We start from the raw sequence: 72,089 nt of genomic DNA, 5'->3' as shown, positions 1-72,089 counted from the left end.
TTGTAAGTCCTGATGCTATTGGTATTTGCTGTTGACAAGTTGCAGAGGGTGCCCGCATCTGCTTTGCCAGTGTTCTTGTTTGAATGCTTTGATCTAATCTGCAGGTGTTCATCCTGTTTTGATGACTTGCTTTTTAAGCATGTTTTCTTCTTCATCAAGAACCACATTTTCTTTGCTGACTTTGGACTGAGGGAGGCATAACATTGTCTCGGGCACCAATGGAAAAAGTCGTCCACAGTCAAAAATGTCAACTTGTTCGTTTTCTGACAGACTGACCGAGTGGTTTAGGTCTACTTGATCGAAAATATTTGACCTTTTCCAATTTGACCTAATTTTTTGGGTTGTTTTTTGGGTTGAAAATGCTGGGGGACAACCCCTGCACCCTCCACCTTAACCTATTCCCTTACCCCTCGCTATATATTTATTTGATTTAATTGGACCAAAAAAACAATCAAACAAATGTGGGCAGATTGAAAAGGTAGAAATGTTTTTCGATCAAGTATGCTAATAACGGCTGAGAAGCACAAAAGGGGGAGTTTGTTCATAAAATTTGTCGCAGGTACTGCATTTTACAGAATATTTTGTTCAGTAACAATGGTAAAAACAACCGGCTGCAACAGTGAGTTAACTCCCCTAACTGCCCCACTTTTTCCCAAACACTGGGCCACACCAGCACCTGCAATTCGCGCATTGGCCACAGGGCATTGGGTGGCCAGTCTGAGCCTGAGTGCTGCACGAACAGGTGCTGAACTGACTTTCACTGGACACGGGTGGCAGTTCATCAGTTTTTACTTTTTGTTTACAGCAGTGACACATTGACAGTTGTGGTGGGTAACGGTCTGCCCTGACCATTTAGCCGTTGCACACTACACTTCCCATCTTTGATCTCAGTCATGCAGGCATCTAGACATGTCAGCAACACAGTAGTAGACACGAGCCCTTCGTTTTAGCTGTAGGGTCCACTTCTGGTGGTGTCATCTGTAGTTTCGGCTCTAGTGCTGCGGGTGTACAGCTGGAGTCCTGTGCTGACTGAGGCCTGGAGTCCACATGTGGCGTAGGAGAACGTCCAGGGGGGGGTGACAGTCACATCCTGCCTACTGTGTCTTTAACTGGGGCGGGGATGCAGCCCTGGTTCAGTGTGTGGCCCCTCTTTAGCAACTACCAGTGTTTGCGTACACCACCTCCCCCCCACTCACAGCACTGAACAGCATCTCCTCGCCCAACACATGTCACACACTCACTGCACGTGCATGGGTGTGAGTAAATCATGGTGACACTCTTTGTACCCAATAATCTTGACATTATTAATGTACGCTTCTTCCTCCCCACTAGTGTGTGGTCTTCTTCCTATAGAGCTGGTTACAACACAGGGTGCAGCGGGGTGCTGTCACACACTGGGTGTGCATGCAGAATTCAGATGCCCGCCGCACGTAGGCCACAAACCATTAAGTGCACAAGATGAGATGGGATGTCCGGGTCCCTCTGTGTCCTAGCTGGCTCTTCAGGCTCCGTGCAGCTTCTACCCGGCCTACTAACAGGTCATTTAGTCGTGTTCGTTCTCGCAGAGGTGCGCCTACAGACTATTTTTTGATTGTTTAAGGGACTTAGGTTTAGTCACCCTAAGTTTCCTATGGTCATCCAGACATGGACCCCTTGCTCATTGTGCTCAGAGAGGCACAGCTCCACCTCACTGATGAGGCCCAACAAGGCCGAAACACGTGAATGGGGTTGCTGTTGGTACTCTTGTTCAGAAGAGAATTGCCATAGCATTTTGGTGCTGGACTGCCCATGTGGGCGGGACAAAGACTGATATGCAAATGAATATTTCCCTTCTGTGAAAGGTACAGTGAGTTAAAGGGCCTCATTCCGAGATTGGTGGTAGTCATGGCGCTATTTGCGCCATGACTGCCACCAATAACGGTCCGCACCGGTCTAGGTCAATGGGGATTTACCGGTGTAGTCCGACCTTTGCGGGACCGGTAAGTCCCCATTGAAAAAGCCATTCCCCATTCCCATTTGAGCCCCCATAGGGCTCAATGGGAATGGGGAAGGCGCTAATAACGGTACCGCGAATTGCTCTGAAGTCCCTTAACGGGTCCCCCCCATAATGCCTGGCCAGACCAGGCATTAAAGGAGGGACCCGCTAAGGGACCTCGTAGTAGGGTGGTAAGGGATTACCGGCACCAGTCTCCTTAACGGTGCACGGTATCCCTTACCGCCCTACTCGGAATGAGGCCCAAAGTGTGGCTGCGGACTCTCGAGTGTGTACCTTCCCAAAGAACAGGTCATTTAGCCGCAGAAGGACGCCTATGGAGTATTTTTTGACTATTTCCATTACTGGTGGCAACTGGTAGACGTGCCTTGAGTCTGGCTCTGCAAAATAACAGTATAGCATTTAGCTGTGTGATGATGATGTTGTTGTTTTTTTAAAGAACAAAAAGAATGTTATCACTTTCTCAAGCGTTTACACAAAACACTATATGCAACAAACACCATTAACCCTCCATAAGTAGCATTTTCTGTAAAGTCGCGATTCACAGATCATGGTTTGAGGGCCACATTTGTTGAGGCGAGGGGCGGGTCACTTTTGTTTGGCTGTCCGGGCCTATTTCTTGTCCCAGTCCGACCCTGGACAGCAGGGTAGGGAACCCTAGTTGTTTGCTTCCCCACTAATGGGGATTTGATCCTATCACATCTTGCGACCTATCTCACAGCCACAGCTTTTGTTTATTTGATCCGCCTGTTTGCCACATAACGCTCCCATTCCAGGGCCCCACAATAGCCCTGCTTAATTGCAGGAAAAAGTATTGATCACTGCGATGCCCACAGTGATTAACATTTGTTTTCTGTAATTAAGCAAAATTTACCTGAAATTACTGCAGGCAAATCTGTGTGTGCGGGTAATGGGTGGGTTGGGGGTGGCTGTAGTCCCGGGCATGTCCCTTGAGAGTTGTTGAATGGTGGGTGATGGGAAAGGGGCTGGTGGAGAAAGCTACCTGCTGTGGGGGCAAAGACTTAAAGTAATGGTGGCCATTTTCTTTCAGTGTTGATAGTCCATTTTCTTTCAGTTTTGATAGTATAGTTCTAAAACAAAGTGATGTGGGGATGGAATGGAGGATAGGCAGGACACTGGTATGGGGTTTGTATTGGGGGGTGAGGATGGGTATGAATCTGTGGGGGGGCAAAGCAGGGGTGGAGGGGTGGGGCAGAGTCAAGCATATTACCACTCCTTTTCTTTTGCACCCTTCATCCCCTGGAGGAAATCCACTTCTACGACTGGTGGAACTAGAAATTCAGCAGGGCCAATACCTAGAAACCATTGGTGTAACTTTAGGGGGGACAAGGGTATTTGCCCCCCCCACCATTGTGGCAAACCATTTTGTCCCACTCATTTGGTAGGGGCCCCTTTCATTTAGATGTCATGTCCTCCCCAACATTTTCAGCAAAGTTACTCCACTGCTAGAAACGTGTAATGTTCTTACTACTCAGTCATGGAGAGTAGCAGCAAACCCCAAAAATGGTGGTCCTCTCAAAGAGAGGCGTAGGATTGTTCTGTCTCTTGGAGCTGGAAACAACATGTGCAACAGCATCGTGGAACTTCTCACTGCTCCGGCTTGCAGGGAGTCCTCCATGGCCCACAGTAAAGGATTGGGTGCGGGGCATGGAAGCCATCAACCTGGGGCATAGGCCGAGAAACTGCGGGCTATGCATAGAATGGCCAGTCACAAGCAGAGATGCGCATTGAGCTGTGGGTAGCCTCAGAGCCCGGGGCACAGCTGCCAGCCCCACAAGTTCTTCTTTTTTCTCCTCCGCCTTACGCTGTACTTCATTACAAGTTTAGTGGTATTTGCCGCCAAACTCGTTCACCGGTATCTTCGCTGAATCCGGTGGAAGTACCACTGGATTGCGAGTATGGTAACGGCGGTGATAATACCCATTTTCGGAATCCATAGAACTCTGTGGGGATTCTGAAGGAGTTACCGGTGTGGCAATTCCACAAGTGGTAATCCCTCCAGTTTTTGCTGGTTCTGCCACATGCTGGAGGTATCTCATCCACTTTTCTTTGGAACCCACAATTCGCTGTTGCAGAAAAGTCTAGGTAATTACTGACACTTTACCACTGTTTTTACCCGCACCGCCAAACTCATGGTGGGATCCAATGTTCTGGTGGACAGTCTTGCAGACAGAACATCTCATTAACCTAGAGAAAGGGCGACTGGACATACCAGTGAAGGTAGGAAAAAGGCAACCCGGAAAGGCGGCCCTAGCCGCCACTTGTCCTGTAGACTCCAGGGCTCCAGAAGTTCCCGCAAGCTCCATTTGAGCGTGTCCCCAGTCGTGCTCCGTACCTGTAGAACGCGGGCATTTGCAGAGGTTTTGGGGGACGCTTCCACTATTCGATCTTCTACGTTAGACATATACCTCCAACCAGTGGCTCGGTGAAGCATGCCCATCGGAGCACCTTTCCACACACCTGGGCAGACTCTAATGGAGTGACAGTGTCAGGATATTGGCACCTTCAAAGAGCCTTCGTTCGTCCCGCGTCCAGCGCTGGTCATTGGGCCGGAGTTTCCCGGATCCGGGATCCAGCAAAAAATGTCTGCCCGGATGTAGGAAATCCATTTGCCCATCAAGGTCTATAGTGTTTTTAATTTGTTTTTGGTGCCGAAGTTGCGATTCAATCACCCATTGTCAGGACGAAGATCGAAAGACTTATCGACTAGACCACTTGAACGTCTGGTCAGGATATATATGAATATGCTTACCAGGATTGTACTGCTTATTAATGGGGGGGGCTAAGAATATTCTCCCATGTTTGCCAACACCTCCCTCCCTCCCAAAGGCCCCACCTCCATCACTGGTGGAATCCCACAGTTAATAATTTCCATTTCCAGCACTGTCCACATCCTCAATTGGTCACTTCTCATGATCAGTAAAGTCCAAGCGCCTAGAAGAGATCCAACTCACAGTATGCACTACATGGAGGAAGACTGCACGCAGACTTTGACACTCGTTCAATTTCTGGCTGAATCGCTTTGTCCCTCTAGGGTTAAAATTGCACATTTGTGAAGCTCAAATTCCAATACAACAGTTTGCCCAATACCACGTGGGGTTCACGTTACTTTGCCCCTCCCCCGCCTCAAATGGTGCTTTCTGTAATCCCGTTTTAACGTACCCTATAGTGTACTACATGCAGCACCTAGAGGCGACCTTGGGGCAATAAAGCACTCAGTAGTGAACATTGCTGTATGTGGACATTTAAGGACCTCCACATGACTGGGGCTTTCATCAGCTAGATTGCCATGCCTGTACAGCGCTCTACTGCACCCCCACAAAGTTTGCACTATGAAGGCATATAATAATATTAGTGACAATAATACGAGTGGTCCCTTTGTCAGGCTAGAAATGTATTGTGTGCAAGTGCGGTTCATACCTCTATTGTGCAGCATGTAAGCACTAATACCGCCGGATTTTGCCGCTACCTCCTGACTCATAATGGGGGGGGGGGTTAACTGTTCTCTGTGCAGGACTGCACTGGTTCTTAGAGCTCCAGCCACACAATATCAAATACCCACACTGAGTCACGCCTGAGGTATACTGCATTATTTACTGTGCGTCTGCCCTTTCATGCCACACGTACTCAATAACAAATGGAGGAAAAATCGCTGCAGCTTTTTTTAATCGTTCGCGCCAGAACTGTTCTGCCCCGATTAATAGAAAATGCGCATATATCCCACACCGTCCCTCGCTGCAAAAACGACTTGCGCCTCCCTGCGTGCTAAAGATTCTGTGCGTGCTCTGCATATTCATAAAATTTAGTTTGCAAAGTAACGCTATGCACAAGTCGTTGCCGGAAAGCCCACGCCACGCACCCATGCAAAGCAAATCCAGCCACGTGAACCAACCTATGCGCCCTCCTCGTTTGTGAAGTAATGCACCCTGGCAATACAGCGTACGCCCCCGTCAACAAAGGCAGCAGCCCGGTGACTCTGCATGGGGTCCCCTGTAACTATTCACACCACCCCATCAATACGTGCGCCATTTATCATAACCATAGTCAGTCCCCCGATCCTTAACTGCGATCGGCACCCAACTGCATGCACGCACCCCTAAATTCCTGATCGCACCTCACCTTTGCACGGTGATTCGCATGCAATTGGGGCCTTGCACCTGCTTTCACGTGGTGGTGCGATCGGTAGCTTTTGGTGCAGATTCCCCGACGTGATGTTGCACGGTCAGATCCATGAATACGCTTGGTTTTACGTGGTGCTGGGAGTGCCATTTCATCACGCAGGCCATGCCTCGACACGCCCACGTAATGCCTTGTTCTTCCTCATTCTGAATGGGAAATCCCCCTCACTAACGTGACAGGGGGTTTAGATTCTATTAAAGACAAGAGGCGAGTATTATGCATTTCCATCTTTACTCTAATACCACAGCAGCAAAGAAAAAAACTTTACAAACAAAAAGTTTCAACAACAGAACTAGATAAGAGTTCAATGTCCATGCATGGGGAACTCCCAAAATCATCATGGAGGACAGGTCATGCCCTGCAGGGAACCAATGAGCAGGGACACTCCTTTATATATATCCATTACTCTAAACCCCAACCCCTCTTTCTGCAGCTGTCTTGCACCAGACATCCAATGAAACGGTTGAACTGCGTAGCGCGGAGAAAGGATCCAGCGAAACTGGAGATCTCAACCTTCCTGCAGCCTGAATCTATGACGAAGTTCTTCTGGATTGGACTTCTCACCCAAATCTGAAACAATATGAAATATAACAGGGTGGGTGGATGGAAGCAGAACAGCCAATACAAAGGAAGGGTGGATGGGATAATACTCGCCTCCTGTCTTTAATAGAATCTAAACCCTCGGTCACGTTAGTGAGGGGGATTTCCAATTCTATGGCATGACAGGAGGCTTCATATTATGCAAGTTCAAAGCCCTTGCATCCCAACCCAAATCCCAACCTGAGCAATACACTAGTGATAAAATAAAATTATTATTCCGAATATTATTCCCATGACCAAACGGCTGCTTTGACAATTACCTCCCCCAAGAGAGCATTTTAAACACTATAGCATCTTCCATTGAAGGACCAAGGAGCAATTAACTCCCTTTCTCTGCAAATCTACTTAATCCATATGGCCCAAGGGAAGAGACCCCACAATAATGTTCCCACAGGAAAGCAGCTGAGAGGTATTTAGGGGTTAAGTCCAACTTAAGCATTTAAAAACACTTAAAAACATATACATTAGAAAATGACCCAGACTTGGATAATAAATGGAGGAAACCCTATGGGTACCCAATCTGGCAATAACAAAGTTATTTTCCTGACCCCCGGGAGAACATTCCACTGTCCATATCTAAAGGACTGAAACAGGAGATGTACTTTAACAGGAAAGAAACTCCACATGGATAACTTTGAAAACAGTTGTAGCACAGACAATCCTTACTTGAAAAAACAAAGATGTGGTAATACCATATGATATAATCGAAGCCGATAAGAAACACCTAGTCAAGGTGGAACCCCAAAACCAATGGACCTGAAGGTCCCACGCACCAAGTACTGCCAACCACCGTTTTCACCCTTAGCGACCATGTTTCGCTGCGATAATGGTAGTAAAATGCAATCATTGGCATGTAAAGTAGCCTTCGTAGACCGTTCTACCAGAACAACCTATTTCCGTTAAGGGAGAAACAGAAGCAAAATCTTAGTCACATACCCATTCACTGAATAGCCGCCAGCTAAAAGAAAATAGACTTATAAAAGGCTTTCCAAAAGTCCTTGATGACCCAGATAGTGCACTGCGCAAAGAACTTCTAAAGCCCCAGGAAGAGATGAAAATATATTCTAATGAATAACAGAGGAACCCTTGAAGGAACCATAAGAGAGAACTGACGGGCAGAGACAGACAAAGGTGGAAAGGGGTGACACTAGACAACATGCACCGTAAAATCCTATAGGGATGGGAACCATCCCCCTCCCGAGAAGGCCCCAAAAGGAACCGTCCGAAGACAGTGCACTGGCATCCACCTTCTCACAAGGAAAAGAGATCACCCAATCGGAACTCCAACTGTACCAGATTGAGGCCAAGAGAGAGCTAATAATGTAGCTTTCATAAAGCGCTACAAACCATCAGGCATCTGAGCCCTGCTTGTTATAACACACGGTGTGTGGAGCTCATTTATCGATCTCGCAAGTATGAAAGGCTGAGTGTGGCCCTGCCCATTGGATCCTGCATCAGCAGGCTTTGCACAGATGTTAAAGCGAGTGATGCACTTGCTGAGTTATCGGACCGACATCCTGATTGACAATATGTTGCTCCAGTCACGGAGCTAACTGGAATTGATCTTAGAGAAAGGCTCTTGTGTGTAACAGAGTTAGGTAACTGTTCCAAAGGCTGATCTAAATGCGAGAGCAATAGATTCTCGCGGGGTGCTTGGAACAATGACACGGAAGGAGCTGGCCCTCTGCCCATCTAGGTTAACTAGCTAAGGGAAAAAATCACCCTTTCCAGGGGAGAAAACTGCTAACTCCTTACTTAAGTACAGTCTATCATCCCAAAGGATAAGATGCAGAGTTATAATGACGTGCCTAAAACCAAGAACAAACTCTGTGAATGCGGAAGGGACATCTCTAACTGTATCCAAGAAACAAATATATATATATACATACACGCCAGAACCTTTGGAACCTCGGTGAGTTATCACCTTCTTCATTAACTTGGTGACACCAGGGGCTGATGGGAAAGGCCAAACCGAAAGGGAGGGACAATGATAAGAGTGAACCCATCAGTAGAACTGACGCAGAAACTCCTGAGGGGAGGAATAATGGAGGAAACCCCTCAACACTAACCCTCGAGGTCTAATACGACCATACCATCTGCCAGGAGACAGGAAACAACGAGCATAACAATCCTTCCATTTAAAGAGTGCCACAAATATATGTTAAAACTTGCAAAATACTTATTATTAGAAGTATCCTATATGTCCACTCCCAATTAGTGAGAGCATATTTATCTCATTCATAATTGAGAAACCGTGAGGGAGGTTGTTCTCACTGCCACTTCTAAAATGAGGGCAAGGGAAAAACTGACAGAGGAAGAGCGCAAATAGGATCCTTGCTAACCCACAGCAACCCCCAGGGGTTTGAGATGAACATCATCTACGAAAAACCTAGTGAACACCAAAGGCATTACAGGAGATATCCTATGACTAGCAGGACTGCTGTCGGCACAATCCCTCCAAAGGAACAAAAAACACCATGCTCAAGCCCCTCGAGCAGAGGAGTAACTGTGCGCACTTCTTGATGCACCTTCTACCGGATAGGTAGACTCAGGAAAACATCCAAAGGAGCTGCTCCCTTCTCCTGAGGGGCAAGATCTTAATAAAGCCACCTGTTCAATAATAATTTGAGATGAAATCTCACGGGTAAGGGCTTAGGTCATCCTGTGGCTGTGAAGGTTTTCCATCGAAGCCGAGCAGGCAATCGCTCTTATAATCCAGCCCTTCATGATCCGCACCTTTTCAAGTGCTAGTATTATAATCCAAACCTGGATTGTATAGTTTAACCTCTCAGAGGAATGCGTTGCCCTTGAGCCATCCCTTCTCACAAGACGGGTAACTAGGCCGCTCCGTAAGAGCAGAGGCGCCGTCGTTGCCGAGCAGGCAAACAGATCTCAATCAAGTAGCCCAGTACTTGCACATCAAATAGTGAAAATAGAGGTTACATCCCTCTTTAGCCAGCTGAGCAAACTAGGTTATACATGTCTTAAAAACCCCAGATACCCTCTTCCTTCGTAGGGTCCTACCCCTTATGTCCCCTATGGCAAAGAAGGATACCCAGGACTGTGCAATCAATGTCGAGAGGGTTAGCTCACAAAACAAGAGTATGGCACTGTCTCCCAAGACCGCCCCCCTGATGAGGGAAGAAGGCTAAGGTTCTTAACGCCTCATGAAGGCAAGTAGGGTCCGCCAAATTAACTGACACAGAAAACAAGGACCATGCATTAGGGGAGATATATATTAAGAAAACAGGATATGAGGAACAGACCAGAACTGTGGGTACACCCCCTAACCTGCAAACTTAACCCCGTCAGGGGAGGAGAAACCTAAAGGAAACCGGACTGAGTTGTCCTGAACTTACCTAACGGAAAAAGAGAGAGAGAGGGGTAATTAAGCAGACATTTCTTTTCCCCCGTAAAGGGACATGAAATATCATTCTAGTACAGGATTGTGCCTGAATGATGGCTGGATAGGAAGGCCCAAGCCCCCTTCTAGGTCATTTAACGACCTCCTCCACCAACCCCTGTCTTTTCTTTGAAGGATAAAGTGAGAAAACAAATAAAACAAACAAAATAGTTGTTTGAACAAAGGGAAGCGGCAATGCTTCACACACAGCTTAACCATTGCTGTGTCAAAGGAATACGCCAAGCAAGCGCACCACAAGCTGCTTACCCGAGCAGGGTATGGAAGTCAGCAGCACGCCAGGGAACAACCCTCGCATCCAAACTCAGGTGAAACCTGAAGCCGAGCAGGCAGCGGCACTCAAAATAAAGGTGCTGAAATTCTGACGCAAGATACCCAAAAATAGTGAGACACCCTGTAGTATTTTGTATTTCATTTCTAAAATGTAAAGGTGGTGCATGGCGCTCCCCTCACCTGCGCTTCAGTAAGCAAAGCTGTTGCCAGGGCGCGCATGGGGATTGAAATGGGAGACCCATATGTGGAAGCCTGCACCTTTCCCATAAGGATTACTTTAAAGGGAAAAACCCCTTTTATCTCATTTGGTATAAAGTGAACAATTTAGCATTCATAAATCAGCAATTATATATATAGCGCTACGAACCCACAGGTATCCGAGCGCTGCTCAACCCTACCCCTGGGTCAGGGGCAGTGTATAAGAAAGGAAAATTCCCTTATGGATGAATTCAACATTTTGACATTCATAATTCAGCATACAAAGATCTCATTTTGTTCTTAAAGCATGCCAAGGATGTCCCAGACATTGGATTAGAACTCAGGTCTCCAGCAATCCCAGATCAAGCACTTACCATTTGAGCCACTGGTGGCTGTACTAGCTACAGGAGAAAGAAAGTGCTGCTCAGCCCTACCCCTTTGCTGTGCGCGCAAAGGCTTCAAAGACCTGCGCTGACAAAGACTCTCAAAATAAAAGAAAACATAACCGGGCGCACTAGGAACACCAACCCACGCGTGACAGGCCTGTAAGCAACAGCTTCTAAATGGGCCGCACGCGAAAAATAAACAAAATAAACAAAGGGTGTGCACGGGAGGTCTGAAGCCCAGGCTTCAAAGACCCACGCACCACAGCTGACATACTGTACATAAATCACGCTGGACAGGCCTGAAGCTAAAGCTTTAGCTTCCACAAGGGCCCATGCGACTGCTCGCATTATCTCAGAAAGAAAGTAAAAGAAACACACAGCTCGGCGCAGGCGCCCCAAACCCATAAAAGGAACCATACTGCAGGAATAAGCACGGGCGCTCGTGACCCATTAATTCTGTTAGGCGCCACAAAGTAAGTGGCCGTTCAAATAACACAGCAAATAAATTTAAAATAAGGAAACACAATTTTCCAAAGTGAAAGCCGCAAGGCACATATATATATGCAACACCAATTCATATGGCAAACACTGACTAGCATGTAAGACACAACTGAAAGGGGTGACTTAGCTCTGTGGTGTCAGCAGCAAAGAAAGATGGGTTGGGGTTAGAGTAATGGATATATATAGAGGAGGGACCCTGCTCATTGGTTCCCTGCAGGGCATGACCTGTCCTCCATGATGCTTTGGGGAGTTCCCCATGCATGGACATTGAACTCTTATCTAGTTCTGTTGTTGAAACTTTTTGTTTGTAAAGTTTTTTTCTTTGCTGCTGTGGTATCAGAGTAAAGATGGAAATGCATAATATGAAGCCCCCTGTCATGCCATAGAATTGGGAGTGGTGAATATGCATGTTCCGCCCACACTCTGCGTTGAGTCTCGAGCAAGGCTCTGGACTGCATGCGGAGACGTGCCGGACCAGCGCAGAGTCCCCGCAAGGTCCTGAAAAGGCCTGCAAAACTGATGCCATGAATCGACGAAGGGGGTTTTGCGCACAGAATGACGGGCAATAACCCTAATAAATCAGGCCTTTAGAATCATACGCAATAAAGCGCAGTTAGCTCATCCACCTGAAGCCGAGCAGGGCAAACGGCTTGCACACTCAGCAAAGGCAGATGCTTTCAATTAAAAGGGGCATTGAGTGCGTCTCTGAGAGAGGAAGAAACCTATTATAACCTGACCTCATTTCAACGCGCAAGCTGCTTCCACCTTGTCTCCCTTGCTGGCTGACTGGCCCCCAGCTGTCGGGGCGGCTATTCCCCCCGTGTACCTATTCAATGCTTCTTCCTGCATGGAAAGTACACATGTAGGGAGGTGGTACTTCCGGCAAAGCAAAAAGTGTCTCCCCTCTAAAATTAGTTTACATAAATGTGTAGTATGCACCCATACCAAATATATATTGAACATGGGTGTGGCAGAGTGGAGCCCGTCAGTCGCGCAGCGCCATTGAGCTAATCAGGCTTCAACATCCCGCGCCTGCGCCCCCGAAAAGGAAGCTGAGGGGCAGGGCTTCAGGGCATAGATGTTGGTTATTCAGAGAGGGCAGAGAAGAAGCCTTTCGTGAAACCAGCAGCCTTAAAGCGTAAGTGTGTTCAGACAGAAAAATGTATTTGCCCAAATGCAGCAAAACTTTAAAGCTGCCAGTGCCGGAAAGGCTTCCATCGCCTCTCTGCTTCAGAAAAATCAAATGGACACATCGGATCCCCCCACCCCCATTGATGCACGCGTACATATAACAAATTAATGTGTTCTTTCACACCTGAGGGGAAGGGGCTGATGTGCACACTTGCTTTTTATGAGGCCATGAGGCGAAAGAAGCTTTTTCCGAAACTAGCAGTGTTAAATGGTGTTGCATGTTAGCACATCATGTACAAGGAGTGTGTATGTAATGTATGTGTGCTAAGGAGTGTATGGGGTTTGGGTGTGCATGTAAATGAATGAGTGTATGGAGAATGTGATGTTTAAATGAGTGAGTGAATGTGTAATTGTAATTGGTCATTTATATACCAGATGTTTCGAAGCGCGGATCTGGGGATCGAACCTGTGTTGCTTCGCATCGTCTTGCTTCCAAGGTGAGCCCGTTGCCCCTGAGCTATCCTCGTGGGGGGGGGGTGATACTTGGGCCCCACCCCAGTCAACCCTTGGGGTAAAACAGAGGGGGCGGAGCCTCCAAGTTTGCTTCACCCAGTTTCTGAAGTGGCTCCTCCCATCATCAGTTAGCCCCTGTTAGGGAGCATTCTCAAAATGTGCTAATTTCCCTTACCTTTTGAGACCCCCAGCAAATTTGCCAGATTTCTAGGATTTGATTTTTTTACCTGGGAAGAGTGTGAGCCTTTTTTCCCACTCTTCCATGTATTTTGATGTGTGTTTTACTTTTGTGTTCTTTGGTTATGGAGTTTTAAAACAACTCCATGGGCATCATCTTTTTCTGTGAGACACACAGCAGCTTCAGTGCAGTGGCACAGGGGTGTCTTTTAGACTCCCCAAGGTTTAAATACCTTCTCTGGGACTGACTACCGTCTCCCAGAGCATGTGAAGTTAAATTGATTTTACTAGTCTCTTTAAATTTTCGGACCCAGCACACACTATCTTCCTACAGAGTGCTGGAGGGGTAGCCTAGCTTCCCTTGAGTCAAAACACTCATGTAACAGTCAAATGTTACCATTTCCTACCTTAAATGGCTGGTGGCAGTGGTTTAGATCAAACTACCATGATTTATTCCGAACGCTAACAACAGTAGCTAAAAATCGGGTCAGCCATGTTTTTCAATATGGCACCCTAGACCTATCTGTAAAAACAGACTCTGGTCGACTTTTTTTGCCATTTCTTTTAAGAAAGGTCCTTCTTGTGTTTGTCTCTGCGTGCCAAACCAGGTTTGGTCCCTTTGTGCATTGGCCTTTGGCAGGCTTCAGTGCTGAAGCCCTCCTCTGGCGCCAGGGTGTCTGGGGTGGACAGGATTTGAGGGAGGTGCCCGAAACTTCCTGTGCTTAGTCTCCTAGAAGACCTGAATGTACTCCAGTGTCATTGGCCAGCTGGCTGTCCAGCAGACCAGCAACCCTGCTGTGTGAGTGACAGCCAAGCTGGAATGAATGGGGGGAAACTGTTTAAAAGCAGGTCTCTGGGACTTGGAAAGCAGAGTCGACCAATGGAACAAAAGAACCGAAGACGAAAGACGAGCTGAAGGAAGAGGACTGCTGCAACTCCTGGACGACCGGTGAAGCCCTGCTGCAGGTCAGAATTGCCTGGAACTCCATCGACAGAGAAGCCCTTCATGGTTAACCTCTTCCCTTGAGTTTGGTGGGAACAACCAACTCGCAAACCACCTGGACACCGTCCCCATCTGGTCGAATTTTTCATCAGAGTGCTGTTGAAAACCGGATAGCCAGATGGAAGGAAACCAGCTTGTGGACTTTAAGGCATTCACTCCTTAAAACGATGTCTTGCTAAACTTTTGGCCTTATCCATGGGCAGTGCAGGAACCTCCCGACGTCCTCCTTCTTGTCCCCACGACTGAAGCTCAGCAACAGCGAGAACTGCTCAAACTGCCAGGAACAACTGCCTCAGCTACAGCTCTTCTTCAATGCAAAAGTACTGTGCAAACGTGGTCCGGAAATCGTTTCGGCCATTGCGAAAGTTTGTGGAAACTTTCTCAACTTCAAAGGCTTGTCCTTCCCTAAACATGCGTCAAACTTTTCGCCTAGCCAAATTCTTCTAAACTCTTTGGCAAAACGTAACCGTTTACTACCAGAACTGTGCTATCCAATACAAAGACTCTGAACCATTGACTTTGGCCCAGGCCTACGAGATGAATTGCTGGTTGTAGTTTACTGAAACCCTTTGCCCTGCCTATGCAAGTATTTGTGCTGCCTTTTCTTATAGCCTTGTCTTTTTACCCCTTTTTAAAGTATCTGAAGCGCCATTTTGCTCCCAATTCGGGGGAGCGAAACTTGTTCATTTACTTATTGGTTGGGGTGTGTGATATTGAGCTGCTCTTGCTAGTGTAATGTTTTCAAACTGACTGTGTAAATAAATGTATATTCTTTTACCAAGAAACCTTGAGTCAGTGTTTGTTTGAATCACTGTAATTGTTGGTCCTTTGTGTAACTTGTTCTACTGCTCACTTTACTCTTGAGGTAAGTCTGGCTGCTCAGCCATTGCTACCACATTACTGGGTAGTACAGGGCTGTGCCAAAGGTGAAATTGTACTTACACTTGTAGTCTTAATTGTGTGTAGTGTTCCCAAACGGTACTGCACATGATTCGGCCTAACAGCCCCCTACCCCGAAATGAAAGTTTTGTTGCGTACGTATAGCGCATCTACTGGGGATGAACATGGGTCAAATACCCTGATCTATGGAATTTCTTCCACTCAGGAAGGTCTACAACCAGATTTTAGTTCACTGCACCCTTCACAGAGAAGACACATCCATTTGCAAATTTGTCCGGCCCGTCCTGGGATTGGGGTCATGGCAAGGCTGAATTTAAACCACTGCAGCACCTCCCACCCACAAGGTGCGTCCCACTTAAAGACCACATTTCTTGGTTCTTACTGGCTCAGAAATGTAGGATGTTGGCTTTGACGTATTGGGTTTACCCACGAGAGAGTAAAAGAGTGAGAGGCGGAGAGAGATTGTGAGAAATGTGTGTGTGTGTGTGTGTGTGTGTGAGCATGCCTGCACCGGTCCAGAGAACACTGGTGGGTGCCATCCAGAGTCATGGTGGGCTGCCATGATGGCAAGTGCCCAGAAGACACTCTTGAACCCCTGATGGGACACAATGCTACTAAAAGGTCAGGACCAAATCTAGCAACTGGTGGAGTCGTAGTGCTGCGACCCAGACACAGGTTTGCTTGGCACCTGAGGGGCACACAGGGGCAGGGATGTCATCTGGGGGTTACCAGGAGTTGCAGCCGCGACCCCAGTGTTCTCCCTTGCTAGCCCTGCAATTTCCTGTGCTAATCCTGTAAAAAAGGTCTGCGGTGCCCCAGCGCAGTCTTCACCGATCAGGGTAAAGCCTGGACCGGTGCTTGCTGTGCGAGAAGGAAGCGCTCATTAGAGGTTGGAGCTGTTCGTGACATGTGGCACGTGGCACATGCCGCGTTCAACTCCAACCCCTTCTCCGCCGGCTTCCTCGCAGCTTATATACAAGAACCAGGAATCTCTACCTGCTACCTGGTTCCTGTTTGTGAGCAGCACGGAAGAGCCAAGCGTGGCCTGGATTGGTGGACCGAAGCTGGAAAAACATGTCATAAGGCTTTTTGTTGGCATGTGTGAAGTGTCTGTCAGATGTATCTATGTGCTATGGGTCAGTGAGTGGTGGGTGAATGAGATGAAATGTGACAGTGTTTGTGTTTGAATATTTTGGGTAGGTGGGTGTGTGCCTGTGTAGATAATGCAATGAGAGTGGATGCAAGAGAAGGTATATGAGTGAGTGTCTGGTGGGTGAATAACTATGAATTTGGTAGTGTGTGTTTGAATGTCATGGGTGGGTGGGTGGATATTGTGTGTGCCTGTGTCTAGAATGCAGTGAGAGTGGACACGCAAGAAGGTGTATGGGTCAGTGAGTGGTGGGTGAATGAGTAGGAATGTGATAGTGTGCTTCAATGTTCTGGATGGGTATGCGTCTGTGTGGCGAATGTACTGTGAGTGGACACGCGAGAAGGTGTATGGGTCAGTGAGTGGTGGGTGAATGAGTAGGAATGTGATAGTGTGCTTCAATGTTCTGGATGGGTACGCGTCTGTGTGGCGAATGCACTGTGAGTGGATGTGCCAGAAGGTGTATGGGTCAGTGAGTGGTGGGGGAATGAGTAGGAATGTGATAGCGTGTGTTTGAATGTTCGGTGTGGTTGGGTGTGTTCCTCTTTGGAGAATGCACTGCAAGTAGACATGGCAGGTTTATGTGTGAGTGAAGTGAGTAGGTGTGTGTGTGTGTGTGTGTGTGTGTGTGTGTGTGCTTACTGTGGCATGACATTTATTAATCAACATCTTTGACAAAGCAAGCATGATAAGTAGTATTACCGTGCTAGACTGACGTTTTGGTATAGCGGCCTATATATTTCTTACTGTAGGATGCCATTTTATTAACTGAACATCTATGATGAAGCAAGGAGAAGTGTTCTTATTGGTCTAGACTGGCAACAATTGGAACTAGTTTGGACATATTTTCTTACTGAGACATGTCACTTTTAATGGCCAAACCAAGAGAGTATTTTCTTACATAGGAGTACTGGCATATATTGGCAGAGACAGCTTTGTGCCTAGTGCCAGTGCCAGTAATGAGACTATAAAAAACATCTCAAGGTGAACATAAGTATGTTCTTATATGGGAATACTAGCATATATTGGTGGAGCCAGCTTGGAAATGTATGGGCACAGCCAGCATGAACATGTTTTTTATACTGGCATATATTGAAGGGAACCGCATGACAATGCATTGGGAAATATGCTTGGCGTGTGCACTTTTGGTGACTTGCACCTATTGTACGTTTTTCCATGAGTTGCCCTGCACCCTACAAAACCGACAGCAAACTGTTTGGCCTTCTACCCAAATTTTCACAGAAAGTGTGCTGTGCAATGCAGCATTTTAACCCATTGTTCAAAACATTTTCTCATGGCAGGGGGAAGACTCCTTAGAAGCATTGAGCCCGACTCTTGAGGAAAGTGCAGCCCCCACTCTCCCCACGCCTCACCCTGTTAAAAAAGATTGAAGAAGAGTCATGCATCAAAGCCTAGGACATTAAGGTGTTATGTTCAGCTCTGGGTTGTCGGGGACAACATATGGTTGCTTGTCACATAATTTTAAGATAAATGCACACAGAGACAGATGGCCTCAGCTGACACCAGCAAAAAAGATTTCTTCTATCGTAGTGGTAGATGACTCTTAGATACATTTATAACCAGGGCGTTTTGTTGATACTAAATGCTAGTCAATGATTTAATTTTCAGGCCTTGCTTGTGCAGCATTTTGCTCCTGGCAAAACAGCTTGTTTGACACATCAATGTCACACATAACGAGTACTTCTGTTGTGAAAACAAAGAGAAAATATTGAGGCTGAGTACCCCAAAAGGAAATACACCGAACACAGGTTACAAAGGAACATACAAAGATCTTTAATTTATACTGAACAGTTTCAAAGGACAAAACAATCAGATAGCTATCAGCCCTCAGTACAACACAGCGAACTCCAGCATGGTTCAGTGTGCTCAGCGAGTGGGACTGTACATTAAAATTACTCGCACTTTTATACCCTTTGCGAACATGATATCCAACCCTACTGCGGGTTAATATTCCTCTAATACATTACTGACCTAGGGTTCATGCCGAGGTCACACATCTATATGGTTAGGGTTTGCCTTTAATGCATTCGCCAACAAGTCTACACAGTAACAGTGTATTTAAGGATTCCTCTTAGAGTCTTCTCAAACATTAATACAATGTAGTTAAACAAGTGGTCTCAGTTCAATATTTGGATACATTGTTCTTAACATATGCTCGTGGATTAGTTTCATTGGCACGAGTAATCCTTTACACACAAGTCAGCGAAGGACAAGGTCTCAGTTCACGACCCCAACAAGTGGTCTGCAGGCAAGTTACATATTAGTTGTACGCAGAGGTCAAGATGGCCATGTTGTATTTCGGGATAACATCGTCCACCATTTTAACTCACAGGGTGACTTTACAGAGAGAACCTAAAATGGCGGATTGAGCTAAAATGGCGGTTTACATTGATTCTAAGGTCAGGACCTTGCAACACGGATTTCTTCGCAAGTGGCTTACAAGCAGCTTGGCGTAGGCCAATATACATATATTCATTGCAATAGGAGGCACAATATAATTTCCCGTTTGACAATGTGTCCATTAATCTATAGATGTTTCATACCCTAGCTGTTGCCTGTGTTAGAGATTTTGGTAACACTATTACAAGTAGTGCATTATGTATGTTTTACATATATGCTCTACGTCGAATCTGGAAAATGACATTCCCCAAATGTGTGATCATGGACAAATCTTGCCTCCCTCTGTGCCTCGGTTCTTATATCTTGCTGAAATGAGAGCACCTGGAAACAAGGGTGTTAGACGGATCTGAAGGTCATGGGCCATCACTTCCCGTGATGCCACTTGCGGGCGGTGTCAAATGACATCAAGGACCGTGTGATGTCACTTCTGCTACCCCAGGCATTTTGGGGGAGGAAGGATAGCTCAGGGGCTAAGCATTTGTCTTGGAAGCAAGACAACACAGCGCAACACAGGTTTGACCCCTGATCCTGTTCTTAGAAACCACTCATTGGTATTAAGCGCGTTATAAATAAACAATTATAATTACACCCCACCGGAGCAAGTACCTGGAAGAACCGCTTGGCCGCATACAATCAGATAATTGGTTTTCCCCAAATCCGTATCTTCAATTGGTGAAACTGTCCTTGAATAGCATTTCTTGCGCCCTTATCAACGTATACTGGAACCCTGATGGAATGTCTGATGACAACTTTCTGGAATCAATGAATGATACATTAGATCATGTAGCACAAGATAATAGTATCAGCCACATACTAATTGCTGGTGATTTAAATTTGCATTGCCTGGAGCCAAATAAACAACCTGAACGGACTTGATTATCAAAATGGTCCCAATTTGTTAAATCCAGAAACCTTTTTGTTCTAAATTGATCCTTTTTGTCAAACATACCACCTAAATCAACTTGGCATAGAGGCTCTACTGTTGGAATTATTGATTACATCTATGTGGATCCAGCACTTTTGTCTCAAATATTATCTTTTCAAGTTGTACATTCTGACTTGAGTGACCATATCATGTTAAACATGATGTGGGAACCCAAAGGTCTGCACAAGTGTGTAAAACATGACTATCATCAGGGTAAAGTTACCACAAATACTGCGCAAAATAGATTAATCTGGACTGAATCTTCATTGAAGGCCTTTAGAAATCATTACGACATAGAGATAATTCAAGTAGAAAACCCAAGTCAAAAGCCCAATGTAGTTTATCCTGCGCTAATGCAAGTATTCCAGCCAAATTCTACTCGACATAGGAAAAAACAAATGCCAACTCTGCATATTTACAACCACGAAATTAAAACAATGAAAACACAAATTCGTAAAGGAAAACGAGATGCATTGAAATTACCCCTTGAATATAGAGCCAGTAATCTTACTCGCATTAAAACAAAATACAAGAACTGGTTAAGGGAAATGAAATCAAAACTTAATCAAAATGATGGAAGCAGCATGTTGAGAAATTTGTCCAATAAAAACTCCTCTCAAACCTGGAGTATTATAAATCGAGCAACAGCTGGACATCAGGTTGCGTTACAATCAAACTGTGTTAATGAACAGGAATGGGTTAAGTATTATGAAAATATATTCTCTCTATCTGACTCCTCGATGTATATAGAATCACCTTCTGAGCTAGATGTTTTCCGCTTAAAATTTGATAGAGATGACATATTGTACTATATCCATAAAGCCAGTCAATCAAGAGCACCTGGGCCAGATGGGTTATCCAATTTGATTATGAAACAATTTCCTGAAATGTGGGCAGACATCTTACTAATCATGTTCAAAAACATAATATCTACCCAAAAAATTCCAAACTCATGGAAACGCTCGATCACCATTCCTTTATATAAAAAAGGTGATCGAGCGAAGATATTTAGCCGCATCATTCTAAAATAACTGAATGAATGGTCTGCTAAAAGTTACAAAAGAGATCCATTCCAGTCGGGTTTTGTTATGGGATTGGGAACAGCCCTGGACATGATTACTTTGAATATGTTAAAATCACAAAGTGCCATCCGGAAACAACCTTTGTATTTAGCCTTTATTGATTTCCGGATGGCATTTGACTCTATAGATAGAAATCTGTTATATAGAAAACTGGAATCTTTTGGCTGTCCATCATCATTATTAACTTTGTTTTAACAGCTTCACACTGATGCAACCATGCAAGTACGATTGACATCTGAAGGGCTACTATCAGCCTCATTTAACACCTATCGTGCCCTGAAACAGGGTTTTATTTTAGCCTCGATTTTGTTTAATGTTTTCATCTTGGACATTGGTAATTTCTTTCTCTCCATCATGTCTGATGCTCCTAAACTGGGGAATCAGCGTATGGCTTGGTTGCTGTATGCTGATGACCTAGTTCTTATATCTCAGACTCCGAAAGGCCTGCAAAATCTATTGACCTCTTTGGCTAAATATGTTGAAATAAATAAGCTTATAGTGAATCTAGAAAAGTCACAAGTCTTGATGTGCAAAAATTCCAGAAAGATCAAACCCTTTAATTATATGTGGAACTTGCAAAATGTGATTCTGAAGACTGTGCCTGAATACAAATACTTAGGTTTGACAGTACAAAACAGTATATCCAATTCATCATACTTGGTTAACCTTGAAACTAAGTTGACAGTCTTGATTTCGCAGGCAAAAGTTTTGATTTATAAATTTGGAACATTTACATATAAGCACGTTCTTCTTTTTTTATGAACAAAAAGTTATTCCAGTTTTGATTTATGGATTTGAAACTATGTTGTCTATTCACCAACGTATGTGTAATACACTAGAGGCCCGTTTCTGGAGAAAAGTCTTAAGGCTGCCAAATTGCACTCCTATGCCAATTCTGCGCTTTCAACTGGGCTTAGTGTCTTTGTCGGGGCGTATTTTGTGCAGAATGTGTAGTTTATTCGGAAAATGCTTGTTGGGTTTGGAAACAAACAACCTTCTGAGTGTTGTAGCACATCATCTGACAACATCAGTTCACTTTTTCCACTGAAATGGCGTAATTGTGTATTAGATGCTTTGCCTGAAGCTGATATTACTTTAGCTCTCTTAATTGAGAATCCAACACGTGCTAAGGTAAAAAATGTATCAATGGGACTGGATAAACAACAGAGAAAAATGTTTAAAATATAAAGATTTTGACACGGTTATATTTGGCTGTAAAAAGTTGCGACAAATGTCAGGCTACTTACTGAAATGTCCATCACCACAGATTAGGCATAAATACTTTTGTTTTAGACTAAATCTGTGGCCAACAAGGGACATTTTAGCTCGGAGAAATGCATTACCGACTGATATGAATTTCTGTCGTCATTGTAATGTTGCTACAGAAAAAGAGACACTACAACATATTGTGGTAACTTGCCCACATTTGATTGCACAACAGAAACAGCATTTTGAGAAGTTGTTTTGTTTATACAATGAGGTAGGAGAAGATAAAATATGGCAACTCATTTTTTTAAGTACAAGACTCGCAGTCATAAAAGCGATAGTGCATTTTCTTGAAATAGTACTCCCAGATGAAATTACAAAATAGATGTTCTGTTTTTACTAATGAAGTTTTAAAATTATGAATGCTAAGAATGAAATGATAACGAGCATCTATTGTTTTCCTTGACATTTAACAAGAAGTGTTTAATGTGTATTTTAACATTCGATGTAAAGCAAAAAAATAAAGTATTATTAAGTAGTTAATTCTGTATTTCTTTTAATTCTGTAATAAATGTAAAATAATTGTTTAAAAATTGAATTTGTAAGGTTGATTTTATCAGCTAAACCAAATAATAAAAAAAAATAAAAGAAATTATAATTTTGGTGAAATGACGTCCCTGCACAGGGGATCTCATAAATGCATGCACCGGCTTTCTCTTGTGCCCCTCATTATGCAGAGTAATGCCTACAAAAATGGGCATCTGCCATCACTTTCACAAAGCAGCTTGCATTACAACCACTGTCCTTTGGGCTGTGGGTAGCCATTTCCCGGGAGCATGGCCTAGAAGTAGGCGAGCCAGGTGAGGCTTGGGCTGGTCTGGGCCCAGTTCCTGGCTAGAGGCCAGTTCTAGGTTCAAGACACTGGCCACTGCAAACACAAGCAAAGCCCTACCTGCCCACCCATGTAAGAAAACCTGCATGGCTGTGGGTTGGGGTTGTTGGGAGGGGAGGTGGATGGTATCTCCCTTACAGTTGGGTGCTTACCCCAGGACAGAGATCTTTTAGGGTAATTTCTGGGGCTGGAAGAGCCGTGCCAAGGGTCTGCGGACTCCCAGCTCACGGAAGGCCCTAACTCCTTCCCTGGTCCCAAGACGTTCAAGGTCCACACAAGGAGCAAAGGATAACTGTGGTTTATTATACGAAACACACAGGGGTCATATGCATGAACAACATTCAGGCACATCTCGCCCCATGATGCAATAACCTTCGTCACTCAGCAAACTCCCTCCTAAGCCATTTACCCCCAGAACCGAAGACCTGATTGGTCAGTCCATGGGCCCCCAAGTCTGGGACAAACTCTGTTCCCAGCCCACGTAACACCTATTCTCAGTACATGTCTACTGTGTCCCAACCAATTGCAACTATGTGTCTGCGTATTACAACTGTGTAAAGACAACTAATGCCATGAGAGCGATTCATTACCATCGTGCAAGGTGTCTGGAAGTATCAATTATGTTGCAAGTCACTGTCCAGCCGTGGGGCAGCTGCTCGTTCCCAGCCTCTGAGCCCTGGCTCGTTCTCGGCCGGGTCACGTGGTTGGCGACCACTCTTGCAAGTTCAATTGCCTCAAATTAGTCGTGTATTTGCAAATAATCGTTGTGGCCGCCGATGTCACCTTGGCTCAGGATGTGGAATGTTGCTTCACAACATGGTGTCCTTGGCAGTCTGCTGCTCACGCCGTGGATTATTCTGCTAGCACAGCACCTTGTGGTTTGGGATTTCTCTGAGACCATTGCGGCCTATTGTATTCTCCTGAGGCCTGCTCTGGCTGGAAAATGGAGATCTCATAGTATACATAGGTTAGTAGAGGTTTACGGTCGGTCAGGTCCCTTGAGTGCTCCAGTGCTTCTTGCTTTTCTGCGATGCTATAGCAAGCCTAATGACAAAAATAATAACTGTGCTGACCGTGTGCATGTGTCACCGTCCTCTATCTCATCGAACTGTAAGTGTTCTTCGTGTAAATTGATGTGTGTGTGAAAGTTGCGCAGATTGCACGTGTGCTTCATGTCTAACGGAGCTACATCGTCAGGGTGTCTCTAACGACCTGCATCATAACGGCGTTGGTTCGATGCCTTTAGTCAAGTCGGTCCATGCGGTTGTCTCCAACTCTGTCCTGTGTTTCTTCATCCACTCTTGGCAGAGTTCGCGTTGTAGCAGGAGCACATAGTCGGCCGGCAGGGTACCTTTCACGGTAGTTATCCATGGCTAGAGCAGTGGAGATCAGCATAAGTTCATAGGATCGGCGGCTATGTTGTTGCTGGTGCTTCTTCCGGTTAGGGGGTAGTACGGGGCTGAGGGTCTGCTCGGATTTTCCCTCTTCAGTTCTACTCTTGGAGGCCTCCATTATGTTGCCAGACTCCCAAGTCATGTGTTGGATACAGTTAAGTAAAGCAAGGGGCCTAGCATGGACTTGCACATAACTTTTTAACATGTCTCATTGTAATAAGCTGCACATTTTAATGGCAAAAGCTTTGATGACGACAGAACACAGAGACAGGCCATGTTTGTACATTGGATGTTATCAAAACTGGATATGCACATTTGAACCAGAAAAGCCCCCAATTCCTCAAAGGCTCGACAAAACTAGTTCCCTTCTTCCAAGTCTATTAAGCTGAAAGTGTATTTCCATGATATTTGTTTGTTTAACACACAAGAAAAAGGTTTGCACTTTTGTGAAGCATCATGGTTGTATGATGATGAACCTGTGTGAAATCATGACTACTGGTAGGTGACCTTGTCACAGTTTTGTTTTTGTCTTCAACTCTTCAAAGTACAGTTGCAAAACACAAAGGAGATTTTTTAGGCTAATGTTACCTTGCTTTCTGGTACAGTACTTGCAATCATTGTAATGAGGGAAACAAAACTACAAAGATACTCCTTTTGCCTAACATTATTTATTTACTTGTCAGATTGGTTTACAATGGTCTTTGTATATTTTTATGGCCTTGTTTTAAAAAGAATTAAGCAAGGATGTGGGAGCCCCTCTAATGAGACCGGGCATGAGTTAAATACCCTGTTCTATGGAATTTCTTTCACTCTGGAGGGTCTACAACCACGTTTTAACTCCCTGCACCCTTCACAGAGGATAAATATCCATTAGCATCTCAGTCTGGTCCCACCCACTTGGCCAGTCCAGCACCGAAATGCCAGGCAATTTTCCATTGAACAAGACTACCAACAGCAACACCAGACATGTGTTTCGGCCTGGTTCGTCCTCCTCAGTGAGGGGAAGCTGAGCCTCTCTAAGGCACAGTGAGCAAGGGGTCCATGTCTGGATTACCCTGGGTTACTTAAGATGTAACCCCAAGATGTATAAATTAAGCAAGGATGTGGGAGTTAAAGCATAGCTATAGAACCTCCTGAGTGGGAACCTACCCAGAGAACAGTTTATTTGGCCATGTCTGTTCTCGGTAGTGGGCTCCCAGAAAGTTTGCATACTCGTTTTGAAACAGAGTAGAACTGTAGCTATTTATAGCTGTGCATTAACATATTTGAATCTGATAGAGCTGAGAATATATGTGGTCAAGTTTCGAAAGTCCAGATTGGGCCTACAACCCAGCTTCACCTCTTAACTAGGGTGTGTGATCCTAGGCAAATAATGGTATCCCAATGTGCAGAATCTGCCAAAATTGAGACACCAGGCTTTGTCTAGTAAAGCCTGGGGAGTCAAGTCTGGGTCTTGTGTTACTGGGGGGCAGGGAGATAGGGCACATTGTGTTGTGGCAATCAGGAGTCAGGACAGAGGTATGGAATTTGTGATTTGGGGATGGGAGGCAGGCCGGACAGGTATGAGCATTGTGTTTTTTGTCGAGGCAGGATGACCTAACACTTTTGTGTTGTGGGGTGGGCAGGCAGGAACCTGTGTGTGGATTATGTGATGAAAGGGCTAGGGAGGCAGGATATGAGATATGGTGTTTGTGTTGTAGGGAGTGGGGAGGATGGACATAAGGTGTGGCACTTGTATTGTGCATTTTGTGGAGTTAGGATGCAGATATGGGCCATCTGTTGGATGGCTACGTGATTGGCTGTCACATCCTATGGCTCAGCTCTGGCTCTGCTTTACTCATCCATCCGTGGCTCCCCTTCTATATCATGGGTTTCACTCCCAGATTGCCTCTGCTCCGTGCACTGTGGATGCAGCGCTCAATGGAACTCTTTGGGGCTCATTGTCAGTGTGCCTGTGCGGTAATAACATGCCGGTATTACCGCACACTGAACATTACCGCACCGGCACACTTCAAGTGTCCTGATATGGTGGTGGATTTACCTCCAGCTCTGAGCTGGAGGTATATGTGCCACCGTACTGGCAGAAAACTGCCGGTATTACCAGCCTGGTAATTCTGGTGCCGGTAATACCGGCAAATCCCCTCATGGAGTCCTATGAGACCTCATGGAATGAGGATTAACCAGCGTTTCTGCCTCTTGGAATCTGCCAGTAATTCCAGCAGACCAAGTGGTGCAAACAGCATTACATATAATGAGGTCCTTTGTGGCTGGATTGAGACTGCACGCGCAGTTGCAGACCTTTGATAGATTCTCTTGCAAGTTGTAACAAAGGTGGTCCTGACAATTTCTGCCCTTTATTCTGGTCACTCTCCTACCTGCTAGATTGATTTGAAAAACATCTTTTTTTATTTTTGTTTTTTTATTAAGTGTATTTGGTTTATTACAAACCTTTCATAATCAGCAAAAAGAATTTTGTTTCACAAAAGAGATCTATCATAACGAAATCAACATCAGGCAAGTACAAAAATAGAGGTCAAATGCAGGGAAAAACCAGAAAATCCTTAATAGGCTAAATCTAATTTAAAAAAAACTCTTTTGATTCGACTTGATGATGCCAGACTTTACATCCTCTGTGCTCCCCAGAGCAGGGTAAGCCTCCCGCTACTAACAGAGTGTGGGATGTTGGGGTTACTTGATGAGAGAGTTCTGTACCCCTGGTGGGACTGAATGAGTTGCTCCACTATCACACTGCTCTATTGGTGAAGTTGGCCACCAACCAGGTCTCTCTGCAAGGGACATAGAAGAACTTCTCTTTAACCAAAGGAAAACTGTTGTCTTTGCCAATGCTTACTTGTGGCAGGGCTGGGTTTCTGCTGTTGCTGGAACAGTCACTACTTTTCTTGTAAAGCGGCAAGCTCCTATCACTGAGGAGAAAAGGTTACAAACTGCTGCCAGTGGGGTTACTGCACCACAGGACTGCACTTTGGCAGAGCCTAGCTTGTGCGAAACTATTTTGCTTAACTCTGGCAGCTTCTCGAACATGCTACTGTGACATCACAGCACTGCACAACCTGGTTTACATTTAGCTGCTTTGTCTATTGGCCTGAACTGCCGCGGGAGCATTTAATAACAAAAGGGCGCATGCCGTTCCTTCTCCCACTATGCCATCTCAAGGGAGCCCTTGAAAGAATCCCCCGAGCTGGCGTGGCAGGGGGCTAATGGCACCCTGGGGGCATGGCGCCCAGTGCCAGATTTAAGGCAAAGGACCCTGTGGGCAAAAATTACAGAGGGCCCCAAGTGGGCGGGTCATGGAGGAAGAGCCTAGAGTGGGAGGAGTTGCACAATGATGAACTTTAGGGATAAATGATTTAATTGTTTAAAGTTGAGTTTAAAAAAAAAGTTTTCTGTGTTTGGGGGTGTGACTCTAGCGAGACACAGCTGGGCCTCCTCGCCAGGTTTTGCTGTCTACGGTGTTGGTTGGTGAGCCAGCGCCGGAGCATTTCACAAAGATCTTAATTATTTCTGAGGGGTAACACGGATTTGTACCGCAAGTTCGTGCAAACACCGTGAGAGAAGCCATGTCCCTTGAGCACCCCTCCCCCCAATCCCCAGTCAATGCACCGCCATTAGCAGCAGTGGCCAGTAATGCGCATCTGAGGGTGCGTCTGCTTGAAAAATATCTATCACTAACAGGAACACGGCTTTTATGCAGGCCTAGAACCTTTTCACAAAATGAAGGCGGGCGACATAAAAAAATACGGATCAGGACGCCTTCCATAGCGCACAGAAGCCGATTTTACTGAGAAAAGTCTTGGCAAGTGGGCACTGTGAAGTCCTGGCATTCTTTCTTTCAGATCCTTGTTGATTGTGTGCATGAGACAGTGAATTCAGATTGAGATGGGCAAAAACACCTACCTTTGTGGCGGTCAAACACCGACGAGGTGCTGAAATTCATGGCTGTCTAGTTCAATGATGTCAATGAATCCTAGCAAACGGCATGCCATCCCCTGGGTTTCTGGCGAGGCGTCCAAAATGGTGCAGTTAAAAGGGAAATGGACTGGGGCCACCAGTTGCCACGTCCCCTCGCAGGGGAAAGCCGAAGTCCCTCTGCTGCGGCTGGCTACTGTCAAGGCAAAGCCCATGGCGCGGGCCCCAACATCACGCGAAATCATGGTGGCGCCGGCAAACTGTTACATTGTTACAGTCCCGCCGGCGCCACCAGCCCTGTACCCGCTCTACCCCCATGTTGTGTTTAACATAACTTTTTTGTAACCTTCTCTCTGATGCAGCCTGCAGGCATAGGCTGCCCAAGTCTGTCCCTGAGCAGTGAGCGCACAGATCACTACCACACGGGAAGAACACATGGCCCACACTGCAGCCTGCTATATAGGGAGGGACTGAGTCGAGTCAATGGCACCCTGTGTGCAGGGCCCCATGAGCGCCGCCGCCGGGGTCCCAAGTGCAGCCGCACATGCTGCACACCACCGCCGACCCTGTTCCAGGTCTGGATTACAGTACAATCTGATGAGTGTGGGAAGGGGCGGGGCAAGGCACAGGGGCCAGCTCGCCATTTGTCTGCCTGGCGACTGTTAAATCCGCCTCTGATGGCGGCCTGGGCGGTCGCCCGGCCTGCACTGCCCTAAGGCTGGCCCTAGTTAGATGTCAAGTGCAGCATTATAATGCACCAATGTATTCCGAGTGATGTCTCATAGATGATAAGAGCAAAGTTATCGATGACTTTGTTCAGAACTCTGAGGTGGAATGCACCCGTGGACGAAAGCTATTCATCTCTAATACATGGATGGGGCAATACCTGTATAATAGGGTGACTAGACATCCCGGTTTTGCCAGGACTGTGCCGGAATTTGGAGCTCTGTCCTCCTTTGTCAAGATTATTTCCATTGGAAACTGCAGTTGTCCCGGATTTTGGTAGTAGGTCTTCATAGCTGGCAGGCAGGAATGCACAATCTCACACAGAAGAAATGCTGCATTTTACAGCTTAGAATAGTGTTAGTTTGTGATAAATTAGTGATACATTAATTATAATATGTGTTAATTTGAACATTAACACTTAAACCCCCTTCTCCTCCAACCGCTTAGAAGTGTACTGCCTTGGCAGCCACTTTCAAGAGTTAGTCCTACTTTTATGTTAGTTGCCCTGTCCTGGTTTTTACTTTTTAAATCTGGTCGCCCTACTGTATAAAGACCTGTGTGTAACATTCTTACTAAGCAATAATCGCCAGTCCCTTAGGCTGTAACCAGTGATAATGGCCCAAGGCCTGAGTTAATAGGCCTGAATGCAGTGGGGGGCTTTTACAAACGGTCCCTAGGAGAAGGACCTTACCACCCAGGATGGCCTGGGGAACGAGTGGTTATTTCTATTAGCACCCTGGGTTTGCTAACCAGGGCCCTGAGAGCAAAGATTATTTTCTAAAATAACGGAGCTGGCGAGCATGCGCCCTATTGTTTCAGACGAAATGTTACCACAACAAACCACCTAGCATTCAGGAAACTCCTCAAATCATGGCTCTTCACAACGTAACCACAACAGCGACGCACTAAAATGCCTGCCGCATTAAAACAACAACGAAAATAACACCAACCTCGGCCACTCTCAAATGGACAAACACTGAACTCAAAGAACCGACCACACGACAGACCATAAGATATCATGGAAAATAGCCACAAAAGGAGACCCCCAGAGAATGATCACATATTCAGACCCAGACGAAAGCCCAAATGACCCACCCACCCCCCTAATCGTACCATATCCAAACCGGGTGACGCATTTAGATAGAAAGTCTGAGAGGCGTCCGCTACACCTGCCCAGCACCCAAGAAGGAGAATAGACACCCAACCCACATCTATCTATCCATCATCATCAGAACACCTACATAAATGGCCAGAATAGAACGACGAGGAGCAATCAGAACACTTACAAAGCGCGTTAGAACAGCACAGGGAGCGTCCCACACAAACTAAACCCTGCCAGGCATAGCCTTTGCCCACCCTGATGAAACGGGGAGGATTGGCGAGTGCCACACTCGGACAGACTTCTGAACTTCTGCTCCGACTTCCAACTTCCGACTAACAAAAAACTCAGCATTTCTGCAGACTATCTCACTCAGAAATCTCACACAACCATCGCTTGCACAACAACCCGCACGCACTTCACAACACCGCAACAACACATAAGCAACACCAACAGCACACGAGGACTGACAACGATCCAATACTCGCACCAAAGCTCAGCACCCGGTGTATACCAAGTTGAAGCTGCCAACAGAACACCACTGCTCTCACGCTTCACCTACTAACCCAACCCATCTTCTCATTTGCAGATCCGCCAGAGCGCCTGGGGACCAACTCCATTGGTGACGTTGCGTGGTACAAATACCTTTAACATATAACACTATGGAATTGGAAGGTGGGGCTCCATGCAGGGTCGGCTTCCATTTTTGTAGCAGGCTCTGTCGGCCGCTGAGAGGGCAAAGGCTGGGGTGGCGAGGCGGCAGCTGTCAAGGCAAATAGGACCAGGCCGGTGGCATGGATGGAGGCGTGGTAGGGCCAGCCAGAGAACGCAGAGCTTTAGGCAGTCAACGGTGCAGCTGCGCACTGATTGCTCCGAACCCAAGCTTGGAATGTTAGATTCAGCCTGGTTTCGGTGCGACCTGATTTGCTGCTGCTGCCGCCCACGGTGCTATTTGAAATATATTTTGTTATTAATTTTTCTGTCTCTCGTGCGTTTAAGTAGATTCACATTGTTGACAGTCATTTTGAACCAATATCTGCCCAATGTTTGCACTGATTTTCATCAGAAACGTGAAAAATCGTGATTTAAGGATCAATTCAAATCCACTCTGTAAAGAGTTTCCCCGTGCTTGAACGGATTCCAACCATCATGTTAATCAGAGCCGGCTTTAGGGCAGGGTGGGACGGGCGGCCGCCAAGGGCGCCCTGCCTTTAGACCCCCTGCCACGCCTGTTTGGGGGAGTCTGGAAGGTCTCCCCCAAGCTGGCGTTGTGAGAGAAGCCACAGCAGGCGCCCCATTCAAATTAAATTCGCTCCACTCTCGGGAGCAGAGCGAATTTAATAACAATGGGACCTGCCGTGCCTATTGAAAAATGTGACGCTCCCCCTTGCTGCATGACTAGGGGCGCGCGGGGGATTGGAGGGGCGCCGCCTTATTGATTTGCTGCCCTGGGCGCTGCAGCTTCCAAGGCCGGCACCCTGTGGTCGAAGTGAGCGGGAGCGGTCGGGAGTGGTGCTCCTTTTACTTTTTAAATTACCTTGTACAGCTCCTATACTTTTATTTTAAAAAGAAACCGTTCCGCAATGGTTTTCTTTTAAAATAAAAGTGTAGGAAGAAGTTGAAACCTTCACTTTCTGTGCACTGCACCGAACGTTCCCTTAAACATCAGGTGCAAGTGTTTGGGGGGTTGTATTGTGTGTGGGAGGGGTTGTGGCAATGGGGTTTGTGGGGAGCAGGGGCAGGCCAGCAGGGAACATAGCTCCACTACTTCTTTTCATACACTTCGACCACTGCCGGCACCGATGTTAATGATTCGAGCCATGATTCGAATTGAGCACTTTAATGCTCGCCGGCCTGTAGTACAAGTATCCAAATGTAAGGCATATTGATCTTTTCGCTCTCCAAAGGCCCACCACGCTTGCCCGTACAATTTTCAACATGGTGGCGACTGATGGGTTCGGAGCACTTACTGAGTTAGGTGGTACCCGCAAAAAAATATATGCACAGATCAACAAACCAGTGACGCATGCATACTACACAGAGGGGCAGGCTCGGACTGGCCACATGGCACCAGGTCAATGCTGAATGGACTGGCCCAACGGTCAGGTATAGCCAGGATTGTCCAACAAGTGGGGCCTGAAGCTAATGTAGTTTGGCCCACCGCAGTGTCAACGCTGCTGAGTTGGCATTTATAGATTTTGGGTGGTTGTTGCCCGCTCAAGCCCTACCCTGTGAATGGAGGATCATTCGAATAACGCATGAAAAAACCTGCAAATGGAATTGATAGAACGTGGCATTATTTTCTTCAAATAACTCCACCTTAAGGAAATTAAAAGTATCTTTTCAAAGGCCATTATTCAGAGTATTTACATTGTGAGGCTCGACAGAGTGTAAGGAACATACTTAACAGGGTTATATATGACCTTACCGCCCACAATTACAGAGTGGTCAATTCAATTGAGGACAAAACACCTAATGTATTTATTTATTTTTTTACTTCGGGGGGTTTTGTCTACCCTTATAACGCCACCCCATCCCGACCCTGTTTAACCCCTTTAACCAGCACCCATTATTTATTTAATTCATGTTTGCAGTGTTTTTCGGTGTTATGGCCCACTCTGGAATGTACCACTCTGTAATGTTTTCGATATATTGACTGGAAACCACCTAACAGGCAGTTCAGAGGACAGAGGTATGTATCTATGTACCTGCACATAACATTGCAATGTGATGCATAGAGTATACTTAAATGTTGTTAGATTTTAGACTTTTGTGTGATGTAATCATATGTTTTTCTCGATTCAATAAACACTGAGTGTTGTGTTGGCATGCATGTGGATGTGACATCGATTCATGTCAGCTCACAACCTTAGATGACAAAAGCGCCCTCATCAGTTTCGTATTTCCACTGGTTCGTGTCCTTATAACTGTATTAGTAGTCGCAGTGGGAACCAGTGGGAATACATTACTGCGCGCCCCTCCTTGCCATGAATTATGCTGAATTTGGGAAAAGAATATTTAGTGGTGGAAATATGTCTCTTAGAATCGCGACTGTGACATTTTTAATCATGTTGGAACTAATTGCAGCATTTTAAGGAGGTGCTGTGTCTTTTATGGAAAGTATGTGGAATTGTTTAGAAAATAACTTGTGTACCTTTTTTATAATAACTTTGACATGTTTTATCTTCATTTGCATCGTTTCCTCTGTATAAGGTTTTGTATAAACCAATAGAATAAACAAACAATAGGTAATTAGGTCCATTTTCTTTCTCTGTTTCTTTCCAGGGAATTTATTAGGCGCACAATAGTTTTTTTTTTTTTTTAGTAATTGTAGGCTTCCTTCCGCTCAGGATGGGGAAAATAAAGCTGGAATCGCACTCTTTTTTACTTAACTACATTGTCAGGTCATCTCGGGAAATCATGATGTGATTTTAGTCCTGTGAGTCTTTTCACTTGTTAACAAGCCTATCGCTTGCTATGACTCTGCCTCTAGCCTGACATTTCTTCGTGCCCCCACAAACCACCTGCCCCCTGCCCATGTGGAAGACCAGACTAATCCTTTTCCATTTTCTTACGGCCCAAGTTGATGGTAAACACGAGTGGATGGAGTCCCACCACTTTTTTCAGAGGACACCTTGTGTGCAGGGGCAACGCGCTGGTCTTAGAAGCAATACCACGCAGAGCAACAGAGGTTCGAATCCCGGATCCGTGCTTAGAAACCGAACACACGTACAGTATTAGGCGCTTTATAAAAAAAAAAACAATTAAATAAATATGCTCATTTCTGCTGATGCCACGTTCAATTGGTATGATAATGCGCCCCCCACTTTTTTTTAGGACTTGCCTCCTTGCATTTTCTGCTCTGGGTGCAGGAAGAGAAGGTACCCAGAGCACCCCAGCGGAGTTAATAGCCGTGTAAGCGAGCTGAACGCCCGCTGCCCTTGGGCACAGCTGCCATTACACCAGCAAGTCTGTAACCTGATTACTGTCACTGAAGGCGCCTCGTGCTGAGCGCTGGGTATCATTATCCATTGCCGTCTTTGGTGACAGCGCTGCAGGGAAACTAAGCTGGGCTCTAGAGGTCCTGACCATGTCAAGGTATTTTTAGGACTGAAAACAGTACAATGAAACCCCCAAACCCCGGATACCTCTGCATCCCTGCAGGGCTGAAAATATTCTCCACGCAGTGGCAGCTTCCTTAAGCCTGGGTCACGAGTCAAACAAACATTGGCAAAGCAAACAGTTTCGGATGTATGGTAGGCATGGGATGGGCATTTGCAAGGCACCGATATAATGGTACTACCTGGACAGGACAGTGTAAGAGCTGGAAAATGGGGCGATTATCTTTTTAGTGGGATTTTAGTGCATAGAAGAACCATAAATCAAGTGATTGAAGGCACATTTAGTTAAGACATTTCATCACAACAGAAGCCATTTACAGCTGCAATCAAGCCATTCACTTTCGACAGACTGCTTAGAAAAAAACTGGAAGGCTGCCGTTTGATATTACTGCTTGATAGAGCTAGCTCAAAGAGATCCGAGGAGGATGCGATTAGGGTGGGGAGGGGCAAGTTATGGATGGGAATGGTCATAAGGATTAGCATGGTCATGTGCCCTCAATGGTGGATAAGTAACCAAACGCCCTCAAGCTGTGTGCCTGCTCACACGCAGGTTCGGACTGGCCTATAGGGCAATGCCAAACCAAAAACGCAAAATGCTAGTGTGTGCCAGTTTTTTTTGGTGAAAGCGGGTCACTTTTTTGTCCTATGTGGGCCAGTTTGAGTTAATTCACTATGCGTCTAGAAGTTTTGACCATTGTTGAATAAATATTCTTTAAATTGCACAATTTGCATCAAATTTTATTTAAAAAAAAAACGCCCGCATGGGTACTATTCAAATAGTTTGTCACAATAGGAATGAATTGCCATTTGCAACTGTGGGCCACTTTTTCATTGGTACCCGAGACAACATTATGCCCCGGTCTGACCCTGCTCACATGTCAGCTCTGTGCTACCTGTACTCCAATGACATAGTTTTATCTTATAGGTGGTGCTTAAGCGCCACGTAATAGCTTAAACTAAAAACTGATGTCTGCCAAAGCTAGTAAGTGTCGAGAAGCAATTGTATTGTAGTTATGTAGCTGTTGTTAGGGTTATGTTATCTTGGTTCTTTGTGCAGCTCATGTCCCACTCTGACGTCACTTTGAAGCAATGAGGGTCCAGAAGCAAAGCAATGGGTCTGCATCCACGTGGGGTAAGACATAATGTCCCGAATCTGTACCAGAAATCTTCACTGTCATTGGTTATTTGTAACTCGCTTAATACCCATAGGTTTCTAAGCGCAGACTCAGGGATCGAACCTGTGTTGCTACGCGTCGCGTTGCCCCTGGGCTATCTGATTCATAACACGGAATCCCAGTTTGCCCTGTCACAGTCCGTGCTCCCGAGGCAGACACTCCATACCACCCTATACAAACCAACAAATTAGAGGAAACATAGCTTTGTCTTAGTCCTTCCTCTATGTTTGTTTGCTTTGTTTTTCATCATGTGACCTATTAGTACCTCCCACTCGCACACCACGCCCTGCTATATACTAAGCTGGCCCGGCACAGTGTGGGGAAGTGGAGGGACGCTATGGCCGTGACGAGGAAGACTAGAACTCGGTGTAAGAAAGATTGGTGGTAAGTAACTCTGCTTTTCCCATTCGTCTTTCTCATCACAGTCCTTACGTCGGTGAGAATCTACCAGGTAGTATCCCGGTAAGAACAATGCCTGAGACCAACTTCTGTGGTGAATCCCATCGGATATATGCAGAAATGTGTAAGAAACAGAAGCAGGGATGCTCAACTCAATCTGCCAGTACACTGCAGCTGGAGTGGGCTTGCATCCCTGTCTGTATGTGCCAAAGGTCACAATCAGTGAATGGACCTGCTGGAAATACTGTGGTAGCTTGCGATGATTGATAAGGATCCCTGTATGGGATTGGATCACTTGCTTGTGTCAAAGGGGGATCCCTTGTGAGAACGGAGGGCTAATATCCGGGAATGAGGAAAGTGCCCCGACCTCTCGTATGGTAGGATTGGATGTGGTAGTATGATTAATGGCACATGAAGACTCCCAATTCTGGAGGCCTTTAACCGGCAGAAGTGGCAACCCAGAATGTGCTTTACATGAAGAGCAAGTACAAAGGAAGCTCAGAAAGGGACATGAATGGTTTTGCAAGATATCTAAGGCCAGAGGGAAAATCCTGTGTAGAAACAAGTGTTTGTGTAGCCAGCCTACTGAATTCAGAGCGCCGAAAGAGTTTAGTTGCTGACTGGTCTTCAAGGGCAAACCCCAGCACATTTGGACCTGAACGACAGAATGATGCCCGTTTTGCAACTAAAACCTGGAGATTGCGATTGCCTTAAAAAACACCCTCTCGAAGTTTGGCAACATCAGGTAGGAAAAGCTTGCCAATGAGGATGGTATCATTGAAAGTTGCTGGCATCCAGTCTTCTTGGATGCACAAGTAAATTCATCCAGAGCCACCAAGACGATGATGTTCTAACCTCCAACTCTATGCTCCATTCAGTGAATATTTAGAATTGTCGAGGCCGGTGATGAGGAAAAAAATAGAATGGATGAAGTAATCTCCTGAATCATCTGGATGATGGGAATTAAGCAAGATGGAAGCTCTTCATGAGACCATGGCATTGGTGGTGCCTGCATTCCAAGGCTGGGGCGAAGGGAGGAATCTGTGGAGTCAAGATCGGTACCAGGGGAAGGAATCTGTGAGAAACGATTGGTACTTGACTATCCTGTTTGGAAGTTACCACAGTCACTAATGGACCTTGAAACAGTGATCAAGGCATTGGAGAAAGCAAGGCAATGGATGATAGAGGATGGAAGAGGGAAAAGACCTTCTTAGAAGGTACGCAAGGTTCCATGGTCTGCTGTCAGCCAAACCAAGAGTGCCTTTGTCCATCGGGATATCTCGTGGGAGACGATTGCCCAAATTGTGAAGAGTATCCCTTCTTGCCACCATCAGATTTAATTGTCTGATATGATTGTTTGTCTGAACTATGAAGGCATGAAGGTCTCCTTGATGGGAGAATGCTAGGTTTTAGCCCACTGGAGGAGAGAAATGGCCACCGACCAGGACTATATTGCATGGACTGTGTCTGGCTCTAGTAATACGCTGAGGAATGTTTGAACTGCTGGCAGGTAACGCTGAGGAAGACCAACTTGAGATCTATTGCATGTATAATATGTCCCGGATGATACTGAACTAGAAACTGGACAGCACAAACCCTCAATCCCATGTCTTGACGCAGTAGCAGAGGGACTGTTTTCACCATCTGTGAGTTGCTGGTTCCAGAGGAGACACTGACCAAACAGAAAGAGAAGAAGAAAGCCGGCAGTCACAAAACCACACCAGACCTACAATCAAAATGACTGGTGTTGGGTTGGGTTGGACTGGATGGTAGAGGCTAGCCCCTCCATATGCCCTGCCATGATGGACATTCCGATATTTGGGAGAAAAGATTTACACAGCACTCGGCATATATGATCGATTATATTGGAGTCATGGTCATACTGCTCCACCTGGATCATTTCCGGTGATAAATATTTTAGCACCATCAAATGGGAGATGAGGGAAAAGAACTTCTAGTTGGTGGCGGTCTTCTAGGGGCCTTATCCCTAACTGAAAGGGAGTAGCCGGGGCCAATCCTGCTTACGATGTGAAGCATAGAGTCCATTCATGGCAACATCGGTCAATAGCCAGCACTAAATCCCTATTATAAGGGTGGTGGGATACCCTTTTTACATCCACGGGGGGGTCGCCTTGGTGTTGAGAACAGGAAATTATTGCCCTGAGCTCCAAGGAAGACATTCCACAAATTCTAAAGATGAAAACAAAATGGACTTAGTGGGGCACGAATCTGTGACCCGGAAGTCAAACATAGAACCCTGTAGTGGATACATTAAACCATTGTGCTACATACCCAGCATGCATTCTGGGACCCTCCAATGACCTGCTAACAAATAAATATGTGTCCTGGTCAGTGCTGTGTGCATGACATACGTACTAGGCCGAGAGTGAAAAAGGAGGCAGAAACTACCTGCCAGTTTTAGGAAAGGTGGAATGGTCAAGCCACAAGCGGGGAAGGCCCAGTTGGCAAGCCAGCTGATAATGTAATTCCTCAATATGAATACAGTGAAAAGCACAGAAGGTAATTTCCAAAGTGTTTTCTCTGCATCAGTTGTGATCAAAATGAAATGAAACTGCTTCCCTGTTAATGTGCGGGTGGTTCTTGGCCTTCAGGAACCAAGTAAGGCAAACTGTGTCAAGAAAGTAGAATGTTGCCTGACTTATACATACTGGTTGCAGTCAAGGTCCTAATAGTGTAGGCTGCCCATCATGAGAGGTAGCAGTTGGCCCAACTTGTTGCACCGACTTCCCCGCTGGTAGGGTATCTTAAGTATGACCTTGAAGAGTGAGAAGGTAAGGCATGCAAATTCAGACCCAGGTACTAAGAAGGGCTGGGAGTACCTGCAGTAAGATCCACAGGTGTGTGCGAGAGTACTAAACCAGGTTGATGGTCAAGGCCCTTGAAGAACCAACTGATACAAAGAAAGTAGAACTGCTACTGAAAAAGGTTAATCCTGATTGTTAGTAATTGAATAAAGCATGACCAATTTGTAATATCAAGGAACCTTTACTGTATTTACTAATAGAATATATCTTGGGAAGATTAACCCAAAGAAAATGTCCAGAAGGAAAAACCCACATGCACACCAGGGGCTGTGAAATTAAATGACTTGTATTGAAAACACACACTTAATATGTATAAAACATTTTTTCATTGATTACAAACAAAAACAAATCATAATGTTTCCAAAACGTCGCAGGGGGTATATTGGTGGGGGTTCCACATCAAAGTGTAACAATCAACGTACAGTATTGTCTCACTAAACCATGGTAAATTGGTTCATAAGTCCCCCTTGCTTGAAAAATGACGTTTCGGCGGCCATGGCGTCCATCTTGTAACCAAATTAGAGGGACGTGGAAGCCACCTTCTTCAGGGTGATTGAATGACCCCTGTAGTGGAGAAACCAAGAGAAAAACGTGGGTCAATTATTCTCTTGGTGCAGTGGTGTTTCCCTGCTGGACTTTTCAGGGTAGATTAGTAAAAAAGGAATGAATAAATCAGAGCCTGAAGTGAAATAATTGCTTATTGATAAATACTAAAAAAGTGAAAGGGGGGAGACCTGATATAGGAGATGGAGTGAACTACATATAAGATCCTATCTCTAGTTGGCTGTGGTGGGCGTATGGAATAAATATCTCACCACAGAAACCTTGTGGGCACACTCTTGATCGTGCAGGATCTCCGGTATGGGCATAGCAGGATACAGGACTGGTTGCTGTGCTTGAAGGTAGGGAGGAAGAAACAATGTCGACCACCCTGGTCTGAAGTGTGCTCATCACTCTCCAGAGGTTAATGGTGAAATTCTGTTGGTATAGAAAAGTGAAAGAGATGCTAGTAAGGGCGGGGATGTACGAGGGATGAGGTTATGAGACATGGAGAGTGCCATTGCCTAGTGGTGATTGTCTGGAAAATTGTTTCTGACAAGTAATGCCAGGAGCTGCAGAACACTGTGGCTGTTACAGTTATACGTAGGGTGTTATCTGCAAAAAAATAAATAAATAAGTAAATGTGGTACCTGGGTGCAGCGGTTGGTTTGTCAATCCGTGCGTTGTTCTGTGATGAAAAAACAAAGCTGGAAGGGCTCAATTGGTAAATTGCCGTGAGTCCTTCATCAAGCGTTTCTATAGCGGGAAAGGCCAAAACTGAGAAGTGCTAAATGTACTAATAAAGCTAACATTTCGTATGTCTCTGTGAGGTTTGGCTCACATGTGAGCCAGTCTCTTGTGCAGAATAAGCGTCGTAACGAACGTAACGAATACTATCCTCCAGAGAGGTTGTGTGTGTACTTATATTGACCGTTACCTGAGGTAAATTTTCGCCGTGTGCAGAATCTAATCTGTGGTGTCTGCCTACTCCCGAATGTAAGGCGTTTGCCGTCTGCAGAGCTTGCTTGCCGCTTCTGTAATAAATAGGAGCGAGGGCTGGAGGTGGAAGGGGGTGTGTGTGTGTGTGTCTCTCTGCCAATAAGGATGCTGAATTGTTTCAGAGTCCTGATTGGCTGTGTTGTTTACAATGCGGAAGCGGTCACTGCCGTTGTGGTCTGTGTCTCCGTGCTTTATGAAGTGTTCTGAGTATGATTACTCGAACGTCCATAACTGTTATGAAGGAGGCAGTCCGGAGGTAATGTTGGAGCTGGGAATAACTGTGCGCGTGGCTGCTTTGACTAGCAGTATAGATGTCGCGCAATCCGACTCGACTGAGAGCCAATCAGGATGCTGAAGAGTTCAGAGTCCTGATTGGCTGTGGTGTTTGCAATGCGGAAGAGGATGATGCCATTTTTGCCTGTGTCTTCGTGCTATACAAAGTATTCTGAGTTTAATTCCTCAAGCATCCGCAAACGTAGAGCGGAGGCAAATCAGAGGTAATATTAGAATCTGGAAATGATTGTGCGTGTGGCTGCTTTTACTTGCAGTGTAGATGTCGCGCGAACCGACTTGCCTCGAGGGGGTGTGTTACGTGTAATCACGTGGTTCATGATCATGCTGCTGCAGGTATAGAGTCAAAGGATGTTATGGATAGCGCATTATGAGTGCAAGAAAAATTGTGCATCATGATGCGCCTTTGTGTCTGTCTTGGTTTTCGGGTGTCCTAATTAGAGCGTATGAGACATCATCAGCTCCGGATAGCGAGCGGCAGAGCAAAACTCTCTTGTACCGGCTGTCTCTGGCGCTGCCGCATTTGGGCTTTTTGTTGTAAAGTCCTCGTAGGTCACAAAAAGAGGCTTAAAAGGAGCAACTGGGTGCTCTGCAGCAACTAATTATCTTTTGGAACAAGTTGTTGTTCATTAAGGCCGTGGGTGACAGAATCCATTGTGTGTATCCATCTGCATTCTAGGTCTAACAGACGGCCCTGAATGTTGGGTCCACTGCGTACCCGTTCGATAACCCACCATTTGATGTCATGCATATTATGTTTTTTCTCCATATAGTGCTGTACTAGTGGAGATGTCATCTTTTTGCAGCGGATTCTTGACCGATGTTCAGTTATCCGTGTGCCAACGTTCCGCATGGTCTGTCCGACGTAGCGTAAATGGCACGGACACTCAATGCAGTAAACCACTTGGTTTGTTTTGCAATTTGAAACGTCATTTAGGGTCTATGTTTTTGCTCCAATCTGAAATTGTTGTAATTTGGTGGTAAATTGGCATACTGAGCAAGTTCCGGATGGATAATGCCCTTTGAGTGGTCGAAGATTCCAGATATTTGTCTGGGGGGATTTTTTATTGTACATGGAATGTACCAGGTGTTCTCTCAAATTGCGTCCCCTCTTGAATGCAAATTTGGGTTTTTCTTGGTCTGGTAGACAAAGTCTGACTATGGGCCAGTATTTATGGATGATTTTTTTAATCTGAAAAGCATGCTGACCGTGAGTGATGGCACATGTGATTTGATTGTTCTCTACATCCCACGTTTTAGGTGTAAGAAGTGAGTCGCGGCATGTGAATCGGGCTCTTTTAAGTGATCTTGCCACCAGTTTTTTGGGGTAGCCTCGTTGTCTTAGTCTATCGCTTAAAAGGCTGGCATCATGGTAGAAGTTATCCAAGGAAGTGCAGTTTCTGCAAAGTCTTAAGAATTGCCCATATGGCAAATTTTCCTTGATATTTTGGGGATGATCGCTTTGAAAGTGTAACAAAGTATTGCGGTCTGTGGGTTTGCGAAAAGTGGTGCATATTAGTTTGCCTTGGTCGTGTTCAATTCTTAGGTCTAATAAATTAATGGATAAATTGCTGTATTCAAATGTAAATTGAATGTCTTGACTACATGTGTTGAGCCAGGAGCAGAATTCTAGTAGGGCCTCCTCTGTGCCTTCCCATAGGCATATCATGTCGTCTATATATCGACGCTATTGTTTGATCTCCATCTGTTGACTTGAGTTAAGAATTTTTTTTTTCGAAATTGGCCATAAATAAAATGTCCAAGCTGGGGGCAAATGCTGCCCCCATGGCGGTACCTTTCGTTTGTAGGTAAAACTGTTGGTTAAATTAAAAAAAGTTTTTACATAGGGCCAATGTCATGATTTCAATAATGAATTCTGGAAGAGTTTTCATCTGGGTATTTGTAGCAGTCAGATACTCATACACACAGTCAATTGCCGCCTGTTGGGGAATGCTGGTGTATAATGCCTTAATGTCAAGAGTGACCAATAGCTGTTTTTGTTGGTCAAAGTCTAGGTTTTCAAATAACTGGATGGTGTGCATAGTGTCCCTAATGTATGTTTCTGTTTTGCTGCTAATGGGTTTTAAAAAATGGTCAACGAATTTACATAAAGGTTCAAGTATAGACCCGCAACCTGACACAATTGGTCTTCCCGGGGGGTTAGTCTTATCTTTATGGATTTTAGGTAGGGCATATAGGCAGAGTGTTCTGCCTTGTGTTGTCTGGATAAATTCAGATTCTTTCTTTGATATCCAGTCCCTTTCCAGTGCAAATGAGACCATAGCTGTAATTTCTGTTTTTACATATTTGGTGGGGTCTTTTTTGAGTAATTTGTAACTCTCTGAATCATTCAGGAGTTCCATTACCATACGGTGGTATTGGTCCGATTTCATAATCACAATCCCACCCCGCTTGTCTGCGGGTTTGATAATGAGCTCTGGTTGCTTGGATAGTTCAGAGAGGGCTTCTCTTTGTTGTCTGGTGAACCAACATCAGAGCCTCCATTAAAGGGGACATTCTCCTGGTGGCAGGTAAAAATACGTGAGCGCAGATCAGAGCGTTCTCTGCCAATGTGCCCTTCTCGCATTGTGACGTATTTAGGCTGGTCTTGGCCCTTTTTGACCAAGCCAAAGCTTCAGTTCCTTCACTGTCTTCAGGTCCACTTAATTGATGCCTACAGCCATTGTATGTGGCAAAAAACAAACCTAATTATCTTGGATGGTGCAGGTGTGGGCAGTCAAGTTGTAGGCTGCAGAAGGATGCCCACCTCAACCATCACAATATTTACCAAACATGGCGCATTGGCCTGTAACTGTGGGACATCTTGGTTGTGGAGGCCTTCATGTGTACATGTAGATAGACCAGGTTCACCCATGTTCCTCCAAAACCATCAAGGACCACATCGACTCTCTGGCTCCTGCCCTGACTGATTTCTGCAATCATACCTTCGCCACTGGAGTCTTCCCTTTCCCCCTGAAGCACTCCCTTGTGCAACCTCTTCTTAAGAAACCCTCTGCCGGCCCCTCCTGCCTGGCTAACTATCGCCCAATTTCCATCACTCCCTTCCTGGGTAAGCTCCTGGAGAAACTGCCCATCTCCCAGCTTAATTTCCACAATGAATCTGTTGTTTGTCTTCATGACCATCAGTCTGGCTTCAGAGCTGCCAGAAGCACAGAAACTGCTCTCCTGTACATCCGTAAAGGCCTGCTCGCCAACCTTGACTCTAACACCCCCTGCGTCCTCATCCTGCTTGATCTCTCTTCTGCCTTTGACACTGTCAACCATAACATCCTTCTCAACCATCTCCGTGATAATCTGGGTATCACTGGTCAGGCTCTGGTGTGGCTGACTTCTTTCCTCTCTGACCGACATTCCCAGGTCCAGCTTGGGTCCTTCCTCTCCACTATCTTTTTCTCCACCTGTGGTGTCTGTAACGCTCACCTGATTCCCACGGAGGCGCGGGTCTTGGCAGGAAGGTGTCTGTGACTCGAAAAGTGATGTGCAGGACTCGATTGGCTTCTGGGGTCGAACCTCTTTGCACTGTGTGTCGAACTCGAAGGGTGAGGTTTCTGTAGGTGAAAGAATATGGGGATTAAAGGTCTGGGTTGTTGAATGTCCCTATCTCTCTCTCTTCCCAGCTTGTCTGTAGAGCCCCCCCTCCTAGGTCAACGTGCTCACCTTAGATAGGTGAATGCTGGGCTCTCCATCTGCGTCTAGTGCAGGGTGCCGTTGCCAGTTCCTTCACTGGTGAAACATTGGCCTCTTGACTTCAGAGGATGGTTACCGTCGTTGTCTGCACGACCGGTAAGTTTCTGGACACCTTTTGTCTTTATAGTCTTTTAAGGCGTGGCAGTGAAGCGCCTGGAAATTCGTGAGTATGGCAAGCGCTCTAACTGTCTCTTTCCTTGCAGATTAGTTAGTGTTGAGAGGCGCCAGAGTATTTGCAGGCGTTTGATTGCGACGAGCGTAATGGGCGTGAGTAAGTACCTGCTTAATGTCTCTTTCTTTGTCTTTGCAGGCGACGATGCAGAATGAAGAAATCCGGAATTCTCCGCGTGCCGGTAAGTGTAACAATGCTGTTGTCTTTGCAGATGAAGATGCAGCGTGAAGAATCCGGAATGCACAGCGTGCCGGTAAGTATAATAATGATGTTGTCTTTGCAGGTGAAGATGCAGCGTGAAGAATCCGGAATGCACAACGTGCCGGTAAGTATAATTATGCTGTTGATCTTTGCAGGCGAAGGTGCAGCGGGAGACACGGCCGCTGCCGATGGATCAGGTGAGTAAGCACTGCGTGTAAAGTTCGTCTTGCTAACCTGTTGTTTCTGGTCTTTTGCAGGTGCTGATGTTGATCGGGTACAGGAATGGTAAGTATAATTCTTGCAGGTTCAGGATCAAAAGAAGAAAGGCTGGAACAGACTCGGGGAGCGTTCTGCTGCAGATGCAGAATAACGCGAAGCACGTTTCATCAATCGGGTGTGGTTTAAATAGCCTTGGAGTGATGAGGCGTCTTCTTCCACGGCCCCGCCTAGGTAAGAAAAGAGTTCCTGCTTCCAGAAGAGTTCCAGTGCTGTATCCAGGGAGTGGAGCTGCCCCACCCAGGTAAGAAAGTAGCCCCTGTTCACGAGGGCTTCTAAGAGGCTGGTAAGTAAGCAGCATGGTCTGCCGCAGGTAAGTCCACCCAATCACCTTCACTCCAATGATGAGCCCGGCGCTTCCAGTGCCGGGACCGATGCTTCTGATGAGCCTGGTGCTACCGGCGCCAGGACAAGGTCCAAAAGGTCCCTGTGGGGACTGGCTGGTGCCTAGGATTAGGGTTAGGGGCCTGCTTCCAAGGACGTTGGGCTGATCCTGGCTCCTTGGAAGCAGTGATCATGACAGTGTCCCCCAGGGTTCTAACCTCTCTCCCTGGCTGTTCAACCAATACCTGGCACTCCTTGCCCAATGCATCGCCGCTCTCTGCCCCAACTTCCAGTGCTATGCAGATGACACCCAGATCATTTTCAGGCTACCCTCAGCCTCCTCCTCTCCTTCCCTTATCTCTGACTGTCTGTCTGCAATCCAGGAGTGGTGTGCCGCCAATGACCTCTGCCTTAAGGCCAGTAAGACCGAGATTCTCCTCATCGGCACACCCGCTCTCCCCTTCCCTGTAGCTCTCCGGCAGGCCTCTCTTGGCCCTCTCCCAGCTCCCACTTGCAAGGCTAAAAACCTTCGGATCATCTTCAACTCCACACTCTCCTTCTCTCCTTACATCTCTGACCTCTTTAAGAAGTCACACTACCAGCTGCACCTCCTCCGAGGGATTCTTCCTTCTTCTTCCCCCAGAAGCTCACTGTCTCCAGAGCTGTGGTTCTCTCTAGGCTGGACTATTGCAACAGCCTCGTTCTAAATCTACCTCCTTCTGCTCTTCACCCTCTGCAACTTATCCAAAACAGGACTGCAAGGCTTGTCCTTGGCCTCAAGCCCAGGGATCGTATCTCTCCGGGACTGAAATCCCTGCATTGGCTCCCAGTGGCTGCGAGGATTAAGTTCAAAACCCTCTGCATCGTCCACAAGGCCTTCTGGGGCCTGGGTCCTCAATATCTTCAACTCTCTTGAAGTGGGAGAATGGAAGACCAGGCTCCCGTCCTTCACCTCTCGCGCTTGGCCTAGAGGGTCACGGCCCAGACACCCGCCGCGAGAAGAGTTTGTCCATTTACCAGACGACCAGGTACCCTGGTACAGGAACATACGGATGTGTCCACCTGCCTGCCCAGCAGCCCGCACTGGCCATGCCGACACCTGCGGCTCGGATCAGCTAGACTAAAAACCACACGTCGTTAGAGATGCCATGACGACCTAGACAACGGGAAGCACATCTGTACAAATATACACACTTAACATTTCCACACCAATCTACACGAAGAACATACTCAGTGCTCTGACGTAGGCGACAGGCATATTCACGGACGTGCATCTTTATTATTTTTACATAGGCTTTCAGAATGCAGAAACGCAAGACGCATCACGAACTCATCTATAACGCTTGCTCACGCTTCTCTTGAAACCCGTTACCACCATGAGAGGTATAATGGAAACACGATACTGGTCATGGAAATATATGCTACTGTAACCTAAAGCACCTATGCACCAAACAGACTACTTAAGCACCAGGCCCGAGTAGGCCTCAAACAAGAGCTCCCGTGGACATTAACAAAGCAAGAGTCAGGTTGCTGATCCTGCAGAAAGAACCCGGTGGAGCAACCAGCCAAGGTCGCAATGTTGCAAACCCACATCCAAGAACAAATCATCAAAGGCACGATGTTGCAACCTCGCACTCCGCGCCTCAACGATAAAGGCACGCCGACAAATTAAACCAGACGCGCAGTAGAAAAAACAATATTAATTGTGCAGAATTCTGCCTCTTTCACGGTCCCTCCCCACGTGACCAAGCCGAACCTGACGAGATGCCAAAACCCAGGAGAGAAAAGGCGTCTGGGTCCCTCACTACGAGACACAGGCCGATACACTTGAAAGGCTCAATGGACATCTGCTACAGTGGGAGCGGTCAGCCTTCCACCTATGAATAAATCCTCACATTGTCTGCACGTACCCATATTGAAACATTGTTGCAAACACAGGTACACCGAGAGCTGGGAACAACGGTGGTCCCAGGCTGGGAAGCTCACGGATGCACCAATCAGAACATGGGGCTCTTATCTCAGACGTCAGTAATACTAGCCAATCCTCAGGAGTCTTCATGTAACAATTCTTATGTATCTAATTGTAGGGACAACCCAGATATACCACCTGACTACACCTTGTCCACTAATATTATTCTCTATATGTGTACTATACTAATCCTACCACTCGAGCAACCAATTAAGAGTGGCGATAGGTTTTTTGTTAACTTTCTGAAGTGACGCAAGTAGCGCGTCATAATGCAGTAAAAAGGGCCTGCGAGCCCCACGATTGTGTGTGTGTCAGGACGGACGCGTACGATCCTTGACCCATCCCTGCCGTTTTGCCTAAATAAACAGCAGAGTCACCTTGCTCCTTGTGTGTGTCTCATACTCTATCTCGCCTGGGATATACGGGAGGAGTTGGGGCCTCCCTGCCCGGAGGTCTGCGGACGGCCCGGCCGACCCCGGCAGAATTTCCCCCCGACAAGTTGGAGGCACTGCTGAGATCTGTTTAAGATCAACTTTTATTTTTAGTTTTTCCAGGCACTCCCGTTGCGAGGAGGCCCGGCGGCGCGGCCCCCTCTGCCGTTGCCCCCTTCTGAGGACTACAGGACCATCGCGGAGCTGCGAGAAGACCGGACAGCGCAATCCGGATATTGGCCCTCGGGAGCCGGTTGAGAAGTATCCCGCCCGCGGTCGGCGAGTGTCCAGACGTGGTCCAGACGAGGGGAGGTGGCGAGCCGCTTGGAGGGGTGCACGCAGTCGAGCGGCCCTGCATCGAGAGAACTTGGTGAGCATGACACGCACAACAAGCAATGCGAAATTGTGAGGGAGGGGGAGGAAGTAAATAAGGGAGGAGGGAGGTATTGTACAGATGTGCGGCGAAGGTTTAACTGAGTGTTGCCAATGGAATGAATGGTAGCGAAACGAGTGCGAGAACAGTCGGCTAACGTTACGCAACAGAGGGGGGCGGGGCACGAAAACATCACGTGCAGCCGCTCGTAAGACACTGATGGCCTAAATTGCGACTACGTGTGAGGGTGGGTGTGTGTGGTTTCCTACGACTTGACATTTATTGATCAATGAGTAGATGAGGTTTCCTATTGTTCGAGCAAGAAACTCGATAGGTAGATGACGTTTCCCTGTGGGCGGTAGCTAGTTACATAGTTGCCCAAAACGGAAGATAATTGGCTGGTTAAGCCCTCCTGTTGAGGGGCGTATCACACGCGAGGCGACGCAGCGTGCGCAGTCCGGTTATATTATTGATGAGATTACCTTGTTCCAGGAGAGACAGGAAGACAGCTGTAGGGCTAGTGGGGTAGATTGCAAGTGTATTTTGAACTTAAAGAACATAACAAGAATATACCAGTAGCTCGAAGAAATCGGTGACGTCACCAATAGGGTTTTAATAGGATATCGCGTGCATAAGGAACTTTGGGTTGAGAGTGGGGAGGAAGAGAAAGATGATAAGGGAGCAGACACGGAGATAACGGATAGACTAGAGGATCGGAAAAGGAGAAGGGGAAAGGGGCGTGGCTGCGCACGGAGAACGCCGGCCACGGCAAGTGTAAAAGGGGGAGAGAACGGAGAAACAGGACGACTGTATAAGATCGTCGTAAGGGGTACGCAGCCGCAGGGGGCTGCGTGCGCTTCGGCCGCAGGGGGCCGTAGGGGAAGGAATATAATATAACATCATATTTATTATTATTGCATAATCTGTCAAGGGATTGTCGTAAGTCCCCACACTTGCGGGGCAAGGTAAGCAATACGAGGTTGTATATTGTAAACTGCTGGTAAAGAGAAGGGTAACAAGGGGAGGGCCACTATGTCATACGGGAGAGGGTCGGGAGGGTGGGGGAACACCCTCACTACCCCATTACAACACATATGCACCACACTGCCACCACATAGGGAGAAATTAATTAAGTACAGCATAGAGTGGACCCAGGGGACGGACAACAAAATGTTAACACCATGGCCGCCTAATGGTAGTTTCGATCCATATGCCCAACATTCACTACTAAACCATCTGCACAATACATACAAGGGGAAGAAGTTGGCAAACCATGTGGAGGTGTTTAACTTATGGAGGATGTTCCAGGGGTCCCGACCAGGACCAAATGGAATGTTCACTATGGGGGAAGCACCGGAAGAAAAGGAGATTAAGAAAGAAGGAACGGATGGGGAAAAGGGGTGCGAAAGCACAAAGAATACGGGGAACGGAGGACAGGGAGGAGAAAAGATTGATAAATCAAACGACATAAAAAAGGAACAGAACAATGAGACACCCATAACACCGGGAGTGAAAACAGAGGGAGGAGGGTTGTACCCTTTAAGAGAATTAGGAGAAATAGAAGGACAGTTCAGGGCGGCTGAAGGATACTCGAACCCGGCATACAGCCCTCCACCATATGTGGCTCATAGGAAGATACCAATGGGGGAAGAAAGGATTGGAGAAGAGCAGACTGTAGAGATAGGAAACGATGAGTGGGTAGCTGCACAGATATTATTGAAATTACGAGGTTCACTAACTGGAGAAGAAAGGGAGGCGGTAAGGAGAACAGACGAGGATAGTGCCAGAGAGAGTGAAATGAGGGGAGAGGAGCTACTATGGCAGAAGGAAGAGATTTTGGAGGAAAAATTAGCAAAACTAAGGGATGAGCAGAATGAATTGATCAAACAACTTGAGAGGGAGGAAAGAGAGAGAGTGAGGAAAAGGAAAGAAGGTAAGAACGAATTGGAAAAATTAAGAGAACGAAATGAGGAGCAAAAGAGAGAAGCTGAAAGGGTAAAAGCAGCAGCAGATAGGGTATCAAGAGTAGTGCTGAGGGAGAAGAAGAAGGAAGAAGAAGAAAAGGAAAAGGAAATGGAAATATGGAGAAGGAGGGTACTATCAGAGACAGCTAAGAAATATGAAGAGGGGAAGGTAATAGAGAGCATAGTAGAAAGAGAAAGGGTGAAATGGGAAAGGAAGAAAGAGGATGAAAGAATATTGGAACAGATGAGCAACGAAGTAATGGAGGAATTGAAAAGAAAAAGGGAGGAAAATAGTAGGGAAATGGAGGAGAGAAGTGAAGGGGGAAGAGAAGGGAGGAGTAGGGAGAGTGAAAGATGGGGAGATGTATATAAAAGTAGAGAGGTAGCAACAACATCAGCACTAGGGGGAACAGTTGGTAACAACGAAAGGGGAGAAAGAGACTTAATAGACTTAAAAACAGTAACAATAAAAGGAAAAAAGGCAGAGTGGGGGGTGCCATGACCATACATGTTCAACCACCGCACGCTCACTGCACAGAATAAAGCTCGCGCCCTTCATGAACGAAATTACACCTTATGCATGTCGGCTTAGGGACCTCCCTAGTCGCAGGCAAGACAGACAAATAGACATACCCATATTGAACACAGGAAATGGCGAAAAAAAGGGAAAGGCAGAAGAGGGAGGTAGGAGCAGAGGTAGTAAGGATGAATTTGAAGTAGTAAAGGAAACGGGGGAAGAGGAGGGGTGTGAAGACTCAATATTATGGAGCGTAAAGGGTGACACGAGACAGAATTTAATGCCACTGTTGGAGAGAGGAGGGGTTAGACCACAGTATGTACCTTGGAAACATACGGATAAAGAAAATATAAAATGTAGGCTCCCATCACTAAGTGGAGGTGCGGGTAAGTGGATATATGAAATGGAAAAACACACCGCAGGACAGAAACTAGCAGTAGGAGATGTGAAGGGCCTGTTAATATCAATATTAGGGGATAGAGCGGATGACATTTGGAAAAGAGCGGGATTCCATGGGGTAACAATAACGAACACATCTCATGATGGGGCACCATTTGCAAACTGTAGACATGCGCTATGGCAGGCACTGAGAGTGCAGTACCCAGACACATCAGACATAGGAGCCATTACTTCCCGTAAGATGGGTGAAAATGAGGACCCTGTTGATTATATCCAGGATATTCAAGAGAAGTGGCGCATGGAAACTAGAGAACAATGGGACAAAACACCAGCCATATTTTATCATATACTAGTACAAGGGCTCCCAGAAGGGGTTCAGAAACAACTAAAGAAAGTAGTGGGGATGGAAGCAAAACCATGGCCAGAAATACAACTGACTATAGTACATCACTGCAGGACATGGCAAGGAAAAATGAAACAAAAGGAAGAGGATAGGAAAACAGAAGAGGCCAAACTAGTGCAGAAAAAACTTACTAAATACACAATGGAAGGGGCACTAATAACTACGCCCACACCAATGGCCCAAAGCCCAACGCAAGTAGTGGCTGCACAAGATCCCGCCCAAATAGCGCCTCCACAAGGTGTAATACAGCAAGTGCCGCCTCTGCAATTACATGCACCAAACATGGGAGGAGGGTACCCAATGCAAGGAACTGGGTATTATAGTTATAACAGAGGGAGAGGAGGGTTGATGAGGGGGAGAGGATACGGATATAATACCCAACAACAGGCTGGGGGACTTAGAAATTACTACCCCACAGGGCAACCAGTATACCAGGACAACACAGGGAGCTTCCCATGGCAAAGCAGGGAACCACCCGTGTGTTGGAGCTGCGGACTATTAGGACACATGTCACGTACATGTAGGGTCAGGCCAGGAACACCAGCATGGAATGAACAAGCACAACCTAGGACCTCACAAGAACAGCAGGGCATACAACAACAGCAGATGTCACAAAAAGGGAGTGACCCACAACAACAAACAACACAACAGCCACAAACCTATTCACTGCCACAACAACAAATAACACAGCAACTGCCACCGCCACAACAACAAGTAGCGTTAATACAACCACCACCCCAAACTCAACAAACGCAATTGGGTAGGGTGACGGTGTTGGGACACAACCCTTACACAGGGAATGGCCAATCATTGTACCCCCAATAGGCCAGCCCACAGACGGCCTTGGTGTGTCCCATCCTGTCAGTAACACCTAATAGTGCGGAGGAACCACGCATAGAGGTAACGATAGGTGACAAAAAATTATCATTTCTTGTTGACACCGGGGCAACCCGGTCTTGCATAAGGGAAGGTAAATTTAAGATGTCAGGCGAAGCCATGAACACCCAAGGATTTTCTGGGGCTAAAGGGTTGGTTCCATTTACTGATAACGTTCCATTATCTATTGGAGATTATGATCTGTCAGTCCCACTTTTGTATTATAGTGCCTCACCAGTAAATATACTGGGGAGAGACATAATGAACAGGTTGAATATGACGATCTCCTTTACAGAGGATGGCATAATTTGCTCTACTCCAGGGATTAACATGCTCGCAGCACGACAGATTTTGCAAGCATACTGTGGACAGACAGCGATTAGGGCGGAGCCAGTAGATGGCGAGCTATTCCAGTATGGCACAGACATGGCATTTGCATGGATGCCAGGGATAGAAGGGAAAATATGGAGGAGGCCAGCAGCCTATCTGTTCCGACCAGAAACACCAGTTAATGAACTGGAAGGGAAGGTGTTTGTAATGGACATTGAGAGCATTATTGCAACAGCTGATTATGTTGCTGTGCACGCCCAAGATAAAGAAGGGAGAGCATGGAGGGCGGTGATAGCATTAGCAGAAGGATGTAGGCTGACCCAGGTGTCAGATGAAGAGCTGTTCTCAGAAGAAAAGGAAGAAGATGAAATGGTGTTCATGATGAGTGTAGAAATATGGCTAAGAGTGGCTCACAAACAAGTAGCACAGAAAATTGCAATGGCACTTGAGGCACCCGCAGGCACCCCAGTCCCGTTTTTTAAGGAGGATATGTCAAAGGTGCCCAAATCATTATGGACTATTAGCCCTTATGACGTGGGATGCATAAAAAGCATAGGGGGTGTAAGGATAAAATTGAAAAAAGGTGCCATACTACCAAGAGTGAAACAGTACCCATTGTCAAAAGAGGCAGATGAAGGCATATATGAAACCATAACGGCCCTTATAAACAATGGCATATTGGTCCCCTCAGAATCACCATGTAACACAGCTGTGTACCCGGTGCGCAAGGCTAAAGGGGGGTCTTGGCGCTTCATACAGGACCTCAGACCCTTGAACAACATAGTAGAAGCAGAGTATCCAGTAACAGCAAACCCGGCCACAATATTGTGTGGCATTCCAGCAGAAGCATCACGATTTACAGTGATTGACCTTAAAAATGCTTTTTTCTCAATACCATTACACCCAGACTCACAAGATTTGACAAGCTTCACTTACCGAAATACAAAGTGGAAACATACCAGATTACCACAGGGGTATTGTGAATCACCCTCAATTTTCAATAGAGTAATACAGATGGATTTGGGTAACGTTGAGGTGGAAAGCACAGTGTTACAGTATGTGGATGACATAATAATTTGCAGTACAAACGAAAGTAAATGTAGAGAGGACTCCTTAAAGATGTTGACAATATTGGCTGAAAAGGGGTACAAGGTAGACATGGAAAAGATACAATACTGTCAGGAACAGGTACTTTACATTGGCCAACTGATATCCCAACATGGAAGAAGGATTGCACCACAAAGAGCACAGGCCATCTCAAGCACTCCCGTGCCACAGACTGTGAGAGAACTGCAGCAATTTCTGGGGCTGTGCAACTACTGTAGAGCATGGGTATTTGATTACAGCTCATACATAGGACCCCTGCTTGAGGGTTTGAAGGAAGCAAATAAAGGGGAGAAAAAGTTGGGATGGACTATGGAAATGAGGGAGGCATTTGACGAATTGAAAGACGCGATATCAACTGCTCCAGTACTGGCATCCCCAGACTATGAGCGACGCTTTTTTATATTTTCACATTGCGACTCAGCAGTGATGAAGGCAGTATTGGCACAAAAAACGAGCATGGGATATAAACCAGTAGCATTTTACAGCGGACACTTAGACCCTGTGATGTTAGGCCACTTCCCTTGTGAACAAGGTCTCGCTGCAGCTGCCTGTGCAGTAGAAAAAGCATCAGCAATAACTATGGGGTGTTCAACTACACTGTTTGTGGAACATGCATTATTTGCAATATTGAATAAACCCAAGTCCACACTAACGACACAAAGGGCATCAGGTTATGAGATCATTTTGTCTAGGGCTGAACTAGCGATTGTTAGATGTAGCACTGTTAACCCTGCAAGGTTCCTAGCAGAAGTAATTGAAGAGGGAGATTACGCCCACGACTGCACCCAAATAACTAAAATGTACTCATGTACTAGAAAAGTTGAAGAAAACGCACTAGAGGGAGGTGAGCTTTTGTTTATTGATGGGTCATCAACTATTGATCAAGGAGATGGGATACGAAGGACTGGGGCAGCAGTGGTAAAAATGATGGAGGCTCCGGTGTGTGTGGCTATGAAATGTGTACAGTTACCACAGCATTACTCTGCTCAAGCCGCTGAACTAGTTGCACTAATATTGGCACTGAAAGAAAGTTTTAACAAACGTGTAACAATATATTCCGACAGTGCATATGTTACATCCACTGTCCACTCAGGGCTAACAAAATGGAGGAGAGGAGGGTTTAGGAGAGCTGACGGCACTCCAGTGCAACATGCCCTCTTGTTGGCTGAATTAATTGAAGTAATAAACGACCCCCAAGAGCTAGCCCTAGTAAAATGCACCGCACACACCAATGGTGAAGACCATGTCTCAAAAGGGAATGCAGCAGCAGACGCACATGCGAAATATGCTGCATACTTTGGTGAGATATGGAACCCCACAGACTCACAGAGAGGGAGAGGGAGGGGAATAGCTAGGGAGATGTTAATAAAAGAAGGGTACACCCATCTCCCAGCCACACAGATTATGGAACTACAAGCGGCTGCACCAATGGCCGAAAAAGAAGTATGGGTAAAAAGAGGATGTACAATGTCCCCAACCGACGCACTATGGCGCCAGGGTGGCACGGGGAAAGTTGTAATACCGTTGGCACTGTTAAATACCGCCCTGAGCCAATTACATCACCCTGCCCATACAGGCAAGGAAATAATCGCAGCACGAATTAGAGAAGATTGGTTTTGTCCTGAGTTAAACTCTCATGTGTCAAATTTTATCAGCAATTGCCTCACATGTCAACAGTTTACGGCCGGTCATACTTTAAAAGTGATAAGAGGTACCATACCCCGGCCAGAAGGACCTTTTCGGCACCTTCACATTGACTATGTTGATATGATCAACATATGTCAAGGTAATAGGTATATGATTGTAGTAGTATGCCCATTTTCTAGGTGGATTGAAGCAGGGCCCTGTTCACACCCTGATGCGTTTAGAGCAGCCAAATTCATAGTAAGGGAGGTCTTCCCCAGGTGGGGAGTGTGCGAGGTGTTAAGATCAGACAACGGCCCACATTTCGCAAACGAAATGTTCCAACATATCACATCCCTGCTGAACATTAAACACAAATTTGCATGTGCATACCACCCACAGGCTAATGGCGTATGTGAACGCCTGAATGGCTTATTGAAGGAGGCAATTGCAAAAATACAACAAACAACAAAGAAAAGTTGGTTGTATTGCCTTCCGTTAGCTTTATTTGAACTTAGAAATAGGCCAGGGTCCGACCACCACCTCACCCCCCACGAAGTGGTTACTGGACGTCAAATGCGCCTTCCCCTAACCCCAACGTCAAGGGCATTCACCGACCACGAAAGTTCAGCGAGTGTGTTAGGTGATGAAATGTATCAATATGTGTCTTCTTTGATTACTAGTGTCGTATTTGTGTCTCAACAGCTCGAGCGCACACGGGGCGGGTCTACCAGCAATCAAGAAAAAGGCGCAAGTACAGAATTGGGAAAGGAGAACTTGTGCAAACTTGCCAAAGGTGACCACGTGCTACTTCGCAATTTCAATAGAAAGTGGAACGAGAAGAGGTTCACTGGCCCCCATCTGGTAGAGGACGTATCAACAAGAGCAGTAAAACTAAAGGATAAGCGTGCCTGGAACCACCTACATGACGTAAAGATTTACAAACTGCAGACCCGCCCCAGCGCCAACGACAGGTCCATTGGAAGAACAGCAACAACATCCCCGACAGCGGAAGAAAGTTCCACCACAGACAACGACCCAATTGTTCCCTCGGAGACGATAACTGACGAAGAAGGGGGTGATCCCCATACTGCCCACCCCATGGTCACACGCTCAAAGAGTAAAAATACTTCCGCCATCTGAGCGCAAACCCCCCCCATTGACTGCCAAGTACAGTTGTAACTAAAACCGAAGGACATTGCTTGCACCAATACACATGTAAACACGTGAATGTTCTCTTTTTTCTCTCGCACATACAGGAACTGCGTAATATTGTATTGTTAAGAAAAAGCTAATTAACAAGTTCAGTGTACAGGCGTAGATGGTACTCCCAGACGATAACTACCCAGAAGAATTGTCACACCAATTTGTATACGAAATAAAAAGGCCAACATACCTAAAAAGGAGAAGGGTACGTGTCTACTACACAGCCTTCCTCCTGGCCATAGAATATTCCATGCCCCACCTCCGCCCGTACTTGCCGGTCCTAAGAGACCGATCACTTAGAGTAGCGTGGGAGCAGCTCTTCGCCTGGGCACTGAATGACTACTTGATAGGGAGAGCTTAAAGGAAACAAAACTAACATTTAATAACGAGCATTTTTGAGAATTTTTAGGCGGGCAACTTTAACGTCGCAAGAATACGCTGCCAGGACTGCAGCAAGGTAAGAGCAAAATGCCGGTGAGATTAGCATATGTAATAAAAATAATAGGGATTTTTATGATCACCGGGTTCTTGGCTGCCTCTGTCTGGCAGTACAGCTATGCTATCGATTTTATTGCTGCACCCAAACCTAATATACCCCCGTTCCCTGCTGCAACAGGTGTTACGTCAGGTGGTAATAGTAATTTTGCACCCAAGCAAAATAGAGTTAAACGCAGCACATACTCAGACAATAAAGGTATTGATAATTATGTACAAGATTCAGCACACGTCACAAACAACATATGGTACCAGCACATGACCCGCATTGGTAAGCAGACAACTGAGGATAGCTGTTACGTTTGCTCATTAATACCATACGCCATGAGCGCTTCACGAACATTTGTTGCCACAGAAATAGATGAAAAAACAGCACAGTGCATAATATATTTGGCCCTGTTCCAAACGAAAGGAAGATTTCAAGGAACAGTAGTGCACATGACATGGAAAACAAGAGACTCATACCCATATGAAAACAACTTCCTCAAGACCTATCTGAGTTATCATAAGACCAGTTTACATGCTGAAGCATTCAGGTACATAACAAGTGGCCCTGCAAAAGGAGAAACAAAGAAGGTAACACTGCAGTATCTACCATGTGATTGGTACACCACTGAAGTTCCGGGTAAACAAGGATGCTGGGAGAGGCCGCTACTGACGATAACAGGAAAGGTGTATCTGGGCAACAGCTGGGAGATAGGAGTGATTGGCAGCAACATGGTAACAAAAGAAACTATCTCAACTATCGAGACACACAATCATCGATGTTGGACGACGTGGATCAAGTATGTACCAATGCTCACGTGGGTAGAAGAAGATGAAGACCCAATAACTATATTACCATTGACTGCGCCCAAAATATGCTACCAGCATAAAGGAGAGGTGGACGTAGGATATAACACCAATTGTGCAAGCGTGATGGAGTTACCTGAGGGGGGAGCGGGAACAGCAGTAATAATGGACCATTATTGGGCCTGTGGAGAAAAGGCATATCATACACTGCCTCCCCTGTGGAATGGTGTGTGCACAATGGTACACGTCAATGTACCATCACTAGTGGTACCCAAGAAGCATGTCGATGTGGCGAAATTTCCTAAAATGGATGAAGGGGATAAGAGAAGAAAGAGATCTGCACCACTTCAGAAGGAGCAAGGAAACAGGACCAACAGCAATGATACTGTCCTAAATAGGAGAAAAAGACAAGGAGAGCCATTGACAGGAAATTACCTGTGGGGAAGGTCGGAAACGGAACTAACATCAATACCGCCAGAACACAGACTATTCAGCAGAGCAGCAATGTTCTTCTCCTCAATAATACATCCGGGACTGCAGGCATACGCAAACGCAAAATGGCTCCAAATAACCAGATGGGAACTAATGATGACCATCAATTCAACAGTAAATGGGTTCAACGCAATTAAAGAGGAGCTGCGAGCTGTAAGGATGGTAGCACTCCAGAACAGATATGTATTGGACCTTCTCACAGCAATGGAAGGAGGAGTTTGTGCAAAGATAGGACAATCTTGCTGCACGTTCATACCTGCCAACGATGCTGACAATGGTACACTGACAGAAGCAGTTTCACAATTGGCCCAGATGCACTCCAAAATGATGGACGAAAGTAACGGTGTAGACAAGGATAGGAGCTGGTTTTCACTATTATGGTCATGGATGCCATCTTGGCTGTCAGATGGACTGAAAATAATAGTGGGGTGTACTATTTTGGCTGGAGCTACCCTGATCATAATTAGATTTTGGAAGGCCCGGAAGGCATGCACGACTGACGAGTTGCTGGAAATGGTGGGAATGCACCCCTTAATGCCAGCAGATGACGGCCAGCATACAGGTGTGATAATACAAGAAAGGGAGAAGTTGCGCACCCAAATCATCACCAATCATCTAGACCCACCATCAGTGAAGATCGAGAACCCAAGGAACCCCAGGAGCTACATAGGAAGATGGGTATACTGTACTCCTGGAGGAACATGTGAATACATGTATTGGTCATTTGAAGATCATGTAAACCATTATGGACATCTCGGAGGGATAACTAAGATATGGAGGGTAAGAGGAGATAACGAGAAGGATATGTTTGTGGTCGACAAGTCGACCAGAGGGGGGACTGAAGTGGGAGAATGGAAGACCAGGCTCCCGTCCTTCACCTCTCGCGCTTGGCCTAGAGGGTCACGGCCCAGACACCCGCCGCGAGAAGAGTTTGTCCATTTACCAGACGACCAGGTACCCTGGTACAGGAACATACGGATGTGTCCACCTGCCTGCCCAGCAGCCCGCACTGGCCATGCCGACACCTGCGGCTCGGATCAGCTAGACTAAAAACCACACGTCGTTAGAGATGCCATGACGACCTAGACAACGGGAAGCACATCTGTACAAATATACACACTTAACATTTCCACACCAATCTACACGAAGAACATACTCAGTGCTCTGACGTAGGCGACAGGCATATTCACGGACGTGCATCTTTATTATTTTTACATAGGCTTTCAGAATGCAGAAACGCAAGACGCATCACGAACTCATCTATAACGCTTGCTCACGCTTCTCTTGAAACCCGTTACCACCATGAGAGGTATAATGGAAACACGATACTGGTCATGGAAATATATGCTACTATAACCTAAAGCACCTATGCACCAAACAGACTACTTAAGCACCAGGCCCGAGTAGGCCTCAAACAAGAGCTCCCGTGGACATTAACAAAGCAAGAGTCAGGTTGCTGATCCTGCAGAAAGAACCCGGTGGAGCAACCAGCCAAGGTCGCAATGTTGCAAACCCACATCCAAGAACAAATCATCAAAGGCACGATGTTGCAACCTCGCACTCCGCGCCTCAACGATAAAGGCACGCCGACAAATTAAACCAGACGCGCAGTAGAAAAAACAATATTAATTGTGCAGAATTCTGCCTCTTTCACTGTCCCTCCCCACGTGACCAAGCCGAACCTGACGAGATGCCAAAACCCAGGAGAGAAAAGGCGTCTGGGTCCCTCACTACGAGACACAGGCCGATACACTTGAAAGGCTCAATGGACATCTGCTACAGTGGGAGCGGTCAGCCTTCCACCTATGAATAAATCCTCACATTGTCTGCACGTACCCATATTGAAACATTGTTGCAAACACAGGTACACCGAGAGCTGGGAACAACGGTGGTCCCAGGCTGGGAAGCTCACGGATGCACCAATCAGAACATGGGGCTCTTATCTCAGACGTCAGTAATACTAGCCAATCCTCAGGAGTCTTCATGTAACAATTCTTATGTATCTAATTGTAGGGACAACCCAGATATACCACCTGACTACACCTTGTCCACTAATATTATTCTCTATATGTGTACTATACTAATCCTACCACTCGAGCAACCAATTAAGAGTGGCGATAGGTTTTTTGTTAACTTTCTGAAGTGACGCAAGTAGCGCGTCATAATGCAGTAAAAAGGGCCTGCGAGCCCCACGATTGTGTGTGTGTCAGGACGGACGCGTACGATCCTTGACCCATCCCTGCCGTTTTGCCTAAATAAACAGCAGAGTCACCTTGCTCCTTGTGTGTGTCTCATACTCTATCTCGCCTGGGATATACGGGAGGAGTTGGGGCCTCCCTGCCCGGAGGTCTGCGGACGGCCCGGCCGACCCCGGCAGAATTTCCCCCCGACACTCTCTTCCTAAATACCTTCCTTCTCGAGCTCTCCGCTCATCCGCCTCCAACTCCCTCAATGTCAGTCGCTTCTCCAAGCAACGAGTTGGTGGTAGATCTCTTTCTTCGGCTGGTGCCTCCCTCTGGAACAGCCTCCCTGCCTCCCTATAACTTGAGGAGAACCATCTCCGGTTCCGGAAGCACCTCAAAACCTTTCTCTTTGCTTCTGCTTTCTCTCCTCCTCAACTCTGCTGACCTCCTGGCTGAAACCTGAACCACACTGGCTTCCTGGACACCCTCTGATCTCGGGCCCAGGTGCCTCCCCAGCCATTGTCTCACACCTGCACTGCCCACCTGGCAAACCCTGCACTTGGGGACTGTTTCTGTATCCCTACCAGCCCCTGACACTTGTTGTCTGCACTTAACCATGCACTTGGCACGTGCTGGCCGCTACTCACTTATTGTTATCATCTTGTACTGCGCTTGCTACATGCTGGCCGTTATTTACTTATTGTTATCATATTGTACTGCACTTGCCTCATGCTGGCCGTTACTTACTTTGTTATCATCTTGTACTGCACTGACCCAGCCCTCTTCCCATGCACTTGCACGATCTGAATGACACCTGGCCTAGTTGGATCGTTGTCTTTCCTCCCTCTGTTCCCCTCCCTTGCCTTGTCGCGCCTCGAAGCACTTGTACATAGGCGTGTTATAAATGCCTTATCATATCATATCATATCATATCATAGACATGATACACATGTTTATGCTCCTCACCCACGCACTGATTTCAGCGTCGTGCAGTCTTTTTACATGCCATGTGCCATGTGTATCGTGGTAATTCACACCCCCACCAAAGTACATTGAAGTAGGGCTCTGCTACAAATGCAGGTAATTGTTGCAATCAATTGGTCAAGATCCTCAGGGCGGTATCCATTGAGTAAATGACTGCACCAACTTTATCTGCCAAAGGCACACTGTGAGAAACCTGAAGGTGTCTCACCCGCTAGTCCCCCGGGATCTGTCATCCAGGAAGCCAGGACACAGCCATTGCTTTTGGATCCAGTTCCTGGGGGTGGACCAGTGCGGGAGGATCATCTTGATGAGGGGTCCTCAGGGAGTGGAAGTGGGACACCCGTGGGTGAGGTGCCGTATCCCCCCTCCCAATAACACATTTTCCCCATCCTACTAGGTAGGATACCTAGGAACTCAACACCCTCCCCTTTACCGACACAAACACTTTTTCACTGACATCTCACTGTGAGAGAAAACAGACTAACACCCGAGCCGTATACCTGAACACATAAGGAAGCAGAAGGTCTGAGATGACAGTTTAATATAAGGAGAAAGACGGCAAGATCAGAAAGGGTTGGAAGGAGGAAATTGCCCATGGCCTTTTCAGAGGAAGAAAACCACTACTTTCACAAGCCATCGAGAATAAGAAACATAAGACCGGGAATTAAAGCTGAAGAAAGGTGCATTGTGTGTCGAAGGTACCCAGGACTCTCCTGCAACAATAGCTGAGGCTGGGTGGAGCGATTGCCGCCATGGTACTTTCCTTCGCTCCCACAACAAAGCCACTCCAGCAAAGTCAGCAAAGCCAGTAGGTCGGGGAGACTGATAGCAGACTGGTCTGTGTTAGAACCAAGGTTGCAAGATGCAACATTGTACGAAGAAATCTGAAAAGAGCAGAGTGTAAGGCGTATGTGATGAGTGAGGCAAATATAATTGAATATCCAAGGAGTGACTGAACTTTTGAAACCAAGGTAGATGCCATATACAGAGTGGTCCAGCACCATGTGTGTGCTCATTCAAATATCTCTGTTAGGTATCCAAGTGAGAGTGTAAAATTGTGAACTGTGAAATCAAAGAGGTCCTGCAACGGGTCAAGCCGAACTCTGTGCACATTTGAAAGTCTTCGATAGCTACTATGAACTGTAATTCGTCCGAGCCCGGCTGAGGGAGACTAAGTGTGTGAAAGGGATCTGAGCCCGGCTGAGGGGGATCCTGGTTGAAACGTGAGTCACCCGAGAAAAGATATTCTATAAGCATTGGAGAAGAGGATTTGAGCCTGGCTGAGGGGTATCCAAACTAAAGATTGTGGCAGAAAAGATCTGAGCTCGGCTGAGGGGGATCCAGTGTGAAGAGGGAATCACCTGACTTGACTATTTGTAAAGGAACGTTTCGTTTGTTTGATAAATCAGGCCTTCTGAATCAAGAGACTTTTGATAATTTAAGAGATTTGGGCATAGAAGGCCCTGATGCTTGTAATTGAACTGTGTCCTCATGCTGAAGAATCCCAAGAGTGTGATATGCTCGAGTGGACCGCCTTGTCCCATGCTGAAAATGTGGTGAAGGGAGGCCAATGGCCTGAACATCCTGACTCATCATTTTTCCACACTATTTGTAAATTAGCTGTAAGGATTGGCATTATGTTTTTTAGTATATACCCTTTTATTTTGATGAGACTCCACTAGAACTGCGTTATTATTATTTGATAGTCTTAGCTTGCGCACATCTTTAGATTTAGGTTTAGATCACACCATTGATTAAGTTCAATAAACACCCTTGAACTGTGGTCACTTGTGTCTGTCTTACTTTGATACCATGCCTTCCTTACAACGCCCATGTTGATTTTGTTTGCTTCAGCATCGTTTCTTTGTTCAGTTATTCAAGTCTACAGTTGTTATTTTAATAGACTTTAATACTATTTATTTATTTAATTTATTTATAGCATTTATGCAACGCTCTAACCCAAGGGCATCGCAGTGCTTGAGCCAAAAACAGTAAGCATCAAGCATTCAGCAGATTACATCAAAAACAACATAGTAGTACAAGTCAGGTGTTGGGGTGTAGCAAGGGAGTGCCAGCGTAACAACATAGACGTATTTATCAAACAGCCATGTTTTCACAAGTTTCTTGAAGGCATGATAGGAGGGCTAATTTCTGATATGGGGTGGCAGTGAGTTCCAGAGAGTGGGGGCTGTGACCTTGGAGCACACGCCGCCAGCTCTGACATGTTTGAATCTGGGTGTGACTATGACAAATGACCACCGTAGAAGTTTCAGGGTGCCTAGCCTTGTCTGTAAAGTGGCGCACTGTTCCCCTGCCAGCGGTATCCAGTGTTCTGGAGGGAAGCAAATGAGCAAGAGCGAGATGAGAGGTTGGGAAAGAAGGAAATAGATACTCAAAACACAAGAAGGGAAGGATGCAGCAGGGGAAGAATGGTTTGTCAGCATGGATGCATGCCATGGGTGCATGTCTGCCCTGTTAGGTGGATCACAGTTCTGCAAAAAAGAGATGGCAGGTATGTTCTAAAGTGTTGTGATAATTGGGTTGTGTTTCCAAGGCAGATGTAGTGTTGGATGCATTAGGGACTCGGGCAATCCTTAATGTTTGGTGTCTTTTTTGCCTGGGAATCTCTATCAATTGTACCAACGGCCAAACTCACAGCGGGACTCCTTTCTTCAGTGGATGGTTACCTGTCAAGGGGCTTTGTCAGAGGAGAAGGCTGGTTCTGTTCTTGGCAGCTGCAGCCCCTGCGGAGCCAGACAAAGCCTGAGCGACGTCGCTCAACCCGACGGCGCCGAAAGGCTCAGAACAAACTCTGTGCCTCTATTCTACTAGTTCCAAGAATGAGAAGAAAAGGAATGAGGGAATATTTTTTAATTGCTTTTCTAAAATTAAATCCTACTGAAGGGCCGGGAGGCCAGGGATGCTCAGGAGGAGCACTCTGAGCACTTACCGACTGCTCACAAAGACTAATTAGCAAGGGCTGGAAGGGCGAAGCTATGCCCAGGCATCCGCCATGCCCAACGGAGAAGGTCACTCAGAGGCACTGCTTGGATTTGGGAGCTGCGCGTCCAGAGGGAGAGAGAGAGAGAGAGAGAGAGAAAGAGGGCAGGTCCTAAGAAGGCAACACATGGAGGGTGACAAGAGAACGAGCGAGAATGGGAGGGAGGGGAGAAAGAGCTGAGAAAAGGTGGAAACAGAGTAGAGAAGGGGAGAGAAATATCAGCGGACGGGAAATGGAGTCGGAGAGGAAATGAATGGTTGAGGAGAAAGGGAAAGTAAACGAGAGAGGGCTAATAGAGGGAAGACAGGACTAGGCAAAGGGGCAGGGATGAACACACCGGGATATCAAAAGGGGACTAATGCAGCTGCACGGGGGTCCATGTTATGTTATGTTATGTTATATATACTTATACGGCGCACATACGCCGGGGGGCATACACCCGGGGGCATGATGTGGATCTCCTGGGAGGGGCCAAGACCCAGTCAACCAGCAATGGATCATAGCTGGTGAGTGCCCTGCTGCTCTCTACCCGTGCACTGCACACACAGGCTAACTAGGCCATGCAAGAGGGTAGCAGAGGGACACATTTCTAGTTTGGTTCATACATTTGCTGCTGTTTTGTATTGGTATTTGTGTTTTGTGTAGTGCAAACCTAGCCCAGGAGCAATTGAACGCTGTTAATAGATTGGCAAATTTACAAGACAATCCCGGAGTGGGGTCATCTTGTTTGTCCTTCACCGAAGATGCTCACACCACCAGCATATGTCCTGTACATTAAGACAAAGCAAGAACTGACGCGCTGCAAGATTGCGCGCCCCCGAAAAATAAGGTCAGAGGGCACTAAAGGGGGCCCTGAGGGGCTATTCTAAGTAAAGAGAGGGATAGAGAGGACACCAGATGCTGTCCAAATGTCGGGTCTTTCCTAGCCAGGTTGACTCCCCCTCACGTTTAAGAAGGAAAATAAATTATCAAGTGGAAGGAGTAAGAAATTATGTAAGTTAAAGGAGACGAAACATCAGTCGTGTTGGGTGGCAAAAGGGATGTTTTAAATTCTCAACTGTTGCTTAAGAATCTTTTTCCTACACTGCTCCAGGACACATACTAGACATCTTTTCTAGTCTCATGAGTAAAAATACGATAGTAATGTATCAATTGTGTGTTTTGGTTGTTGGAATAAGACAGAGTTAGTCTCTTCTCACTATCGATTTTCCAGATAGGCACCACATCACCGCACTCTAGGGTAATCCATCACATCTAGGGACAGCTAGTTTTTCTTTGGAAGATGTAGTCAGTGATAGGCTCTTTTAAAGAAATATTAAATAAAAGTGGGTCCCTTGTCCATTGTGTGATACAATGTAAATGAGCATCGGAAGGTACCCGGCAGCTCCTCAGTGACCTCTACAGTATTTAGATGTATTTTTCCACAGCTTCATGAAAATGATTTACACTAGTAATGCTGGTGTGAATGGGGGCAGAACATCAACATGATTTACAGTATGAGAATTCTGTTATAGTTAATGGGTGCAGCAACATGAAAGTGATAAATAGTGGAAATGAGGACATATATTGGTGCAGCTTCGTGAAAGTGATCTACACTAATGCTGGCATAAACGGGGGCCAAACATGAACATCATTTACAGTATGAGAATGCTGGTATAGATAATGGGTGCAGCAACATGAAAGTGATAAATAGTGGAAATTAGAGCATATATTGGTGCAGCTTCATGAAAGTGATTTACACTAGTAATGCTGGCATAAACGGGGGCTGAACATCGACATCATTTACAGTATGAGAATGCTGGTATAGATAATGGGGGCAGCAACATGAAAGTGATAAATAGTGGATATGAGGGCATATATTGGTGCAGCTTCATGAAAGCGATTTACACAAGAAATGCTAGCATAAATAGGGGGCGAACATCAACATAATTTACAGTATGAGAATGCTAGTATAGATAATGGGTGCAGCAACATGAAAGTGATAAATAGTGGAAATGAGGGCATATATTGGTGCAGCTTCATGAAAGCGATTTACACAAGTAATGCTAGCATAAATAGGGGGCGAACATCAACATCATTTACAGTATGAGAATGCTAGTATAGATAATGGGGGCAACAACATGAAAGTGATAAATAGTGGCAATGAGGGAATATATTGGTGCAGCTTAATGACAGTGGCGTTCCCCACCATGCAATTTGTTTTTTTTAAATTTAAAATGAGTCCTTTGGTGTCTTAGCTACCAGTATCCATGCCCCCTTCTTTTCAGAAAATGATGTTTATTTCCTTAGATTACCTTTTCCAATGGGTTTTATGCACTCTTTTGTAGACTTTGAACTGTCATACACAAGATTGATGTTTTTGTTCTGCCAAATGCACGGATGAAGTCATATGGTTTAGTTGAAACGTTGCATGTTGGAGATAACTATGTGACTTAGAAAATAACATGCTAGCCAATATATCTTTAAGCTCTGATTGCATTGCAGTACTGAACGTTTCTCATTGAATGTCAATTTAGACTGATCTTTATAACAAAGTGAATCAGACATTTGGATTGACTTGTACATTTAAGGTTTACTTCTTTCTGTCAAGCCTGGGTCACAATTGATGGTAAATGAAGATGTATTTTTTTGTCTAAGATTTTAGATTTGTATTGTGATATAGCTCTCATTATTACATTTATTTACGATTTTTCTAATTAAAAAATATGGTGGTTTAATCTTTTTTATTTCTAAGTTCTTCCGTCCCTCTGTTTTCCTTTTTATTTCCCCATGAATAGCAAAGGGAATGTGGCGTTTTATTTATTGGTTGGATTTACTAGGGTTGCTTCGTCATGTGTGTTGTGGTGCCAAATACTTAACCTGCACAAAGAGTTATACATTGGCTTGATATTAAAGTGGAGGACTTTACGGCACAGATGAGGGCTATAAGAGGGAGGCTGTGTTTTTATTTGTTATCCCAGGTCATTCAATGTTCTAATGCAAAGGTGTCCCAGTCTATTTTATATAGCTGTGATTTCCTTTCACCAGCTATTAGCAAATGGTTCAGTCAGAGTGAAGGGAAAATGTGGTGCAAGGTACTGCACCTTCCTCTTCACATTCTGATTGAAGCCATTAGACTGGAATTGGGTTTATATCCTTGATCGTTTTAATATGAATGGAACTAATTCAATCTTTACCGCAAATATTATAACAGGGATGATGCAGAACTGTTTTCCAAACGAATGGAGTCAGTGTTGGTAAAGTCCAACTTGGCCTTGACCTCTTTTTCTAGGCTGTTTTAATGCTTGTTCCGGAATAACCTCTTTTGAAATGATCGTTTCGATATGGGGAAACAAATGTAAACATATGATAACTAATATGTTTATTTTGTGTTGCGTTGTGAAAACCCGTGGAAACTATTACTTTGATTTGTTGGTTTATTTTCGTGAACACAGCATTTTGCACAAACCATGCTGCCCAGATTTGAAAAGGGCACACTAAGAGTGCCGAAACACGTGTTATCACTATGGGCCACTAATAAATATATGCAAAAAATGAGGGAAGCAGTTCTGATTGATACTTGAACTCTTTTGTGGCGAAGTAACTGATGTATGCAGACCTCCTTTTACCTCGTTGGATAGAAGTGACTCACCAGCTCACCTTAAAAAAATCTTTGCTATTCAAGGATTTTGTTATGAGTATGGAAGGAATGTTTTTTATGAGTTTCCCTGAACCATATATTCTTAAGCCTCCTTCACGGTCCTTACGGACCGTCTCTTGTGATTTAGAACGAATTGTCATCCAACTCTCGAGTTCCTGGGCACTTGAATTGGTTTGAGGGACTTTACGTGTTGGATATGAAAACTGGTTCGATGGAATCTTTGAACCATTTGTTTTTAAAATGTGAGATTATATCGTCTAGGAGATGGTTTTATTTTGAGCGTTTTGTGCCTTCTTCTGCTGCCAATCTTGGAAATGGATGGTCGAGGATGATCATGTCAAAATAGAGAAGAAATAATTTCGAATCCCAAAATACCAAATAGCAAAAAACCCATTTTTCCCTATATATATGTGGGGGTGACTTAAGTTAATAATAAAAAGGCAGAGGGGTGTTGGCAGGGTTGTGGGGGTATCCCCCCACATACATATGAGGTAAAAAGGGGTAAAATAAAAAAACATTTCAGTATTTTGGGATTGGAAATTTTATTTTCACAATAATCACATATATTTTGGTCAAGGTTGATGAGCACAAACCACATTTCTTACTCTGTGGCTCTGTTAGCTTTTTTGGCTGACATGATCTTCCGTTCTTAGCTAAACATTTGTTGAGTTTGTCTGAGGAATGAAGAGTGGGTGTATTATTGTGGTTTTATATTGGTTTCCTTTTGAAATGTTAACTGCAATTTTAATTATGATGTCGTTTGAGTATGTTTTGTGATGAATAACCATAAGACAATAATTATAAATACATACAATAATACAGTGGCTATGTTGGTACATAATGTTTGTGCAGCTTTATAATAAGTGATGTAAAGTATGGATTCGGCCACATATTGTGGGTACCAGTTCATGAATGTGATATGCAGTGGCAATACTAGCATACATTGTGGGTGCAGCATCAAAATGATTCACAATATGAATGCTGGCATATATTGTGGTTGTGGCATTATGAACATGATATAAAATGGCAATGCTGGCATATATTGTGAGAGCAGCATTATGAAGCTGATTTACCATGGTAATGCTGGCATATATTTTGTGTGTGTGCCTTTATCAAAGTGTTTTACAATGGGAATGCTAGCATATATTGTGTGCCTATAGTATGAAATTGATTTGCACTGGCTGTGCTGGCATATACTGTGGGGACTGACATAAGATTGTTTTAAAATGCTCCTGTGAACTATTGGGATTTGGTATCTATTTGTATGTGTTACCCTTGAAAAGCAATTTTAAATTGCATGGATTTTCATCCCATTTTTCTAAAATATTTTGCTGAAAATGCACCATTTGAACCCCTTATTTTACTAATGACTCAGAAATGAAAAATAAATTACATTGGCCTTTTATATCACACTTCATGCCAGGGTCCAGCCTCTAAGTGCGGGACCAGACATCAAACCCATGCTGCTCAGTGTTGCATGTTGCCCTTGAGCTTTCCTCCCGGCCAGCGAAGATCCCCTTGACCCAGCCTACTTTAATTAGGGCTCCCTCTTTAAACTTGGTTGGTCGCAGTAATGTGAGGAGTTGATAATGCTCTTCCAGTGCTGGTGCTCCCTCGGGAGCCTACCCCACAGCATCAAAAGCTTTCTCTGCCACTGCTCTGGGCTGTACTTTTATCAAGGCATGATTCAATTATTAGGCTTTAAAATGGCTGGGCTCTGGGCAGGGCTTGGCTTGCTATATGCTGGATATCTGGAAAAGGCTAGGATGTAGACTGTGTTCAGGGCTCAGTAAACGTTTAGGACTGGCCTCACAGCTCAGTTGGACTCTCGGTACAACTGTGCAGGACTCAGCTCTGAATTGGAAAGGGGCCGGTGTAAAGATAGTATGGATGAGTAGCTGGTAGGCTCCAGGTGGGTCAGGGCTCTGGGTTTGGCTATTGCCCCGGACAAATATGGTGTGTGGCTCTGTGCCGGATTGGGCTTGAGGCAAATCCTGGTTCTGTGATGTATTGGGCTCCATGTTAAACTGGTGTTTAGACTGTAGTCTAAGCATGGCCGGCTAGCGGGCTGTACTCCATGTGGAACTGGGATCTGGACATGGCTGGATGCAGAAAGTGTTGATCTATGGACATGGCTATGCTCTTGACAGAGCTTGGGCCCTGGATAAGGCAATACAGCAGGATGTGACTCAAAACTACAACAGGGCTTACAGCACCATTTTATCATGTTCAGAACTGAAAGCATAAATGAGCAATAAGAACGCTTATCAATCAAATGCTTTCTGATTTATCTTTCATTTAACAATAAATCCTTAATTTTGTTTTATTCCTTTGAGCCTACTGCACTTGACTGAATAATAATAATAATAACTAGTTTTATATAGCGCTACAAATCCGCAGGTATCTAAGCACTGCAATAACAGCTGATATTATTATCCCACTGTGTGGTACTCAATTAGGTTTGTATATCTGTATGTTAGGGTATGTGGATGTGTTTGTGCATTTTGTGGTATGTTTTTAATTATGTTGTTCCTCTTTGCCTGGTGTGCATGTCTGAAAATATTGATTAAACTTTTTAGACTTAAAAAGTGAATATCTTGCGTTTGACTGATGATGTTCAACATTTTTACGGCGTTACTTATTCAGCCTAAGTTAGCCGCGGCTTGTACCAGAAGTCTAAAAAATTAAAGCGGACAATTATTGAGATCTCATAGGCTAAATGATGTATTTTTCAGCCTTTATGGAAAGTCCCATGAAAAACACTTTTATTCAGCAATCATTTTCAGCAGGAAAACGTTGATGAAACCTTGCCAAGTTTGGCACGAGTGACCAAATTTGGCCTGGTCAGCGGGCTGTAAAAATTGGGTGAGCTGTCATTGGTGGGGACTAAAGTTCCAGGGGAAAGCATATTTACATTGTATTATGTAAAGTTGGATTACCCTTAATTATACTGCCACTTTAGCAGCAGTATAATCAATATGGACGAGAACCTGAAAAAACGAGAGCCGAAATAAAGAGGGGATACGGAGACAGACACACAGAAGACCGGGCAAGAAAGGCTGCAACGCCACATCCTTTATCACAGGAAGGCAACATTTGCAGTGGGTGGAATTTGGGACAATACATACAGTACCGACAAATCTATATATGTATTTGTGAAAGTGTGTTTGTACGTTTGCGGTTGGCTCCAGCCCCATAACAGTTGGTGGGCTGAAACGTTGGCCAGGGTCGGCATACCAGTGTGGGGTGTACTGGCGATAGTGAAATTTAAACAACCTCACCCATTCACCCTGCACAGGGCGGGGTCCGGCCCTGTGCTATCAGTACGGGCATTGGCTCCAGCCCCATAACAGTTGGTGGGTTGAAATGTTGGCCCAAGATCGGCATACCAGTCTGGGGTGCACTGGCAACAGTGAAATTTGACCAACCCCACCCATTTGCCCTGTACAGGGGCGGGTCTGGCCCTGTGCTATCAGTACAGGCGTTGGCTCCAGCCCCATAACAGTTGGTGGGATGAAATGTTGGCCCAAGATCGGCATACCAGTCTGGGGTGCACTGGCAACAGTGAAATTTGACCAACTCCACCCATTTGCCCTGTACAGGGGTGGGTCTGGCCCTGTGCTATCAGTACAGGCGTTGGCTCCAGCCCCATAACAGTTGGTGGGTTGAAATGTTGGCCCAAGATCGGCATACCAGTCTGGGGTGCACTAGCAACAGTGAAATTTGACCAACCCCACCCATTTGCCCTGTACAGGGGCGGGTCTGGCCCTGTGCTATCACTATAGACGATTTGGGGAAATTGCTGATTTTGCACTCTGTCAAAAATAGGCAGTTAGGACACAATTCTACATACACAAGGCTATAGCAGACCCCCACACGCATGTCAGCTACAGACCCGGGCAACACTGGGGGGCATGCCTAGTCTCTGATAATGTTTTGTGGAATTAATTACATGGGGAGTGGTTTGATAAAGTGCCATTCATTTTCTGTCCAGACTGTAGTGCTGAGTTAATTTGCTGAAAATGTTGAAGGGATGTGACCTAGCAGTTCGGGCTGGACTGCACCTTTTGGGGTGGGGCCAAGCCTGATTTGCATATGGTCTTTCCCCTTCTGTAATGGCTTGGCAGGCGAAGAACGGTGGTCTGGAAGGTTGCCCAG

Source organism: Ambystoma mexicanum, chromosome 10 (assembly GCF_040938575.1).
Source record: "Ambystoma mexicanum isolate Mex_15411 chromosome 10, UKY_AmexF1_1, whole genome shotgun sequence".
NCBI lineage: Eukaryota > Metazoa > Chordata > Amphibia > Caudata > Ambystomatidae > Ambystoma > Ambystoma mexicanum.
Note: the sequence above shows the minus strand (reverse complement) of the source record.